Source organism: Nannobrachium achirus (genome assembly GCF_963921795.1).
Source record: "Nannobrachium achirus genome assembly, chromosome: 18".
In the NCBI taxonomy this organism is placed as follows: domain Eukaryota; kingdom Metazoa; phylum Chordata; class Actinopteri; order Myctophiformes; family Myctophidae; genus Nannobrachium; species Nannobrachium achirus.
The window spans coordinates 25,792,105-25,864,193 of NC_137825.1; the positions used below are offsets into that span (position 1 = coordinate 25,792,105).

Sequence of the window (72,089 nt, forward strand, 5' to 3'; positions counted from 1 at the left end):
GCATCATCTGGGATACATATCCCTTTTATGCCCATATATGGAGATCCCTAACAGAATCCCTTTCATGCCCATATATGGAGATCCCTAACAGCATCCCTTTTATGCCCATATATGGAGATCACTAACAGCTAACAGAATCCCTTTTATGCCCATATATGGAGATCCCTAACAGAATCCCTTTTATGCCCATATATGGAGATCCCTAACAGAATCCCTTTTATGCCCATATATGGAGATCCCTAACAGAATCCCTTTTATGCCCATATATGGAGATCCCTAACAGAATCCCTTTTATGCCCATATATGGAGATCCCTAACAGAATCCCTTGTATGCCCATATATGGAGATCCCTAACAGAATCCCTTTTATGCCCATATATGGAGATCCCTAACAGAATCCCTTTTATGCCCATATATTATGGAGAAATCCCTGCTCTGAGTATCTGACATCAGTGTGATGTCACCTGTTTATGCCCATATATGGAGATCCCTGCTCTGCGTATCTGGTTGCTATGGTAAACAGTTGGTTGCTAGGGTAAAAAAACATGGTTGCTATGGTAAACAGTTGGTTGCTAGGGTAAACAGTTGGTTGCTAGGGTAAAACCATGGTTGCTAAGGTGGTTGCTAACGTACACTAACAGACCAGCAACAACAGACTGTTGCCACAGCAACGTACACAAAGGTTTGTGTACACATGTGGTGTGATGTCATACTGATGCGGAGATATGAGCAGGGCAAAGGTGTGACGTGTGACGTGGGACGGACGGACGGCCGGTGGAGGTTTTCATAGAAAACTGCTCCCTGACGGTCGCAATTAAGCCCGTATATGGAGGCCACATCAGCCACATACCACACTAACAGAATCCATATATTGCCAAGACAGCCCATATCTGTGTGGCTGGTTCTACAGACAGGGATCTCCATGTATGGGCATAAAAGGGTTTGATGTCATAGACATCATAGGACTTTCACATAACGAATAACTGAGTATAAAGCATGTTTGGGCTCTCACAGCATATCTCCATATGTACATGGATCTCCATATATGGGTATCAGGGGTCTCCATATAAGGGTAACTGGTCCGATATACATCACTGGCCAGATGGCCAAGAATTGGTGCGACCTCTCCCTTTAGGGTGAGGTTGCATGTTGCCCTGAGGCGTCTTACTAGTTACTCAAACTAATGAAATAACAAAAGCTAGAATTGGGAATTTCCTAAAATATAGCTCTACTGTAGTATATTCAGATAATACTGTTCAGTAACAAGAACCTTGGTACGGGTGGATTAGGTCCTGTGCATATACAGTAGCCCAGTCTGTCACGGACAGTGACCCAAACCCCACCTGTTCCAGCTTTCTCTCCACCAAGTGCCAACACAGAATAACAAGCCAACCACTTTGACAGGGTAGATGAAGAGATCCGGCAGCTACATCCAACAACAACTGACACTTCAAACATACAGCAGTGGTAAGCAACAGGCGGCCCACGGGCCAGATGTAAATAATTTACAATAACTCACCGACAGTCTAGCTTTGCATTTATGAAATCGGGTAGATAAAAAAAAATTGTTCTATTTCTGTTCTTGTGAAGTTTTCGGCGTCAACTTTCCTCTTCAGAGTTTTGGATGAAAAACATCTCTCATGTCTTGTGTTTCACATGCCTTAAATTATGCATTGTTTCTTTCAGTTCTCTAAGAGACGTTGAACCATGAAAGAGTTCTTGTTCAAAAAGGGTACCACTGTCTGTCTCCAGATAAAATGTTCCTTTCAAACCTTTTGATGAAGTAAATATCCTCTAAGTGGCACATTCAAGGACGGAGCCTGCAAATGATTACACAAGCATTTCTGTTTGCACCTGTAACATTTGATTCCACATGCATTTCTATTATACCAAATATATCTTTATTTATTAACCTTTACAACAATATAGTTATTATTGTATAAGGTGGTTTGTTGAAAGTTGCAGGTCCTAAATTGACCATCTAATGGCTCTGGCTCGTGGCTAAACTTATTTGCCGACCCCTGACATACAGTATTGTCTTCAATGTGCTCGCTGCAGTTACATAGAATATAAACAGAAGCTAGCCCAGAGTACAGTGGTGGAAAGTAACAATATTTACATGTAATTCAGTACAATTTTGAGGTATCGTTCTTTCCTTGGGTATTTCCAAAATCCAATACTTTTACTTCTACTCCACTATACGTCCCAGAGGCAAATATTGTACTTGTATTACACCAGTAAGACTCCCTAATCGGGAGATAAGCGACCGTTGGTCGCTTATCTCCACAAATAGGCCAAAAGTTTGTTTTACCAATTATCAAGACATACGGGCAGTTGACAGTTTGCCATGGTTACTCATTGAAGTTGAATCTCCATATATGGAGATAACCTACGCATCACACTAAGTCTGACCTCACCAGCCCATATTTGGGCATGAGCAACTTATGTCTCCATATATGGAGATATGATGACATCACACAGTCCTCAGCCGATGATGTGGCGTGATGTCATACAATACACAAACGAGCCCTACAGTATAAAGGGGCAATTCTTGCCAGGAAAGAAGCATTTCTTCGACTCAGACCTTATCGCCAGGGTTGGCTTATAGCAGCTGTCGGTAGGACCATATATGGATTATGTTAGTGTGGATCTAACAGGGCATCATCTGGGATACAATCCCTTTTATGCCCATATATGGAGATCCCTAACAGAATCCCTTTCATGCCCATATATGGAGATCCCTAACAGAATACCTTTTATGCCCATATATGGAGATCCCTAACAGCATCCCTTTTATGCCCATATATGGAGATCACTAACAGCTAACAGAATCCCTTTTATGCCCATATATGGAGATCCCTAACAGAATCCCTTTTATGCCCATATATGGAGATCCCTAACAGAATCCCTTTTATGCCCATATATGGAGATCCCTAACAGAATCCCTTTTATGCCCATATATGGAGATCCCTAACAGAATCCCTTTTATGCCCATATATGGAGATCCCTAACAGAATCCCTTTTATGCCCATATATGGAGATCCCTAACAGAATCCCTTGTATGCCCATATATGGAGATCCTAACAGAATCCCTTTTATGCCCATATATGGAGATCCCTAACAGAATCCCTTTTATGCCCATATATTATGGAGAAATCCCTGCTCTGAGTATCTGACATCAGTGTGATGTCACCTGTTTATGCCCATATATGGAGATCCCTGCTCTGCATATCTGGTTGCTATGGTAAACAGTTGGTTGCTAGGGTAAAAAAACATGGTTGCTATGGTAAACAGTTGGTTGCTAGGGTAAACAGTTGGTTGCTAGGGTAAAACCATGGTTGCTAAGGTGGTTGCTAACGTACACTAACAAACCAGCAACAACAGACTGTTGCCACAGCAACGTACACAAAGGTTTGTGTACACATGTGGCGTGATGTCATACTGATGCGGAGATATGAGCAGGGCAAAGGTGTGACGTGTGACGTGTGACGGACGGACGGACGGACGGACGGCCGGTGGAGGTTTTCATAGTAAACTGCTCCCTGACGGTCGCAACTACAACCAGTAAGACTCCCTAATCGGGAGATAAGCGACCGTTGGTCGCTTATCTCCACAAATAGGCCAAAAGTTTGTTTTACCAATTATCAACATCAAGACATACGGGCAGTTGACAGTTTGCCATGGTTACTCATTGAAGTTGAATCTCCATATATGGAGATAACCTACGCATCACACTAAGTCTGACCTCACCAGCCCATATTTGGGCATGAGCAACTTATGTCTCCATATATGGAGATATGATGACATCACACAGTCCTCAGCCGATGATGTGGCGTGATGTCATACAATACACAAACGAGCCCTACAGTATAAAGGGGCAATTCTTGCCAGGAAAGAAGCATTTCTTCGACTCAGACCTTATCGCCAGGGTTGGCTTATAGCAGCTGTCGGTAGGACCATATATGGATTCTGTTAGTGTGGATCTCCTAGCAGGGCATCATCTGGGATACAATCCCTTTTATGCCCATATATGGAGATCCCTAACAGAATCCCTTTCATGCCCATATATGGAGATCCCTAACAGAATCCCTTTTATGCCCATATATGGAGATCCCTAACAGCATCCCTTTTATGCCCATATATGGAGATCACTAACAGCTAACAGAATCCCTTTTATGCCCATATATGGAGATCCCTAACAGAATCCCTTTTATGCCCATATATGGAGATCCCTAACAGAATCCCTTTTATGCCCATATATGGAGATCCCTAACAGAATCCCTTTTATGCCCATATATGGAGATCCCTAACAGAATCCCTTTTATGCCCATATATGGAGATCCCTAACAGAATCCCTTGTATGCCCATATATGGAGATCCCTAACAGAATCCCTTTTATGCCCATATATGGAGATCCCTAACAGAATCCCTTTTATGCCCATATATTATGGAGAAATCCCTGCTCTGAGTATCTGACATCAGTGTGATGTCACCTGTTTATGCCCATATATGGAGATCCCTGCTCTGCGTATCTGGTTGCTATGGTAAACAGTTGGTTGCTAGGGTAAAAAAACATGGTTGCTATGGTAAACAGTTGGTTGCTAGGGTAAACAGTTGGTTGCTAGGGTAAAACCATGGTTGCTAAGGTGGTTGCTAACGTACACTAACAGACCAGCAACAACAGACTGTTGCCACAGCAACATACACAAAGGTTTGTGTACACATGTGGTGTGATGTCATACTGATGCGGAAATATGAGCAGGGCAAAGGTGTGACGTGTGACGGACGGACGGACGGACGGACGGACGGACGGACGGCCGGTGGAGGTTTTCATAGTAAACTGCTCCCTGACGGTCGCAATTATTAGAAAACTTCAGTTACTATACTTTTACTTTTATAATAATTTTTTACAAAAACATAATATTAACCATTTTCAGCCCTAAACTTTGGCTATTTGAAAATGGTCGATCTATGCCGCGTTGTGAGCTTGTAGATCTGCTATTTTGTAAAGATTTTAATACATTTTATACATGTGATAGCTTTTGTAACGGGACATTATGCATAATGAGTACTTTAACTTTTGGTGCTTTAAGTAGTACATTTTGATGCCAATACTTTTACTCAAGTAAATCTTGATCACCAGAGTTTTACCTGTAGCGTAATGTTTCTACTGTACATTGCAGTATTGATACTTTTACTTCCTCCCCTGCCAGAATGAGAAAGAGAGCAGTGGCTCGGGGAGAACGATGAGGTACATGCAGGTGCCTGTTGGATAAAGGTTCTTATGGTCCCATTAGACTGAGACCAGTGAGAGATATGTGTTGTCTGCAAAAAGCAACCTCATGGTGGCGCTAAAAGAGGGGCATGTGAGAAATCAGGAGCGGAGGTTGTGGTTTGCCAGCCAAGGAGTGTGTGTGCAAAGTTTGGCATGGATAGGGGGCAACGGTGCCGGAGATAAGAGTAGGGCCAAAAGTGTGACGTGACGTGACGTGACGTGACGTGACGTGACGTGACGTGACGGACAGACAGAGGGACGCAGGGACTGACGGACAGCCGGTGGAGGTATTGATAGCAACCAGTAACTCTAATCCATACATGCTAGATTTTATAAGTATCATTAATTGTTGTTTTATTTTATCCTCCATTAAACTGAGTTCTTCTGATCAAAGTCAACCTATTGATCTGTGTGTGTACGCGCGCGCGCGTGTGTGTGTGTTTGTTGAGGCAGGCTATGAGGGGGTGTATGAGGACAGGAGTGCTAGAACTGACAGTGGCTTTGAAATATCTGTGTAGCTTCAGACACACAGCAGACAGTGGAGATAGCAGGAGGTATCTCCACACAAAGCAGACAGTGAAAGTATCTTCAGGGAGCAGACAGTGAAGGTATCTTCAGGTACAGACAGTGAAGGTATCTTCAGGTTCAGACAGTGAAGGTTTCTTCACACACAGCAGACAGCAGGATGAAGATGGTTCTGTGGATCATTGTGACTTCTGTGCTCGTTCATGGTGAGTAGATCTAGTCACTATGATGTCATCACCATGATACCATGTGTGACACATGGCTATGATGTTTAGAGTGACACCAGTCCTGTGTGGGGACATGTTTTAGAGTGACACAAGTCCTGTGTGTGGGGACAGGAGGTTATAACAGGTTATGTGTCTTATAGAGAACTGTTGACCTCTTTTATTGTCTACCAGTAAGATCCCATAAGGGCGAGAAGCGTGGGTACGTGCACATGGGCGCATGCACATGGGTGCTTTGGCATACTCCATATATGGAGTCTGTGAGGTCAGATGTAGAGGTCAGCTCCATATATGGAGATCTAGGTGATGATCCAGTCGTCTCCATGTATATCCAGGGTTTGATGAGGTCAGTGTCATGATCTTCATACTAGAGCCCTGCACGGGCCTGAAATGTGGGGCCCGTGCGGACATGTTTCACCGTTTCAGCATTCACAGCCAAAATGTTCTGAGCATGGCTCTGAGCCCGGCCCGGCCCTAGGCCCGTTGGTGACATGATTGGGTAACTGGTCCGATATACATCACTGAGGTCGCATGTCGCCCTGAGGCGTCTTACTAGTTCTTCATAAGTATTAGGGTTGACATCTCGGTTAAGTTCTTACCTGACACCACTGTGGCGGCCGGGTCCTAATCTAGGACAACCAGTCCAGTGTAGTATTTTTATACATTGACTGATAGATGTTGTAAACATTAATCAATAAGGTCATAGTTCACACCAGTGGTGGATCCACAATGTTTTTTCGTGCAAAGGTCTGGAGAAAAACTCTTGAAATAACCTGAAATAACCTAGTGCACGTAGGCGGCCTACATGTTTGTTTATCATCACCTTCTTCAAATAATGGCCCACGTCTATTTTGAAGAAAATTATAAATCTCTTCATGACAATGTTTATGAGTTTACTTTGGATCCCCACTAGCTGTTACAGTACACCTGGCAACAGCTATTCTTCCTGGGGTCCACATGCCCAAGATAATATACACACAAAAAAGGCAAAATAATATGTTTACAAATATCACAGAAGAAATATACTGTACCAGTAAGACTCCCTACCGACCTACGGTCTCAGGTATACACAAATTAGCTTGTAAGTGGCATTGGTTCCTGGGTGTAGGGGGATGTGCTTGGCAAATGTATTGCTTAGGTAGGGCCAGAGGGGGTTTGTTTTGGGAGTTGTAGATATCGGTATGTTAGTATGTAGGTGGAGTAAATGTGTAACATAGGTGTTGTGTTGAATTATAACAGTCACAGATTTTGTTGTGGTGAGCACAGTGGGTCATTGATAAGAATGCAGACAGGCGTATTCCTTTAGAGGCGGTTTATTGTAACAAGAGTAAGCTTGACATGACTTGCGAGATAGTGTGTACCACTTTGCGTGATTTTTAGGCAAGGATCAGTTGGAGCAGTGTCCATTAATGTTGTCAGCAAAAAGCAGCCTCATGGTGGCGGTAGAACAGGGGCATGTGAGAAATCAGGGGCAGAGGTTGTGATTTGCCAGCCAAGGAGTGTGTTTGCAAAGCGGGCAAACGGTGCCGGAGATAAGAGTAGGGCCAAAAGTGTGATGTGACGTTACGAACAGACAGACAGCCGGTGGAGGTTTTGATAGTAACTGCGACCTGAAGGTCGCAATGAGAAAAAAAAAAGAAATCATCAAACCAATGCAATCATTGAATTGGATTAAATTCATTGAAGTATTTTCAATTTTACATGCATGAGGAGTGTTTGTAATAGTGAGATGTTCCCACTGGCAAAGAGAAAGCGATAGGCCACTAAAAAAATCATTAAAAGTGCAATCCCAAAGGATCAAAAAAGCTTGTTGCAGATATGACATTCTGATGTTCATGCTCTGATTTATAAAAGTGCAATCCCAAAGGATCAAAAAAGCTTGTTGCAGATATGACATTCTGATGTTCATGCTCTGATTTATATAGTCTGTATATGTTTCTTTCTTTGAGGCTGAGATATGGTGGAGGTGGGTGGTGTGTGTGTGGGGGAGGTATCTCTCTTTGTGACTGGTAAATGTGGTAGCTGTCACTTCGATGTCCTCTGTGGCATGTCATGTTCCTGCTGTTATTCATCAACACTAATGCAGTTTCAGTATTACCAATACAGGCTCACACACTGATGCACACCCAAGGACAGAGGGGCGCGCGCCACACACACACACACACACACACACACACACACACACACACACACACACACACACACACACACACACACACACACACACACACACACACACACACACACACACACACACACACACACACACACACACACACACACACACACACACACACACACACACACACACACACTCTCTCTCTCTCTCTCTCTCTCTCTCTCTCTCTCTCTCTCTCTCTCTCTCTCTCTCTCTCTCTCTCTCTCTCTCTCTCTCTCTCTCTCTCTCTCTCTCTCTCTATTTATTCATTTATTTAAATTAAATATATATAAGGACACAAATATTACAGTGCAGCAAAGTACATAAAAAAAACGTATACAACAACAATGTCGTTCAGTATATTGTCATTGTCGGGTGGAAACCTTGTATGTCCAAAACCGTTTGTTTTGTATTTATCACTTTTAAAATGATTTAAACTAGTTAAAACAGACGATCTACAAGCACACAACACCTCGCACCGCGAGGCGTTGTGTGCTTGTAGATCATCTGTTTTCACTACTTTTGTGCGATGGCCTTGTATGATGAAGCAGTGCTTTACTTTGCGAAAAGAATTACAAATTTGAAACTTGGAGATACAAGGTTTCTGCCCGACAGTGACGATATGGCAGCCTAGGGTCAGGGGCGTTTTCATGGGTGGGCCTGGGTGGGCCCTTTGGGTGCGGGCACAATAGTCCTCCCACCCTGACGTTGCCAGGGCCACCCTATTTCTCTGTTCTGGCCTCGTCCCTGCAACAGGTACAATACAACGCCAGTCCTTCTGTCTAGCCTCTGGCCATCCAAAGCTGTCAAAACCGTCCAACAGCTCTGTGGGCACACATCCCAGACTGGACTACATAATAAAGCAAAGTTCCTACTCTCGCACCATCGCCCGGCAACAAACCGTCTTCCACAACCGCTTCCATGCATAGGCCTGGGAGTCCACCCACCTCTGCTCCGGCAGCGGACGGATACACGGCAGGGAGTTCGCCGGGTCTGCTCCCATGGGCCTGGCTGCACCACTGCTCCAATGCCACAACGGCAATGTGTTTTGCAAAAATCTGCCTCATGGTATAAGGCATAAGACCTGGATCATGGTGGCGCTAGAACAGGCCCATGTGAAAAAATGTGGGGCAGAGGTTCTGAATTGGCATCCAGGGAGTGTGTGTCCACAGTTTGGCAGCGACCAGGCCGACAGTGCCGGAGATTAGCTGGTAACAGACAGATGGACGGACACACACACGGACAGACAGGGGGCAACATACAGTAATCTCGGCTAACTTTGTATTTTCTATGAGTGGGTATTACTATAGCATCCATAAAAAAGCCTACGGGGCAGTGTAGCCCGTTCATGAGTCAGATAGAAGCATGAATGTGTTCTGCAATAACAATATCAACCAATGCTGCACAACAGATGGCAGGAGTCCTGCAGGATAAAAGTATCTTTTCCATGTAGAATGTCAGAAAAACACGCTGCTGTTCCAATGCTGCTGCACCTTACGGCAGAAATGTTTTCCCACAAAACCTTTTTATTATGAAAAAAATAAAATGTATCTACTGTACATGCTCATGAGTTGCATCGCGATACATTGTGAGCTTGTAGATCTGCTATTTTCACACATTTTGGGTGACACTCTTGTATGATAAAGTAAGGCATTAATTTAGAAAGAAACATACAAACATTAGGATGATACAAGGTCTCTGCCCGGCGGCGACAAGATGAAAAATATTCTGCTTTGACTAATGCATTACAGTATAATGCCTCTGACAGGCTTTTCAAATAGGCATAAGAGATTTCCATGACTGACCCTAACCCTAACCCTAACTGCAGGTTTTCAGATATTATGAATTGGAGCCTTCAGATCGATTCCATCACTCTCCCGTCATCGCGTCACACACTGACACCCTTCACTTATCCGAGCAGACCATCTGCTCTAGAGTCTAGACTAGAAGCATATTGTTTTGTGACAGGGATTCATCAAATCTCTGCAGGCATTTTGCTGAAAGGAAACCTGGAATCTTCCATATTTGCACATTTGAAGATGTGAAACAATTTCTGTTGTCTTTCAAATATTCATACAGTGTACCTCAGCGTCTATTTAACACCAAGGATTTTACTATGTACTACCAATGTACACTGTGTTGCCTGGTTTTAAAAATGCACACATCAATATTGCTTTGTACATGAAATGGTTAGGCAGTGAATACTATAAACAAGGAAGCAGTACAGTTTCCATTGTGGCTAGTGAAGAAAGTACAGAATGTCTTAAACGATAATGATGTTATTCACTTAGAGTTGGTGGTTTTGCCATGCGGAGAGAGCATGAAGACATTGTTGGAAGTTCCCGGTCAGTAACATTCAACATAGAGCTGACCATGACTGAAGCACTGTGAGGCCACATGGGTAGATAGTAATTTATGGACAGAAATATGTATGGGTTCAAATATAACCGCTTCTCAACGTTTTCTCAGTTTCTCAATGCCGCTTCCACCGACCACCGGGGCTCCAAATGGACCCATGCAGGTCTGTAACATTTTGCAATTATAACATCAAAGTCACAGATCTGTATAATTTAATTAGTAAATTATAGTTAGTAAAATAAATAAATGAATACATACATACATAAATAAATACATAAATAAATACATAAATAAATAAAGGAAGATCTGAAATGTATAGTTTGGAGATGTGGCAGGTGAAGCAAGCCTCAATTTGTCAAATTAAGACACAACTATGACAATAACATAACATGAAGTTTGTTGAACACGTCTTCGTTCTGAACCAATCTCATCTCCCCAGCTGCACACAGACATCTGTTTGTACAGCCCCGAGCTGCACACAAACTCACCATGTGTCTCTAGTGGGGCCCTGTTTAGACTGCAGTGAAAATCCGATTTAGTTCACAAATCTGAGTGTTGAGTTTGGCAAGTTCCAGCCACTTAGTTGCTGCTGCACTTGAGCTTGCCTTCCCAAAATGTCGCCCGCAGATACAGACGCCCAAGAGTCGGAGGAGGCGTCTACCTTTTTATGCCTATGGTTGAGGTTCTAATGAGCTAATGGCACAGCATCAGATCTTGACGAACCAATGACCCAACTGCACAGCCATCCCCCCATAACAGCATCTTCCTGTGCAGATAAACTAAAAGATATTAAAGAGATTTCAGTCACAGCAGAGTGTGCACCACCTTCTGTGTGACTGGGAATCTACGCATACAACTACTCATGTCAACATGAATGTGTGCCATAAACTATATCCTTCTGCTGAAATACAACTTAAATATATTGGGGAAATTATTCCGCAAGAGGCTTCACAGGGTGACACTAGAATATGATGTGCTGTATTTCTCTAACTACGGAAGTCATTTAATACGGCAAAAAACCAAAATCATCTCATAAAGCTAAAATAATACTTGGGCCTTGCGTTTAGCGCAATCAAACACAGGGCGCTATGGAGCAGAGCCTCTAAATGGCATGCACTTACTGTACTGGCAAGCTGATGTTTATGCCAAACCAATCTGAATTATGTTCAGAGATCCGTGCTTGATGGAACACCACAAAATGCCCACTTTGGTTTTATTCGTTAAAGCAGGACAATTAATTTGACATGCAAAAAATGTTATTCGAAACAAATGCACGCACACGCACGCACGCACGCACGCACACACACAGAAGAGAAGGACAGCAGCACAATTGAAAACAGAGTGTTTTTTTATGTTTTCTATCATGAGTGTTTGTTTTCCATGAAAATAGGTGAACACACACACACACACACACACACACACACACACACACACACACACACACACACACACACACACACACTGACACACACACACACACACACACACACACACACACACACACACACACACACACACACACACACACACACACTGACACACACACACACACACACACACACACACACACACACACACACACACACACACACACACACACACACACACATGAGCATAGAAAGAGAGAAAACACGCAGCATTCACTTAGTGTGGTCAGGAGGAAACAGAATTGCATCGCTGAGGTCAACTGTCATCCTTGACCTTGATGAAATGGCTCCCAAGGTGAGTACAGGGTCCACTCACTGGTCAGGAAGCAGATGCCTTTTTCAGGGTTCCGCGGCCACCCTTGAACCAATGAAACAGTTCCCGTGGTAACGGCATAGTGACGACGGCTGGTGTTGTTAGATCCACCTGTAGCTGGTGCTGCAGGTGGAAACGGGGTCATGCTGAGAATATTAGAGGGGCAGGGGGCTGTGATTTCTGAAAGGGCACCTCCTGGAGGTTGACTATTTTCAGTGTGTGATACCACACTAAACTAAGCATAATCAAGTATATACTGGAGATGTGGCGTAAAGGCATGGATTTCATCCTTTCAAGTTGCATTAAAGTTCAGGAGAGTTTGGACAAGGCAATTCTCTAGAATGCTACCTTCAGATATGGCATGGAAAGAGGGCATTTGCATTTCTTTCACCATAGTAAAAATGGCATTCATGGTCTTGAGAGGGCACTTTTTACAGACAGATAAAGGGGCAGGGGCTCCAGCCCCCTTTGATGTCTATGTGTTCGCCTACAGAAGCGACAGGTGAGTAGGAGAAGACCAAACGAGGGCCCTCCCACACGCCGTCTTCAAATGCAATTTAAAATATTTAATGGGAATGACATAGTTTCTGTGTTACACCTTAATCTTCATCAGATAACAGACCAAAATATTGGTATTCCCATTAAATCTTTTTAATTGCATTTGAAGCCTTCTTGCTTAACGGCTATTTTCAGGATAGAAATGTCTCTGACAAAGTATGGGGCATTTGTTTATGAAAAAAGTTGTAATATGGACATACTGTACTAGGTTTCGGTCGGACAGCAACAAAGTGCTTCCACGGTTCGCTTCAACACTGGCTCTCCCGACACTTTCTTTTTATCTAAGTGAAAAAGAAAGTAATCAAAATCGAAGATTGCAATATTTGCATGTAACTATACACACTTGTCCCTATGCTAAATTAATGTGTTTTTGTCTCTGCCCGGCTGATTGCACGCATACATGCACGGAGGAGGGGGAGGGATGGGAGTGGACTGAGGGTGTGTCTACAACAAGGATCTTCAACAGGGGGTCCGGGACCCCTAGGGGGTCCTCAGATTTACTACAGGGGGTCCGCCAAATCTTTGAATGATAGAAACCTTTTTCTTCTTTTTTTTAATATTTACCACCTGAAACCTAGTGTCCATATTCTGAGAACTTTAGCCAAAAATAGCAGATCTATAAGCTCACAACGCCTCGCTGCGCAAGGCGTTGTGAGCTTGTAGATTGGCTATTTTCAGCGGTGAAAGGTTCAAGTGGTTAAATATCTGAAAACACAAATTGACATGAATCCAAAATACACTGATAATTGTTGCTGAAACTATGGATTCTATGAACAGGTTGTGGGGGTCCCTACTGCTTCATCTCTCTCTCAACCAAGGGGTCCTTGGCCTGAAAACTTTGAAGACCCCTGGTCTACAAAGTAGAGTCAGGGAAGGATGGCTCAAAGGAAGATTGGATATAAACAGATTAGCAGGCCTAGAAGGAAGGTGCTCATACATAGTGCTAGAGGGCAGTGTGGAGTTAGGTTGAGTTGATCTGGCTGACTGTGTCCCTGCCAATCTACAAGCTCAAAACATGTCCTGCTGCGACAGTCAGTAGTCAGTTCTTTTATATGTTTCAGCTCAGGATGAACAACACCAATTAAGATTAACCATACCATTTATTGCAATGATATAACCAGTTATGCAATGATATTGCATCTTAGTTTGGCGATGTAGCTCTGCTGTGATAATCAAATTATCTGCTCAAACATGAGACATAATCTGATATATCACAACCCCCCAGAGCAAAGCATAATATACAGATTACATGCACATAACATTAAACCTTCAGTTGCATGATTTAAGAGATCACAGAACAATCTGTAAACAATACATATAACATGAGTAACTACATTTACATGATTTAAGAGATCACATCATAATCCATAAACACAGAACAATCTGTAAACAATACATATAACATGAGTAACTACATTTACAAGGTGGAGGATGGGGAGGTGGAGGGATTTTTTAACACATACTGTACAGCTGCACAACCAGTAGTAACAGCTAAACATCTAGAATGAACATAGAACAGGAAGTTGCTTAAATAGACTGCTTGAGATGTGGGTAAGAGGGCGTATGAGAATTAAGCTTGTAGCCAATGAGAATGAACATGAGGTGACTGCTCTGTGGGAGTGTGAATGAATTAACTGCTTAACTCATTGCATGCCAGGCCCGATAGTCCCGAGATTATTTCAATGTCTTTCCCTGCCAGGCCCGATAGTCCAGAGAATTTCCTGTTTTTTTTTTTCAAAAAAATGTTTTGACCCCAAAACATTTAGTAGGCATGATAGAAATCGCGAAATTGCATATTTAACCCCCATAGCAACCCCATCTATCAAACATGGCAGCCATCTTTGTTTACATTTTAGGAAAACATAATGGCTTCTATCTCATGAATGCCTGAACGGATTTCCATTCGGATTTTTTTGTTTGAAAGCTGTGAGCAATGTGGACACACGTGGTGCATTATCTAGGCATGGGTGTGCATGATCCGTGCACTATGAATTACATGGAAGTCTATGGAGACCAGGGGCATATGAGAGTACAAAGGTATTGGGGTCCGGGGAGATAGCAACAACGCATCCTGCCTTCCACAAATAAAAGAACTACCGCAGGCTCCATTTTGTAGATCACCAGTGCGCAACTATATAACTAGTATATCACCTATAATCATAAAAAAAAGTGGTTTATTTAGAAAGACTTTGAATCTAATTTATGCAAATTAAAGGGATATTCCACTTTCAAAAAACTTTTTGTCATTGTATGGTCTAATCAGGCTTGTATGAACACCCTGAACAGTTTTTAATTTTCTTCATTCAGTATTTAGATATTTGATGTAAATGTTACTAGGCCCTCCAGGCTCAGGGCCTCTCCCCACACACACTCATGAGTATGAGTCACACTTTCTGGTGACTCATACTACCCTCCTAATACGTGAGCAGGCCGTGTTTTTTTCCATAACGTTTTTCATGTATTTTTAATAATTCTTTGGGAAAATGGAAAAAAATAAATACAATAAAAATATATACAAAATAAATGAAAAACGTTATGGAAAAAACACGGCCTGCTCACGTATTAGGAGGGTAGTATGAGTCACCAGAAAAAATAATGTGTGTTTTTAATGAATCTATCATGGTTAAAATGGAGTTTGAAGTTACAATGAGTGTGTGTGGGGAGAGGCCCTGAGCCTGGAGGGCCAGATAACATTTACATCAAATACCTAAATACTGAATGAAGAAAATTAAAAACTGTTCAGGGTGTTCATACAAGCCTGATTAGACCATACAATGACAAAAAGTTTTTTGAAAGTGGAATATCCCTTTAAGTCAGCACATGAAAAAAGACGTCAGTTTTTGATTGTTTGTGACAACCCGATTCAGAGGTGGCTGTACGCTGCATACACCACCTCTGCATACATACTGTATAGTACGTACATGCATAAGGTATACTGTACGTGCCACGCTGCGAGCTTGTATAACTGCTATTTTTGACCCTGGCACAAAAACCTTTTCAGGTTGTGTTCCGTGGCCAAATATTTATCAATATGGGGTCCATGAAAGTTTGAGAGGCGCTGCCGTAGGCTACCAGTAATGAGAACGTGTTGCAGTGTGAGCGTTCACCTTGGCTGTCATGTCGAATTTGTGGTGAGGCAGCTCAACCATGATAGGAAGTGAAAGGCAGCCCTGTCATTAAGGTTTCCATCTTGAAGGAAATGTACTGTTGCCCGCCTGTGGATTTGTACCCAATTCTTTCCATCTCCCCTTTCTCCCTTCCAGATGTCCTTGACATTGGTGTGTGTGCGTGCATGCGTGTGACCGTGCGTGCATGACACGCACAACATGAAAAAGAAAGTAATCAAAATCAAAGATTGCAATATTTGCATGTAACTACAGTATACACACTTGTCCCTATGCTAAATTATTGTAGTTTTGTCTCTGCCTGGCTGATTGCAGTCTCATTCACTCACACTCACTCATTCACTCAACGCACACACACACGCACATCGTCGCACACGCACACATCACACATCACACATCACACAGTCTTTCCTCACCAGTGGTGAGAGGCAAATATTAGCCTATACTTTTACTCCACTACAATTATTAGAAAACTTTAGTTACTGTAGTTACTTGGTAGATTTTGATACATACATTAACCACTTCAGCCCTATATTTCGGCCAATTGAAAATAGCCTATCTAGATCTGCGATTCATTTAAAGAAAACTTGTGCATTAGGACTTCTACTTTTGTTACTTTAAAGCTATACTATGTAACTTTTTTAATAAAACAAATCTTAAAATTGTCCTAACTATTAAATCGCTAAAGTTTTAGAACACCTACTCTGTTAATTTCAGCCCCAAAAGCCTTTTCTTTATACTGTATGTGTTCTACTGAGCCTGTGTGGCCGTGACCGGGACTGTTTTTCCTGGCAAGATTGTCATCTGCATCATTCCGTACACTTGTCTCCCTATCGGCCAATCACAGCCCAGATCATACACTGCCGGCCAATCACAGCGCATCTTGCGTCTCTTCAGGAAGTCTTGCTTCAACAGCAGTGTTGTTTACGCTGGTTTAGGAGTCTAGACTGTAACTCCCCAACGCCGGTCCGCAGAGGGACACGAGAGACCTCTACGGATGCGTGGCGAGGCGGGCGAGGTGGACGCGGTGGTCTGAAGGCCCGGTCCGCGGCGAAAAACGGCAGAAAAAAGCAGACGCAACCGCGGTTTGCTGTACCGCTACTGACCACTAGTTGAGCAACTTACACAGTATGGACGGGTTTCTGGTCCACGTTACACTGATAAGAAGTAGATGCGTGCGCAGGGTCGGTACCAAAATTAGCCAATGAAACCAGCGCTCCCCAAAACAACAGGTTTGGGGATTGGTGGGAATTGATTACATGATACAATCAGCTGTGCATTTAGTCTCAATGTTTGTAAACAAGAAACCCGTCCATAGCTTTAAGTACATTTTGATACCAATACTTTTGTACATTTACTCAAGTTCATTTTGAATTCCGGACTTATACGTGTAACAGAGCATTTATTTATACATTGCAGCATTGATACTTTTACTTAGTACAAAATGTGAGTACTTTTTCCTCCACTGTCCCTCATACAGGGGTGTTGCACCAAATCCTGGGCCCTGGGTACAAGGATTAACTGCGGGCCCCCCATGAATGTTCTTCATAGGGGGAGGGGGTTTAACCCATTTAGGCTGGGAACGCATTATTTACGTGTTATTTTGTTCTTTAACTATTGAAAAATAGCAGATCTACAAGCTCACAGCGCGGCACCGATCTGCTATTTTTGAAAAATAATGAAAACTCTTTGAATATTTCAAATCCTTCTAAGGTCAGTGGTGCTAAAACCTTTTCATCTGAAGGACCCCCAAAATGATATGTATTTGGTCAAGGATGCATAAGAAATACATATATTCAAAGATTTGCACACATTTTCACAATAGCAGAAATAGCACAATAACAGAAAAATAGCAGATCTACAAGCTCGCAGCACGGCACTTGGTGCCGCGCTGTGAGCTTGTATATATCTATATCTTTCATAGCTAAAGTATAAACTAATTAAGGCCCCTCCACCTTGGGCCCTATAACTCAGTCCTACTTTCCCCCCCCTTAATTGTGACGTGTCTGCCCTCATACAGTCTTCCCTCACACAGAGGCCTGTCTTACTGGTGTTTACATAAGGCATACTGCTATCAGTCTGTGGTCCGTTCCACAGCAGGCCGTGGCGTGCAGCCTGGCACACATGCAGCACTTCAACACGTTAAGGAGTGATTTACACATCGCATTAACGCCATGTATATCAGCTTTTTTCTCTCTCTTTGGCGTGATGCCGGCAGACAACCGAGTATGACTCAGGTTTAGTCTCAGTCTGTGTCAACATAGTACGTACTGTACAGTATCTGTCTGCACGAGCACGCGTAGTGCGCAAGCATGCAGTTATGCATGTATATGTGCGCGTGCCTTGCGCGCTCGCCCGCAGTGCAGTAAAGTAACTAAGTAAATGTAGTCAAGTACTGAGGCATCTTTGCTTTACTTAAGTATTTCCAATTTTCAATACTTTTATTTCTATTCTAATACATTAGGCAAATATTGCATACCATACTTTTACTCTAATCATTTGAAAACTTTAGTTACTAGTTACTATGTAGATTTGGATTACTATTACAAAACAAACATTAACCACTTCAGCCCTATTTAAACTTTGGCTGTTTGAAAATAGATCTGCCATTTTCAAAAGATGGTTTTGTAAACTTGTGAAAATTGTGAAAATTCTACACAATGACTACTTTTATTTTGGTTACTTGAAGTATATTTTGATACTGCAATATCTTTGTACAATTGTCCAAGTTAATTTTACTTTTACCCGAGTATTTCTACATTATTGATAGAAGTAGTCGGACCACTGCCATGTTACCAAAAGTAAAACATTTGAGTACTCCTTCAATCACTACTTGAACGTGTGCACACACACCGACACACGTACGCATAGACATACAGACACGCAAAGACAGATAGACAGACAGACAGACAGACAGACAGACAGACAGACAGACAGGGCACTGAACTGAATGAATTCCAGTTGTGGTGGTTTGGTTTTCAGTTAGCAGTGGAAACCATCAAACCAATGTGGCCAGAATATGAGGCGGTTGCCAGGACCCCCCTCCTCGTCTGTCCTCCCTCCACAACTAAACGCCAGTGTTGCCAGATTTAGCTACAGAAACAAGCAACCAGGTCTATGAAAACAAGCCCATTTTTATTTTTCTTGTATTCTGTTTTCTGATTTATATTTTAATATTGCTTTATGTAAATGTATATTGCTGTTGATTATTGTATTGTATCTCGGCTAATTTGCAAATGACCCTCAATTAAATAAAGGTTATGAATGAATGAATGAATGAATGAATGACTGAACGAATGAACGAATGAACGAATGAACGAAGGAAGGAAGGAAGGAAGGAAGGAAGGAAGGAAGGACCGACCGGGAGACTGATGCAATGTGTGCCTTGAATGAGAGCTGGCTGTCCAGGACCACACCAAGTTGTTGTCTATGGAAATCGTGAGATCTTGCATGGAAGAGGACTTAGCTGGGAAGAAGAGAATAAGCTTCTTCCCAAGATCCAGGATCATGGTGAATCACGACCATAAAACCTTTGGTTCTGTGGAAATAAATGTTTTGGATATACCCTGCATTTAATAAATAACCTTTGTGTGGCGGCTTTCAAATTTTCTTTTCACAGAATAAAAGGTTTTATTTATAGGCCCTTTGCAAGTTGCTGTATTCCAGATATGAAAAGTTATCAAAAGCGTGAGTCTTTGGAAAACAGCACGACCATGGCGAATCGTCAAACCATGTTTCACCACCAAACAGGAAGTGAAAATAGACAATCTAAAAGTTTATTTTTTTCGTTGTAAATAATGAACTGACTGCCATACAGAGTTGTGAGTCTTATCACAAATTATAGGTACACTAGGTACACTACCTTACATTTCCTTAGGCTTCATTGCGACCGTTAGGTCGCAGTTTAGTATCAAAACCTCCACCGGCCGTCCAGAGTATCAGAGTCGAGATCCTGCTTGCATCTAATCTGTCGGTAGATAATGCCGGTCTTATATAAGGGTCATTTGTGTACGGTGTGATGTCATACTGATGTCAGCAGTGTGATGTCATACTGATGTCAGCAGCTATGTCTCTATATATGGAGTTATATGTTGTTCGTGTCCAAATATGGGGCTTGTGAGGTCAGACTTAGTGAGATTCGTCGGTTATATTTGTGGAGATATGCGACCAACGGTCGCTTATCTCCCGATTAGGGAGTCTTACTGGTAGTAAATATAGGCTACCGTAAAATGTCCTTTACATGGATTACGTAGTGAGTACAGTAACTACAGTATCTCCAGTTGTTAACTGCAAAATTATTGTATTACTGAAATGTGAATTGTAGTGTCTTATTGGGTGGTATCCAGTAGCATGCGTTATACTGCAATTTGTGAGCTGATACTTCATGTTGTATACGTTGAAGAAAGCCCAGATGCTTGAGGCTACATTTCATCATGGGATATTGGGCTGAACCACTGTAGCAGCCGCAGGCTGGGTTACGCCACTAATGATGACACAATCCACAACCACAAGTATTAAACGGATTTGAGTAACTCTTTTGTTGCATCTGTCTTGGTCTGTGGCCTCTGCTATAGGTATTCCGAACACTTCCGAATATAATCTCTGCTTGAGCATCTGCCTGCCCAATGTTGTTGCCATGTTGTTGAAAGTGGAGCCCTTTTTAGAGTATATTCTTGCCTCAGGGTGAAATCAATCATCAGTGACAAGTTGTTAGGAAAATACTTCTTATTGTATAAACGTGGAACTGGTACTTATTGAAAGTTTGGGGCATTAATTAAAATATAAAGTCATATGATGTATTGTGTTTATTTCATTTTTAAATGTTAATACTTTGATGGTAAGATGTATCAAAATCAATGACATCTGGTTTATCATAATTTAATCCAGGGGTACCAGGTTGGATTCATTTTACACTCTCAAGAGTTAAACATCTGCATCACTTAATTTACAGGATGTCCTAGGAATTAGAGAATGTAGATACGTTTAGCCTGTTATCGTTTTGCCTGTTATCTTCCCTATGGTACCACACCAATACAGCATGGAATTGTGGACAAAATGTTATCCAGCAATAAAAGAAAGTTTCAAATGGTGGTCCGTGGCTCAAATGCAGACTAAATAATGGACCTTGATATGAAAAAGATTAAAAACCACTGCCCACCAACATTGTGAAAGAGACAACGCAGAGACAACATACTGCTATCCACAAGTGATTCCAGAGTGGTTTGATGAGCATGAAAACATCATTAGGATGCCCATTATCGCCAGGGTGTTCTCACTCGACAGATCCTGACCCATTTCACAGACACTAGAAAGAGTCTTGAAATTGTGCCTGCGTGAACGTACATTTCCCACAAACAAGAAAATAGGACAGTTCTTCTCTTGCATCTCAGATCCAGCCACTCACGAGGGGTTGAGGCCTCAATTAGCACATCTTTCTGAGGCGTTTCATACATTTTGTAAAGCTGCCTATAATGAAGACAGCAGGGACGATCAACTTTTTCAATCACATTAGTTAATCAGATCTTTTTGAATGTCATAGCCCCTTTAATGTCCACCCACTTTCAACTCAGTCTGAGCCGACATCAGAGAAAAAGGATGGAGATTTGTGCTCTACTGAACGCGCCTTTCTAGTTTTTCCAAGTTAAGCTTTTCACGTCAAGTCGCCGAAAAACTCTCAAATGCCTGTGATATGTTTAACCCCCGATTTTAGTTTTTTTTACGCTGCTTGGTGAAAGCAAAGTGTCTGCGTGATGATGGTCTCCAGATGTGCATTCAGAGCCACTGGAGAGCGATGGGTGTCTGCTGCGCGCAGACACAAATCCCCACACAATCCTGGGTGAAAGACTTATGCACATACTGAACCAAGTATTTCTCGCCAAAGCTGGCTAGGTCAGTTATTGATGTCAGGCATTTGTGTGTGTGCGTGTGCGTGCATGTGCATATATAGTGCAAGCTCCAAAGTCATCTATCTCTATTGAAGCTGTGGACTCTGTGGGAGTATTGAGTGTGTCTTTGTACATCGACGTAACAAATGAAGTGTAAGGCTACTGCACAGACACTGGCAAACTAACAGTTGTCTCTGTCTCTCTCTCTCTCCCTCGATCCCCATCTATCTATTCCCTTATTTTTTTTTATTGCTCAGTTATTTGTTTCCCGTTTTTTTTTTTTTTTTTCACCCTTGCCTGCTCCGTCATTCCCTTTCTCTGTCTTCTCTTTGCCTTCCAGTGTCCCCTTTTTTTTTTTTTTTGCTGTTTTGGAAGCCAATTTATAATTCTTCCTAGAACCTTATCGCGCCAAAAATAGCAGATCTACAAGCTCACATCGGCTACTTGCTGGAAAGATGTTGTGTTTGGCACGCAGCAGGCATGGTAACGAGCAGGGGCATCACAAGGGGGGGAAAAGTGGGACTGAGTTACTAAGGTGGAGGGGCCTGGAATTATTGTATACTTTAGCTATTGAAAAATAGTAGATATACAAGCTCACAGCGAGCTTGTAGATCTGCTATTTTTGAAAAGTCGTGAAAATGTGTACAAATGTATGTATATTTTAAGCGAACATTTGTCACTCAAATTTTGCTTCTGGCGGGTCCCTGGAACTAAATATTTTGAGATGGAGGTCCGTGGCCAAATACATATCATTTTGGGAGTCCTTGACATGAAAAAGTTTGAGCACCACTGACATAAAAACATAGGTTTTTCTTGCACAAATTTCAAAAATAGCAGATCTACAAGCTCGCCGCTCGGTACCTCGCTGTGAGCTTGTATATCTGCTATTTTTGAGCGGTGCTAACCGCTCCTATAGACCGCTTTTTTACCAAAACTATGATGTCACAAATGATGATGACATGAGTTCGCTAGACCAATGAAACACTTCGATTCTGTTGATCTGTCCATGATGTCATAGTCACAGAGGCACCCGATTGGTTCACCCTGATTTAGAACGCGTTTAGGCCGCGTAAAATACGTCATAACGCGTTTAGGCACAAAATAATGCATTCCCAGTCTAAATGGGTTAAACCCCCTCCCCCTATGAAGAACATTCATGGGGAGCCCGCAGTGAATCCTTGTACCCAGGGCCCAGGATTTGGTGCGACACCCCTGATTGGACCATTGACCTCTTATCTAGGAATTCTGAAAATGAGCGAGTGAGTCATGTGAATCATGAAAATGATATCACATTAAAATAAATGATATTATTATGTGTTAAATGATATCAATTTATCTGCTCTTCTAATCACAGCATGAGAGAGTTCTAACACGTAGGACTTTATTTGGCATTGACACACACTCTATCCCACACCCACACCCATACACATCCATCTTATCATTCTCCAACTCTCTTTCATTTAATAAAAGATAAGAGCAATAATATATAATAATAATTCAATTGTGTGATTAAAAAACCCTTGACAAAAAATTGCGCATTCAGAAAGGCATGAGTATAAAAGCACACACATATGGAGCACACACATATGGCACACACACACACACACACACACACACACACACACACACACACACACACACACACACACACACACACACACACACACACACACACACACACACACACACACACACACACACACACACACACACACACACACACACACACACGGTAACTGTGTGCGTTTGTGCGTGCGTGCATGTGTGTCCTATGGCTACTAATCATAGAGGTTCTCCTAACCAGAGCAATAAGTAAGTGAGTGAATGTTATTGGAGCCCATCACTAGCGCTAGCAGGCACTTCGGTCATGGAGTGGTTTTCAGTGTCCCCTACAGCCAGAGCAAAGATCTTTGCAAACTGTTGAGGTCATTGCATTGATTCACAACCTTAAATGGAGTTGGTACAGCTGATGTTCAGGAGGTGTGACCAAGCAGAAGACAACCAGTCACCGGCAACTCCACCCATGCCACCCGGTGCCAACCACTCACACTTCTCCTATCAATCTGACAACTCCTCCCCTACCAATCAGAGTTGTATATAAACCCAACTTGGAAAAAATGGTGGCGTGCATAGTTTCCAGTAACCCTTCCTCTTCTTTTCTACCTCTATCCTCTTCTAATCCTCTTCTAGGGATGGGATTGTGTGGTTAAAATCACCTTAAACCTGCTGTGGCCTATATGTCTCTGACAGGATTTATTTGATATTATTGTATAGCATAGCAATAAAAAAGTGAGCGTCCCTCTCTAGTGTGCTGAGCCAAGCATAATCTAAAGATTCAAGCCTCCCCCTTCATTGTGTGTGTGTGTGTGTGTGTGTGTGTGTGTGTGTGTGTGTGTGTGTGTGTGTGTGTGTGTGTGTGTGTGTGTGTGTGTGTGTGTGTGTGTGTGTGTGTGTGTGCGTGCGTGCGTGCGTGCGTGCGTGCGTGCGTGCGTGTGTGTGTGTGTGCACGTGCGTGCGTGCGTGTGCGTGTGAGGGTGCGGGGTTAGGGTTTATTGCGTTTTCATCTCGGGAGTGATAATAGCAGCGTTTGAACAGAGAAGCCAGAAACTATAAAGAAGACAAAAATAGAGTCAAACTGACGACAATAAATTCCACAAATACAACAGAGAACCAGGTTCGCACAGAGGCTATGGGCCAGAGTTGTGGAAAAAAGATAATACTGTAATCCCACCATACTGTACATAAGCCCAGCAAACCACGCAATGACCTTGCAACGACCTTGGCACTACGTAGTGACAATGGAACACAAGTGCAATAAAGGTGTCTTTGTGGAATTAGTGTGTCGTTGACACAGCTAGTCTAAAGACTTCCAGATCTTAATGGATAATGTTGACTGACGTCTTGGGGGTGTATATTGGAGGACTCCTCCTGTTTCCAATTTAAACAAATCTATCTACCTTAGTCAGTGTTGTTACTTACAGTACAAACCTCATAATGAGGAACTTTGGTACGCATCCAGCAAAATATCCTCCCCCACCAGGAGCTCTCCGACCAGGGGCATCACAAGGGGGGGAAAAGTGGGACTGAGTTACTAGGGCCCAAGGTGGAGTGACCTTAATTATTTTATACTTTAGCTATTGAAAAATAGTAGAAATACAAGCTCACAGCGCACTGTGAGCTTGTAGATCTGCTATTTTTAAAAGTAGTGAAAATGTGTGCAAATCTTTGAATAGGCTATATGTCTTTTTTAAGCAAACATTTGTAACTTAGATTTCGCTTTGGGGGGTCCCTGGAACTTAATGTTTTGAGATGGGGGTCCGTGGCCAAATACATATAATTTTGGGGGTCCTTGACATGAAAAAGTTTGAGCACCACTGACATAGAAACATAGGTTTTTCAAAAAACCTTAGAAGGATTTGAAATATTCAAAGACAAGAATATCTACAAGTTTGCAGCGAGTGCCACGCTGTGAGCTTGTATATCTGCTATTTTTCAATAGTTAAAATAGCACAAAATGTGATTGAATCCTTGTTCCCAGGGCCCAGAATTTGGTGCGACACCCCTGTTTCCGACATACTTTGGAATGACAGTAGGCCTGTCACTATTATTACATAATCGTCCAATGGCAATTATTTGAGATAATCGCAATTATTTTGTATAATTGTCATAATCGTTTCCATGTTGATTTTTATTTTATTTTTAAATAGCAGACATTATTAAATATGTTAGTAATCTGACCTGTGCAGTGTGTGATTAAGCGGCAAACAGAAATTAAGTTTGTATTCATATGTTCCGGTCTTCAATGCCAAAAACACGATTAAATCGTTAATCACAATTATTTGTGTGACAATTAATCATTAATTTAAATTTGTAATCGTGACAGCTCTAATTGACAGACACCTCAGACCTTCACATTCATTCATTTGACATGCAGGTACATATCGTCGTTGTCGGGTGGAAACCTTGTATGTCCAAAAGCGTTCGTTTTGTATCATTTAAAAATGTTACTAAACTAGTGAAAACAGCAGATCTACAAGCACACATTGTGTGATGGCCTTGTCTGATGAAGCAGGGCTTTACTTCGCGGAAAAACATACAAATTTGAAACTTGGAGATATGAGGTTTCGGCCCGACAGTGACGATATATATACAGTGATGTAAACCAAATTACATTTACTAAAGTGGAATTTTGAGGTAGTTTTACTCTACTGGAGTATTTCACATTGTCTGCACTTTTACTACTGTAGTTACTAGTTACTTTGCAGATTTTCATTGTTATTAGAAAACATACATTAACCACTTCGGCCCTATATACATTTCAGCCATTTGCATTGTGAGCTTGTAGATCTGCTATTTCCAAAAGATTGTTATACATTTTATTTTATAAAACTTGTGAAACAGGACATTCTGCATAATGAGCACTTTATACTTTTAGTACTTTAAGTACATTTTGATACCAATACTTTTGTACTTTTACTAAAAATGTTATGAACAAAGCTATTGGTATATAGCGGGGCAGATAAATGCATTTTTGCACTAAAATACTTCAGAAGTGGAAAGAAACCTAAAACTTTTCAAAAGTACTCCTTAGGGGTTGTTCCTATGATAAAACACATTAGACACTGAAAAATCAAAATGGCTGCCATGTTTCCAAGATGGCTGCCTCTGAACAGTATGCCAGCCAGTTAATGTCCGATTTTCATAATATTGGAGTTGTTTTGTAGGTTTTAAAACATCCTGAGTTCATTTATTACACTTTTAAAGCAGCCAGAATAACCTTTCTGACTTTTGGTTGGGGTCTTTCCTCACCTGGGACCCCCCAAACAGACCCCTGAGCCTATCTCAGTAATCGCATTGCTCCTGCTCCAGAGCAATGTTAAATTAGATCATAACTGAAGCATTAAAGTTGTTGTAACTGGGCTCTGAAAGCTAAAATGAGTAGTAGCAAATACCCAGGGGTCTTTCACAGGGGGTCCGGGACCCCTAGGGGGTCCTCAGAGTTACTACAGGGGGCCTGCCGAATCTTGATGGGGAAGTTCTTTTCTTTTTTTTAACTGTTTTTATTAGTATTCTCAGTATTATTTATTACATTTTTGTGTTAGACAGACAGGTTCACAGGTGTTACTGCAGGGATTGCAAGAATTAAGGTATTGCAACTTCTCACTTTGGGCGCGCAGTCTAACATGTCCATTTATTGCGCTGCACTCACACTGACAACACAACACACACACACCTCTTTGTTATCGTCACCCCAAAACCCGCACCCTATCCTCTTAAAGAGCTCACGGTCAATTGTACCCAAATAAATTCAATACTATACATGTCCTCCCTAATAGTGTTGACAGTTTCCACTATAGCATTTGCAGGGAGGAAAGTGCAAGGCAGGTTATTGTTTGAGCAGCTGCACCGTCCCTTGTAACCTGCTTTGCAGCCACATTTGATGAGCTCAAGTACTGCCTTTGCAGCAGGGAGGGCAAGAAACCTGACTGGACATACCCTCCACTCTCTGAATTCCATCTATTTTTTTCAATTGATGGAAGCTCAGGGCAATTTGTCAGGTATGACAAAGTAGGCATCATAATAGGATACCTTCATCAAGGGACATGATTTTGAGGAAGTGCAAACACATGAAGAGGCTGATACCCCGATTCGTTATCAAGTCCTTGCCTCCGGTACAAAAAAAGGAAATGTATATATTCGAGTGAGTTCAAGTTATTGGATGTTACAAATGTCAGGGGTTCCTTTGCGTACATAGTTTTTCAGGTGCTGACTGGGGAAGAACATTTGTTGGAATCACCAAAAAGACATGGGTCAATGCCTACGATGATAATGATGATGACCAAGCCATTAACCGCTTCAAGGACCTTGGCAAGGTCATTGGCCATTCCTCCTGAGCTTATAAATGGTGAGCTTCCATCAACATTGCAGTCGGAACATTTTGCATGCCATGTTTACAGTTCAAAAGGTCCAACAACCCTGGGATTACTCAGATGGGAACTATTTCTGTCAAAGAACTTGGAGGGTGAGATGCTACCTCCAACTCGTGCTGCACTGCTACCACATTACCTCCGCGCCAACTCTGTCACAATGCAGGATAAATCATACCTGACCATACCATACCCTGTGCTTCCACCAATCGAAGAAAATAGATGGAATTCAGAGAGTGGAGGGTATATTCCAGTCAGGTTTCTTGCTCTCCCTGCTCCAAAGGCAGTACTTGAGCTCATCAAATGTGTCTGCAAAGCAGGTTGTAAGGGACGGTGCAGCTGCTCAAATAACCTGCCTTTCACTCTATGCTATGGTGGAGACTGTGTCAACACTATTAGGTTGGACATTGAAGATGATGATGATGAAGACGAATATATCCTGCATGTCTGAAATTAATGTATTGTAGTGAATCTCTTTGGGTGTAATTGACCATGGGCTCTAATAAGGTGAGGGTTTTGGGGTGACAATAACAAAGAGGTGTGTGTGTGTGTGTGTGTGTGTGTGTGTGTGTGTGTGTGTGTGTGTGTGTGTGTGTGTGTGTGTGTGTGTGTGTGTGTGTGTGTGTGTGGTCAGTGTGAGTGCAGTGCAATAAATGGAAATGTTGTTGTACGCCCAAAGTGAAAAGTTGCAATACCTTCATTATTGCAATCCCTGCAGTAACAGCAACCATAACTGTTTAACACAAAAAAAAAACATTATAAACAATACTGAGAATACTAATAAACCATCAAAGTACAATACATAAAACCAGGATACATAAAAACATTCGAAGTAAAAAAAAAAAAAGAGATTTGGCAGGCCCCCTGTAGTAGCTCTGAGGATCCCCCCAGAGGACCCGGACCCCCCGTGGAAGACCTCTGTTATTTGCTACTAGTCATTTTTTTATTTCAGAGCATATTTCAGATCTAATTTAACATTGTTCTGGAGCAGGAGCAGAGCGATTACTGAAATAGGCTCAGGGGTCTGTCTGGGGGGTCCCAGGTGAGGAAAGACCCCAACCAAAAGTCAGAAAGGTTATTCTGGCTGCTTTAAAAGTGTAATAAATGAACTCAGGATGTTTTAAAACCTACAAAACAACTTTAATATTATGAAAATTCGATATTAACTGGCTGGCGTCCTGTAAAACATATCCGAAAAGGCGGCCATCTTTAAAACTGGCGGCCATTTTGAAAATTAAGTGTCTAATGTGATTTTTCTAAAGAATGACCCAAGAGGTACACTCTGTAAAATTTTGGTGCTTCTTTCCAGAACTGAAGTATTGTTCTCCTTAACTGCCCCGCTAATAAGGTGGAATTAATTAATTCAAAAATGTCATGAACATGACTGATTTTTATTTGACCATAATTATATAATTTTATTTACTTTCTATAAGTTGATATCGGTAGGTTGACGGAAGAAGAAAATAATATGAAATGTATAAATTGTTTAACCCTTTTCTCCTTTATCATGAAATGTAAAATACGGTAGGCCTATTGTAAATTTGTACATTTCTGACATGTATTTTCTTTCCTTTTCCTTATTCCCAAACATAACCTTAGTAAAACTATGCCTAACCCTATTCCTAAACGTAACTTGAGTAAAACTATAGTATGTACGCCTAACCCTAAACTAATTCCTGTGGAAATAAGCTTAGTCTTTTCATGGATCTCCTTTTAGTAGACCCTGTACCAGTGAACTGTACCGTCATGAAACTGTACCTTTTCCTATGCAAACTTCTAATAAAGTCTTCAATCAATCAATCAATCAATCAAAACGTTTCCTCTAGCGTTCCGGTTACCGCTGCCAGGGGGCACCAGGGGGGACACATGTAAAAACAATCTACACACCAGAAAACTGTCAATCAATGCTGGCCCCCCTGCCCACCACCCACATGTCAACATGGGAAATTGACGTGTTAATCAACCACCGCCACACACAGGGACGTGCAGAGAATGTTAGTGGGGCAGGGGCTGAAAGTTCTAAAAGGGTCTTTTGCTGAAAATATTGAAAATAGCAGACCTGAGACCTCCAAGCTCACTAGCTCACAAAGCGTTGCGTTGTGAGCTTGGAGGTCACTTTTCGGTACTTGATACCACACTGAACTAAGCAGAATCAAGTCAATACTGGAGATGTGACTTAAAGCAGTGGTTCTCAACCTGTGGGTCGGGACCCCCAGGGGGGTCCTCAAATTATTTATACTGCTAGGGCTCTGGCTCCATTTGTACCTCTCTCCTGTTGCATAGAAATCATGGCATTAAGGTAGGTGTGTGTGTGTGTGTGTGTGTGTGTGTGTGTGTGTGTGTGTGTGTGTGTGTGTGTGTGTGTGTGTGTGTGTGTGTGTGTGTGTGTGTGTGAGAGAGAAAGAGCTAGAGAGAGAGAGGGAGGGAGAGGAGAGATAGAGAACATATTTCCTACATACCTCCATTCATGCCCCAGCCCTCCCCATCTCTTTTCCCCTTTCGCCTGTGCTCTCTCAGCAGCTTCTCCCTCCCACTTTGTGCTCATGTGCGACAGTGCTTCTATCTACCAGCGCACTCCTCTGCCTCTCTCTCTCTCTCTGCTCTCTCACTCAGTCACTCACAAGCGCTTCTCACCCTCTGGCATGCTCCCTCTCTCAGTGAGCGAGGGGTGAGGGGGGTGGGGGGTCCGGTTCTCCGTAGCCAGCTGTAGGCTTTACCGTGTGAGCCTCACATCTTTCTTCATTATTCCACAGATGTTCCGCTGCTTGCCAATATCAACCTGGAAAGTCCATTTGTTCAGCCGGCCGTCTCAGAGACACTTGGGTCTTGGATACAATCAAGGTGCTTAGGGGGGAAACGGGAAAGGGAACAGGAGAGAAGTTTTAAGCCTTCGTCCAAGGCACCTTTCTATTCAATCTGGGCACCTTGGATGTCTTGACTTTGTGTTGATAGACAGGCATCAATGGCAGGAGTTTTACCACAAAGCAGTGGAGGACACCTCAAGGCTTCTTTTGGCTTATAATTTGGGTTATTATTACTGCATTTCATCATCATTTCATAACTCAGCTGCTCTTCGGGATTGCATACAGTAGGACTTTTAAGGAGCATGAAATGTTTGTAGTACAGTATGTGAAGGAGTTTGGAGGATTCAAGTGAGCGAAAGCATGGCTGATAGCCAGAGACCAGGAGTTAAGTGCTAAAGCCCACTTTCCCCGGCACACTGTCAAGGTAAGACAGAGCACGCTTTTTCTCTGTGAGGTATTCCCACACTTAGTCACACACTGCCACACGCTGAGAGAGGGGCTCACACATCATGCACATGATAAGTGTAATAAGCAAATAAGCATGCGTGCTTGTGTAATAAGTGTAAGTACAATTGAATGCCTACAACAGTGGCCCTCAAAGTGGGGTCCAGGGACCTTCAGAGTTCAAATGGACCCTTACAGGTCTGTAACTCTGAGAGTGTACATTAAACCAAATGGACCATTTGGTACTATTTTTAATTTATTAGAGCAATGGGGTTCCTTGAAATTAAAATGTTTGAGAACCACTGGTCTGCTTACACACAAGTGCAATGGTGTGATGAAACACACACACACGCCTGCATGCACGCTCGCTCGCTCGCTCGCACGCACGCACGCACGCACGCACGCACGCACGCACGCACGCACGCACGCACGCACGCACGCACGCACGCACGCACGCACGCACGCACGCACGCACGCACGCACGCACACACACACACACACACACACACACACACACACACACACACACACACACACACACACACACACACACACACACACACACACACAGTGAAGACTGATGCGTCAGTGCTAGTCCAATAATTAGGAGGGAAAGATTATGGATGTGATATTGACCGTATCTTGTTCAGTCTGTGCTGTGGTGCGTTTGGCACCAGGGCAGCCACTGGGTCCAAGGGCAGAATACTTTAACGATGATAGCTGTCTGAGTCTTGACAGCTCAGCATTTGTCTCTCTAGAAAGACAGACACTTTTGACTGAGGAAAAGTACTCTGTGTTCCATCAGGATTGGTCCAATTTCTTTCTTTTTTTTAGGGTGGGTGGGTGGTCCAATGTCTAATACTGGGGAATTAATATGCTGGAAATATTCAATAAAGCATTTACAGAAATCTGTGCAGATTTTGAAGGAAAAGTTAAAGTATATTCACACTACGTCTGTGTGCATTGTCAAAGTGTGTTTCTGCATACTGATCTCTATTTGATAACAAAAGTGACCACTCACATCAAATATTATACTGCCTGCATATCTCAACATTATACTTTGTACAGTACATACTGTAGTAAACATTTGATAGAATATGTGTGTGATCTAGCTGTTCCACTTCTTTCACCAGTAACATATGTTCTAAAAAACATTTACTGATACGTTGTCTGCTCTGCTTTTTACTGATAATTCATGACTTTTGAAGGTTTTTAAATATACTTTTTTACCACAAAATAATAATCCAGAAGAAGCTGGTTCATTTGTGTTGTTGGCAAGCATAGTATTAGACAAATTAGATTATATTCTCCAAAGAAATCACTGCTAGAATGGTCACACCCTGTTAAAATAACCATTAAACCATTTTAACCATTAAATGTGTACACTTTCACGGTTAAATAGGCCAGCTGAGGTCAGAGACAGGGGTTGCCATATCAGAAGATCCGAAATCAAATCTTTCTGTCTGTCTGTCTGTCTGTCTGTCTGTCTGTCTGTCTGTCTGTCTGTCTGTCTGTCTGTCTGTCTGTCTGTCTGTCTGTCTGTCTGTCCAACCAGTGTCTGTGCTCTGTTAGTTTCCAGTAATGTACGCGATTACACTTTACTCTCAATAAAACTGTAATTGCATTGACCTTAGCTAGAGGCTGTTACGTGAGTTCTCCGAAACAGGGCTTAGAGATGGAATTTGCTTTCTCTTAAGAGTACTCAACAAGGATATAACAAATCTTATCTATTAGGGCTTTACCGGGCAGGCAGAAGCATCTGCAAAGAATTATGCACACATTAGACGGACGGGAAAAAACACTAAACTAATTGCAAAGATTATGATATTTACTGATTCTTATGAGATATCCAATATCCAAAATAATCATATTTTAACTGAGGACCCCCCTCTCTGACGAGCAATAAGAGTTGAGACATTACATTTTTTAAAACACGGTTCTATTGTGAAAATAGCAGATCTGCTATTTTCACAATTTCTGCCTCTAATATTTGACAATTTTACCAGTTTTTAATTTGTCATGGTTTTGTTTACTGTTGAGTGAGAAAACAATGTTGCACATTAAGTTAATCATCTGGGGACCCCCCAAAATGATTTGAGGACCCCCCCGGGGTCCCGACCCACAGGTTGAGAACCACCAAAAAAGGCATTTCTAAATTTGAGTACAGTTCCTTTCACTTTCCTCTCATCTAAAATTCTGTCTCCATCTATCCCCTGTCTGCTGCAACCATCCATCCAGCGATGACCACAGTGTCCACGGAGCCCCTGGTGGTGCTGCTGGAGGGGGTCCTCAATGCCACCGACCCACCTCCGGACGTGCCCGGACCGTCTCCCCAGGACGCGGCCGCCACCTACACCATCGGCATGATCCTCTCCATCATGTGCCTGGTGGGCGTGACGGGGAACATCTACACCCTGGTGGTCATGTGCCACTCCATGAGGGTGGCGGCCTCCATGTACATCTACATCATCAGCCTGGCGCTGGCGGACCTGCTGTACCTGCTCACCATCCCCTTCGTGGTCTGCACCCACTTCCTCAAGGGCTGGTACTTCGGCGACGTGGGCTGCCGCGTGCTCATCAGCATGGACTTCCTGACCATGCACGCCAGCATCTTCACGCTGACCGTCATGAGCACCGAGCGCTACTTCGCCGTGCTCAAGCCGCTCGACACGGTCAAGCGGTCGAAGAGCTACCGCAAGGCCATCGCCCTGGCGGTGTGGCTGGCCTCGCTGGTCCTCACGTTGCCCATGATCATCACCATCCAGCTGTTCAAGGGGGGCAACAAGGCCATGTGCCTGCCCACGCTGTCGCCGTCCTCCTACAAGGTTTACATCTCCTTCCTGTTCTGCACCAGCATCGTGGCCCCGGGGCTCATCATCGGCTACCTGTACATCCGGCTGGCGCGTACCTACTGGATCTCGCAGACTGAGACTTTCAAGCAGACGAAAAAGCTGCCCAATCAGAAGGTTGGTGCATTCTGGTCAAACAGAGTCAGGGTGCTGATATTGTGCATGTTGGCTCCATAAAAAGCTAAAAAACTTTCGCCGCTGCAATTCATTGGAGAGAGCTGTAAAAAGGTATTGGCGGAGGTGCAGCAGTGTCAAAGGCACACTGCCACTCAAAGTGACTACTGTCCAATCACAGCATATATTTTCCAGGAATTCTATTCAATTCAACAGAGCTTTATTGGCATGGGGAAACAAACGTTTACATTGCCAAAGCAAGTGCCTTTGGGAAAGAGGGACACACACAGAACCTTAAAAATTGCCAATACTTTTTTACAGATACCCCAGAGCCGAAGGAGGCGTCTACCTTTCTATGTCTATGGTTAGCTCCCTGGAAACACTCTGTTTGTGGTCCATGAGGGAGGTTCCAAATTTGTTTCCATTTGTACACTCTCACAGTTAAGGGGGACCTTGAAATTAAAGAGTTTGCGTGCTACACTAAATGGAACAAAGCCTAAATTACTGTAGTATCATTGGTAACACCTGTGAAGGAAGTAAGGAAGCGGTCCGCAGTTTCTTTCCAATATGGCTGCCGTGCATAGAGCATATTATTCGTAGCTTTTGGGCTATAGTTCAGGCAGACACAGTCGAGAGGGTCACATGCACTTGTGCGCCACTATGTGGGTTATGTAACTGGGATGTGTCAAGCAGCTGACCAATTTGGCAGCTTATTTAAATACACTCCATTCCGCTGTTGCTGCCCTTGCTGTCACATATCCTGCACACGTTGGTACAGGATGTGCTTGCCTGTGCCCACCGCCACCCCAGTGCCCTGAAGGGTGTTGTGATATACTGTAGTATCTCCCTCCCCTTCTGAGAAACTATGAATATAATATTAAGAGTAGGGCTATTGCCTGTTCCACCCGAGCGCATGTCCATATCTCGTTGACTGCACAATGATTTGCATCAATGTTGACTTCATTATTCAACTAAGGATAATAAATTAAATAACCTGCACACCGTGTACACTTGCACAATAGGGACAACTCTATTTAAGCAACGTTTCAGTCAATAGACCTTCTTTAGGCATCTCAAAGATGCCTATTTTATTCTACATGTTTGATCCCTGCCTACACACCCTGAGCACCTCTGAGCTGAACAGGTGTGTAAAGAGCCCCTGTTTTGAGCCACCGTGATTGAACCCAGGCAGCGCTTCCTTATTTTGTTTTAAGGTGTGCATAACACTTGTTTCTTGTTTCCATTAACTATGGAGAAAAATGTAAACTCAAAATGAAACCATTAGCGGAAACATGGTCTTTGTTTATAATACATGGCTGAACCTGTGACTTCAATAGATAATGAGTTGTATTGGTGGCAGTATAAATAAATAGATCAGTCACTAGTTTAGTGTCCATGATGTGCACCACTAACTTCCCTCTCTGCGGGGTTTCTCCCTATAGGTTCTGTACCTCATCTTCACCATTGTGCTCATCTTCTGGGCCTGCTTCCTGCCTTTCTGGATCTGGCAGCTGCTGGGCCAGTTCCACCCCTCGCTGCAGCTGTCCTCCAAAGCCAAGCGCAACATCAACTACCTGACCACCTGCCTGACCTACTCCAACAGCTGCATCAACCCTTTCCTCTACACGCTGCTCACCAAGAACTATAAGGAGTACCTGAGGAGGCACCAGCGCTCCTGGACCTCAGGCAGCTACTTCAGCCGGAGGAACCGCTTCCAGCGCTCGCCGCGGCGCTCGCCATCCCAGTCCAGCAGCCAGCAGTACACCGAGAGCTTCGTGCTCACGCACACCGCATCCCTGCGCACACACAGCAGGGACAACAGCAGTCTGTGAGAGGTAGGACCAGCCGACAGTGATTATCTTTTGTTCATTCATTTTAATTTGTGTCACTTGTGTGAGTTGTTAGGAACGTTAATCTTACCCACTTTCAACCTGGACTCCCTATTTTGAGCATGCCTGTATTTTCATTATATGCATAACAATTCGTTCTATTATATAGGAATAGCACCTCTACAGGGGACTGCCCCATATGTCGAACTCCTGTTGGGTCGAACAGCGTCGGCAGGTTAGATAATCACCCGCGAGCATCTGCAAGTTAGATAATCGCCCACGTCACGGTTACTGAGGTTAGGTTTAGGGTTAGAGTTAGAGTTTGGTGGTCGATCCAAAGGGTGTTCGACCTAATGACATGTTACCCCTCTACAAGCATTGTGAGCTTGTCGAGCCAATATTCTCGCTATTCTTCGAGCGAAGATAGCCTGGCTTGAGTGGTTATGGCAGTTTTACGAACAACAGTGTCAGTGACCACAACATTCTTTATCAGATCTTAAAACTAATGTTCCATAATACTCCTGCATGTGCTCATTGTACTGTACCAGCTCTACAGCCTGTGTGGCTCTGGATGTTTTAGGATTGTTGACTTTGTTAAGAGAGGAACATCTGATCCTGGGGGGCCAACGTGGCAGATGGGTTCCATTACTGCGGTTCCCATGTGTAGACATGTCTGTCTACGGGGGAACCCTCAGCTTCCTGATACATTATGTAAACATGTCTGTTATTGACAAGCGCTGCCTCTGTCTTTGGTTTGTTTATGCACATGAGCCGGGATGAAGCGGAGGGAACGTGAACTTTATTGGACAACAACAAACATTCAGTCAACTGTTACCCAATTCATACCTGGGAGACATCTAACCGTCTGTTCTCCCATGACCTGTACCTTGCGCTATTATTCCAAAACGTAGGAGATGGTGGGGAAGGAGCGCTTCTTTTCCGTTCACCAGCGTCGGCTACTCGCCAGTGTCAGGGTTACTGAGGTTAGGGTTAGGTTTAGGCATAGTTTTACTGAGGTTAATATTAGGGTTAGAGTTATGCATAGTTTTACTGAGGTTAAGGTTAGGGTTAGAGTTAGGCATATAGAGGTTAACATTCACACCCGCGCGGTCCAAGTGACCACAGCCAAGCGCTCCAGACCTCCGCTCCAGCCAATCACAAGACGCGCCTTCTAATTTATGTGACACCGTCTCCTACGGTAGGAATAATCGCGTACCTTGCAGCCTCAATAGGCGTCTATATGCACAGAAGCCATATTGGACAGAAACTGGGCCTCTTCCTAACTTCCTGTGGTGTTACCAATGATACGAAGGCACCAGAGCCAACGTGGAATGCGCCTGAACCACAAATCCAGCGGGCGCCCCCAAACATTTTAATTTCAAGGATCCTCTGAGAGACTCTCTGAGTTACGCAACCTTACGCAACACCCGTAGGGTGTTTCCAGTGCAGTGATGCCCAATCTCACAGTAACAAGGAAGAAAGGAAGATTCCCAATTTATTTCCAATATCGCTGCTGTGCAGAATAGATCCTATTCAAAACTCCATTAAGGCACACTACATTGAAACATTTACTAATACTTAGATCGGCTATTTTTTATCGTTCCTGAAAATGTCTGAAAAGTTTTGAAAATATTGAAAAAGAAGGGATGCCAGGGTCTGAATGAGGACAAGGTAGAGTGCATGAAAGCCGAGGTCTCTGCAGCATCTTTATGACAAATCCTGGTCTGATTCAGCCCTCCTGTCTGCCTAGCTGGCCATGGTCCACTTCCAACTGTCTGCATTCTTGTCTGCTCTGAGTTCGGTTTGTTCTGTCCCTACATGGCAATCGGTAAAAGATCACTCCTGTTTTCAATATAGTTTTTTTTATTTTTTATTCTGCACTCCCAAGGTGTTTTTCGTTCGCCTCAATCCCCTGTGTGGCACCCAGTCAAGAGTCACGGGGGTAGTTCATGTCGCGGCGAGGGGAGCTGTTCTTGATTATGGGGAAACCCGCTGAGCAGGGACGTGCAGAGAATTTTAGAGACTCAGGGGCTGACATTTCTAAAAGGGCCTTTTGGTGAAAATATAGAAAATAGCAGACCTGCGACGCGTTGTGAGATTGGAGGTCGGCTATTTTCAATGTTTGATTTCTACACATTTCTTGATTTCAACATAAAATGCTGCATTCAAGTTCAGGAGAGTTTGGACAAGGCAATTCTCTTGAATGCTGTCTTCAAGTATGCCATGGAAAGAGGGCATTTGCATTTCTTTCACCGTAGCAAAAACTGCATTAATTTTTTACAGACGGGTAAAAGGGCATGGCCTCAAGCCCCCTTTGATGTGTGCACGTGCCTACCGCGGAGGGTTTGTTACAAGGGCTTTCTTAAGCAGTCTGCGGCTAAAACAATCAGCCGGTGGTGTACGTGTGTCTGTCTGGCTGTGTGCACGTGGCCATGCATGCACGCATATCTGCATGCATGCGTGTCAGTGTGTCTGTGTATTTATCTGGGTGACTGTCTCCAGCATTAGACGTTGCAAGCCCTGGTCTTAAGTGTTCCTTGGAGAGTGCTTTTGATATTATGCTGATTGCAGTGGAGAGGAACTAAGGGTGAAGTGCAGGGCATGGGGGCGGGCAGCCGGGTGGTCTGAGTACTAGGGCACGCACCAAGCACGCACTCAGCTCTGCACTTGTGCCACAGCTGTAGATCACTCGCTCACTGAAAAGGGCAGGATGCAGACATGCGTCAACACACACACGTTCCCAGGATCTGTCTGAAGTCAGTTCTCCTCTATAAACTTTTAGGGGTTTGATTTGATTGAGGGCTTTGTATGTATAAAGAGACAGATATATTGCATGAAATACTGCAGCCACTAAAGATGTATTATTCTTAACGGCACAAGCAATGACACGCTTTTCCACATGGGGTTTTCAACCGCTTATGGAAACAATAACACATTGTCATAACCCAGCTAAAGCAGCAGGGGACCTTATCTGAATAGTTATCCTTTATTCTCATAACAATAATCTCATACAGCTTGCTTGTAATATCAGGTTTTCTTTTAAGTAACCCCATCGGCATGTCTAAAGCTGTGAGTTCAAGGCTGTAAAGACTGTGAGAGCAGCACCCCCCCCCCCCCCCCAACCCCACACACACACACACACACACACACACACACACACACACACACACACACACACACACACACACACACACACACACACACACACACACACACACACACACACACACACACACACACACACACACACACACACACACTCATCTTTGTCTGAGAATACACCTTGCCAAGTGACAACAGCTACCATAATTCACACGGGCAGAGCATATGGGTCCTCGGCCGTGTGCACACATGCACATTGTACAGTACCAGCTTTCATTATTTAACAGCTAGAAAACGTCTCTCCATGTGCCGAAAGGAAGGGAGAGCGCACCGTTAAATCAAACCCAAATAACAATCACTCTGACAAAATGCTCAATAAAAACGGAGTCTTAGAAAAACAACACACATCCGCAGATAGAAAGGAATGAAAGACCAAAGGGGGAGTCAATCAATTTTTGTTTTTTACAAAACCATGCAGGCACGCAAGGCCACGGTTTACCACGGATTTGAGAACAGCCAACCCTCTTAGCTGTGCTAAAATCACGGTAACCTTGGGCCTACATGGCTTGTTGCTTTTCTAAAACGGTTACCAAATATGGCAACATGAATGTCATGTCACACATCACGGTAACTCTATACTTGAGGGGACAAATTCATACAGTACATGTAATTAATGCTTAATTAATGATGGATTTAGGATGAACTTTCATGAATCATACATTTATCTGACGTTATTCAGCCAGAATATGCATTCTATTGCTGTATGAAAATGTAATGTAATGAAGTGACCTGACAGAGGGCGGTAAGGGTAAGCTAGTGCAAATCTACAGATCAGCCTTCAATATAACTTGATCCTTCTGATCCTTCTGACAGAGGACACCAAATCCCTATATCAATGTAGATCATATCAGATCAGTCTTCTGTCATAGAACCTTACAATAGCGTAATTTCAGTATACACTAATATTTTCTATTTTTTTCTATTTTAACTCCACTTAAAGGACAACATTTTTTTTACAACAAGGGTTCATATTTTAGATTGTAATTAGAGAAAATAAAGGATTTCAGTGGTCTTCAGAGGCGTACAAGTCGTCTTTTTACACACAATAAGCCCATTCCCAAGATGTACCGGAATCTTTCATGGGCAGAAGTGACTTATGGGGGCTAGTAGGTGTTACTGTAGTAATAAAGAAATCGCTGGCTTATTATTATACCTTTTCTTTTCTCTTATTACAATATAAAAAAATACCCATAAAAAAAACAAAGTTGTCCCTTAATTACATTGTATTCATTGTAGGTTTCTTAATGCTCCTGGTCCCCCTTCTCTTTCCCCCTGAGCACCTAAATCAGACTGACAGATTTGATTTGATCCTTTTTCCATGTGCATTCTTGGTAGAGGTCTGTTAACACTGAAAGCAGTCTTCCACTGCCATGATTTTATAGGTTCTGGTTGGACCAACAACCAACCATTTCATCGCCAAACCACTTCTTATAAACTGCAGGAATACTGTATTCTGTGTTGTGTTTTTTATCATTATTTGTTTTACAAGCAGATGTTGTGTACTGAAAAGTGTTTTATACTGTACAGTTAGTACAGTTGCATCATTATACTACTGAATCTAGTGATCAGTGAGTGGATGGAGAATTCAACGGGTCAAGACTAAGAAAATGTTTATGCTGTCATTACGATCTGTAGATGACACACACACACACACACACACACACACACACACACACACACACACACACACACACACACACACACACACACACACACACACACACACACACACACACACACACACACACACACACACACACACTCTGGATATCATTTGTTCAGTACAGTAGGTACAAGCCAAGGTACTGTATGTTCTCAAAAGCAACTTTTTTAAATGTTGCATGTGTCAGACGCCCTAGCATGTGACAACTGTCTGGCAGGCTGTATAGAAGATGCAGATTGCATCTCATCTCATCCCTGTGAAAACAAAGCAACTCGAGGAAATAGCCAGTGTACAAACTCTGGCATGGGAAATCGGATTGGGTCAAGTTCATTTTGCAACGGCTATTGTTCATAATAACCTTGTTTATTTGTTACTCAAATGTCATGTGTAAACTTCACCAGTCACTCATCGGGTTGAATTTCATAAGGACATAGTAACAAATGGCCTCCGTGTTTGTGAGATTGCACTGAAATAGGCAACACAAATGTATCAGATAATGTATTTGGCTTGGAAGGAATGGGGCATTTGTGTTTTCATTCAATTACTTCCATGTCAATATTTCCCTTGGCAACACTACAACAGCAGTTAAGACTAGGCAGCAGTTATCTGCAAAACAAAATCAGATACTGCACAATCTCAGTAAGAAACAGCCTCTGGAGTTCTCAAACAACGTGGTCCTTTGACTATTTGTTAGAACAGTCCCCATCACCATGCTAATGTATAGAAACAACCAGACACAGGATGCAACATATAAATGATGTAAAATATATATATATATGTTTGAAACCTCTACATCTTTTACTAAACTCCCATGTATATCCTATATATCCTAAGTTATTGTGTTTTCATTGTCATAGTGGCATATTTAAATAACTTCCCTTTCCTTTCACGATAAGGAGAGGAAATTAGTCTGCAGAGCAGAGGAAGTAGAGATTTTGATACCAAGAAGATACAGTAAGTCTGGCAAGGGGCACCCAGATATAAAGAAGGCAAGTCGGGGCAGAATGGACAAGGCTACTGTTGGCCAGTGATTCTCAACCTTTCAAGGCTGCGACCTCCAAAATCATATTTGAACTGGGACCCCCTTCCCTGATAAACACTTGGAATGTAGGAGTTGAGGCATTAAACCTTTGGTTCCACAGATAAATAAAGTGAAAATAGCAGATCTACAAGTGTAGTAAATATTAGACTGAACAATAAGTGTAAGACGACACGGAAGCGTGTCGCTGTTACTACATGTCATCTTTTCGACACCCCACCCTAACCCTCATCCTAACCTCCGTGGAGTGAGTCGCTAACCCTCCGGTCGAAATGATGGTCGTTCGAAAGAGCGCGATTTTGCCAGACGACACTGCCTTAGTCAGTAAAAATATACATTTTTTTTAATCCCAACATTTTTGGAACCCATGTTTCATGGTCACCCAGTGTCAATTGTCTAATGTAATGCTTGGCGCTACACTGCCAAGCTGGGGAGAGCAACGGACTGATCTCATGCTTCCTTCAATGCATGAGGAGTCCAAGCCACGTTTCTTTTCACCTGACATGGGGGAGTTTCCCCAGTTGGACAGCATGTGGAAGGAACACGTTATCCAACCAGTTCCTTTCATCTCCATCAGGAGCCCCGGCTGGCCAGGGAGAGGCAGTATAGATAGAGACCAGGATTACTGTTAATGTTTTTTGTGAGGGTACTGTACCTACCCTAGGGGACATGGGGAGAACAGGCAAACTCCACACAGAAAGGCCCTTTTTGCCAACCCCCCAACTAGGGAAGTGCAGTAGCCTAAATCCTCAATCTGTCACGGTGTGATTCAGGAGATGGCACCTAAATAGAGAACAGACAGGCAGAGGAAGAGGAGGTCAAGTGCAAGTTGATGTATTTACCCAAACCAGGAAACACGAGGAGCTTGAGAAGAAACACAAGGAAAACTGAGAACACCAGGTGATCAAAACATAGCAACATGGCATGGCAACAACATTTACAAACTGGCAGTCAACTGAAAACAGAAGGGAGTTTAAACAGACACAGGACAAACTAGACACAGGTGAACTGAATAAACAACACAGGGATTGGCTGGGGCACACAGGAAGTGACACAAATGAACAATAATCAGAGTAGGTGAGACATGACAAGACAAGACAAGACAAGACAAGACAAGACAAGACAAGACAAGACAAGACAGACAACAGCTACGACAGGACAACAGGAAATACTAGGAATACTACTTCAAAATAAAATTAATTCACACAGCAGTCCATAAAGTACACACCAAGAAAAGGAAAGACCCGCTCTTTCTCCATCTCCGGTTTACTTCCTGTATCTTATTCTTTAGCCCCATGGTCACTAAACTAAATATTGGGCCCTATCGACCGCAAGCTATACAGTGTAGTCTACACTATCTTCCCAAGATTTTCATACAGCTTTTTTCAGAGAGACAAATGAGGAGAAAATGAACTACAGTATTATCAGCAACACACTCTTGCAGAATCTAACACATACTGTTGGATGTTGGTGAGATTTTCCGTCAGATGCCGGCACCCACAACCATTGGGATTTTAGTACCATTTTGCCTGTAGTGGCTACAATTGGGATTGCGGATCTTCATAAATTAACCACCATCTTTGATACATCACAGAAAACAGGAACAATAAAATAAAACCATCAAATGCTTTAGAATGCATTGCACATTGTAAAGCACTTTGGAGAAAGATGACTATATCAATGCACCACCATTTATCATTATATAACCTTGTAAATATCACCAAGAGGAGAGAAGAGAACAAGACAAAGGCTGCCTATCAGTAGAATTGTTCATGTCCATGAAATATTGGATTCCTTTACCGAGATTACATAATTTCTCATGCTCAATCTGACAACATGAAAATGGTAATCCCTCCCTAGGCCCACATACATCAGATTCATTGTGATACAGCTTCATCCGGACGACATTATCATCCCAAAGACGATATCATCAACTGTGTGAGTCCAAAACTGTTACTTGTCTTCTTCTTTAACACAACACATGCCATCGTGTCGCCAAAACAATAAACTATTAACCGCCAAGGCTTTTTTTAATTATAATATTTACCTGATTCCCAAAACAATAAACTATTAACCGCCAAGGCTTTTTTTAAATATAGTATTTACCTGATTCGCGTGTCCACTGTGCGCGCGTCCACGATTGCATGCTTCACCGAGAGAGAGCTGAAATGGACCCGTCGCACGATGTGCTGGGAAAGTAGAAAAAAGGGGAGAAAACAGCTGTTTTTCCAGCGTGACACAATGGCTCTGAATGAGGAAGTGGAAATAGGTCCACGTTGCATCATGGGATATAGAGTTTCTTAGCTCACCAGCGGTCACGGGGGCAAGTGTTTACCTGGTACCATGGTAACCAGCTAACATGGCCACAGCCGGGTTAACAAAACCGTGGCAGAGCATCATTATCCAGAGTAAACACAGCTGTGGCCATGTTAGGCAGAGGATAAGATGTTTTTGGGGGCTTTTATGCCTTTATTAATAGGATAGTAGACTGACAGGATATATGGGGAGAGAGATGGGGAGTGACAGCAAAGGTCGTCGGTAACGGGATTCGAACCCGAGACACGTTGTCAGACTGGCGTTGCATCCTCCTTTTAAAACGTTTCATCGGTTTGATATTTCCGGACAGACACACAACCACTTTCACTTCCCGAAATGTTTCAGTAATAGCGGAAATGGACGATCGATCTACAAGCTCGGGTCGAACGAAACAAGGTTCCTGCTGGACTGCGACGATACGCTGGCATGCTAAGAATCAATGAGAGACAGACAGTGCCATCATCCCATCCCTTTCCCCTCATAGCAGGCTTTCTGTAGAGAGGAGGTGGCCAGTGAACCAGTTGTTGAGTTGAAGGTCACATCATGTAAGCATCAAGCAGAGGGCACTTCTTTCGTTTAGAGCAGTGGTTCCCAAACTGTTCAGGACAAGACCCAAGTGAGAGATTAGACGTTTGCCCCAGGTCCCATACTAGTGAAAATAGCAGATCTAACCAGGATATATATATATATATATAAGTTTTAAAAACTTTGTTTTTTAACAAGGGTTTGATTTTCTTTTTAGACAAAACTGGAGAACAGTACAAGTATAAACCCTGCATAAAAGGAACATCTCAATTAAGACTTTTTATGGTCTTTTTTTACATTGAAAGCCCTCTGTATTTAATTCATGGACATAATAATAGCAAGCAAAGTTCACATTTTAGATTGTAATTAGAGCAAAGAAAAGATGAGTGTTAAAACGTTTTCATTTCATCAACGATTTTAATGACATTGATTTCAGGGTGGGGGCAGTGGCTAAATATGTCTTTTTTAGATACAATAAGCTCATTCCCAAGATGCATGCACCACAATCTTTCATGGGCAGATGTGACTTATGGGGGCTAGTAGTGTTACTGTAAAGAAATTGCCGGCTTATTATGTCTAAAAATACACATTTAGGCACTTGCACACGTGCCCCCATGCACTGAAATCAAAGTCATTAAAATCACTAAAATATAAAGAAGTAAATAAAAACATTTTAACACTCATCTTTTCTTTTCTCTAATAACAATCTAAAATATGAACCCTTGTTGAAAAAAAAAGAAAATACATTTTGATTTAACCATAAAAATTGGTCCGTGACCCCTAGATGGGTCACGACCCACTGTAGAGGTCATTCAAGGACACACAGTAGACACATGCACAACTGCACACATTCTACTCTTTCACTCTCTCTCTCTCTCTCTCTCACGCAAACACAAACACAAACACAAACACACACACACACACACACACACACACACACACACACACACACACACACACACACACACACACACACACACACACACACACACACACACACAGTACTGTACTATTGATTTCTCGGCCACATGTATAAGCTTATTACATTGGCTTGGCTCATTTCCCAGGAAAGGGAAGCCCAGCCTTGTCTTATAGATAGATGATAGACTGAATGACTGACTGACTCACTCAATCACTGTAATGGATATTGCCTTGGTTGTCAGGCAGGGTCCTACTACCTTTCAGCTCTGTGATCAATTCACACCTTGGCTCACCACCACTGTTGTAAAGTATCTAAGTACTGTACATTTACCTGAGTACTGTAAATGTTTAAAAAATTACCATTTTGAGGTATTTGTACTTTATTTGAGTATGTCCAATTTCCTTCCTTCCTTTTCCTTACTTCTACTCCACTACACTGTGACCTCAGATGCAAATATTGCACTTTTACTTCACTACAATTATTTGAAAGGTTTAGTTACTAGTTATTTTGTAGATTCAGATTACTACCATGAAACATACATTAACCATTTCAGCCCTATACATTTCAGCTATTTGAAAATAGCTGATATACAAGCTCAAAATGCGTCGCAAATTCGCAATGCGTCACATTGTGAGCTTGTAGATCTGCTATTTTCAACAGATTTGTAGGCCTATACATTTTGATAACTTGGGAAATTCTGCATAATGAAAATTTGGTACTTTACATTTTGATGCCATTTAGAATTCTAGACTTTTACTTGTAACAGAGTATTTCTACATTGAGTACTTTTACATTCACTGCTGTTATGGAACATTACTCCCAGACCAGAGTGATGGAGCACCCTGTTATCTGCTTTCACATTATTAATGTAACCACTGACTTTGGATAAGTCTCAAGTGGACGAAACACGGCTTTCAAAATCAAAATGTGAGTGTATTGTAGCTTCAGTATGATTAGCTAAAATGCTTCCAGTTTCCTATGCATATAGCCACCCTTTGGTTTGAACTAACTGAATAAAAATCAAATTTTGAGCGGAGCTAACTGCTCCTACATCTGGTTTTGTCTGTATGTCCCGTCCCGTTTCTGTATGTCCCGCCACATAACAAATTAGCCAAGCTTTGCGGGACGTTTAATGAAATGAACGAATAAATAGCACCACTCAGTTCACACCGGGTGTGATTTTTTTTCCCTGACTTGATTTTGTATTACATCAAGATTTAGTTTTTGTTTAGTTTTTCTGGGGGGAGAGGTGCTGCTTTTTTCCACATGATAGCTGAATGATAGCTGCGATTTCTTGTACAGTACAAAGTTTTTCGTTCCATTCGCCTCACCCGACTTAATTCCAAGGACTTCCCAGCACTCAATGCCAATGCTTTTCAGAGAGACATTTGGGGCTAAAGGGCCTGGCCTAATGAGCCATCTTGGGACCTTCAAACCAAATCTTTTGGTGTCAAGTCCCGCTTTTAGAAGTTGGCACTTTTAAAAAGGCTACTTTTAGAGGCTGGTGTTGGGTATTGGTGTCGTCAGATGCAGTAGGCCAGGGTTTGAAACAACATGGAGGCAAGTAGCGGACGAGTCCAAAGGAGCAGTGGTGTAAAATAACCAAGTACATTTAATTAAGTACGAGTACAAATTAGATTTCTTTTTTTTTTACTTCAATTTCCCATACTACTCCACTACATCTCGGATCCAAATATTGTACTTTTAAGCCACTACCATTATTTGAAAACTTTAGTTACTAGTTACTTTGGAGATATAAATTATAATATTATAAAACATACACAAACCACTTTAGCACTATTTTCTTTCCACAACGCGTCGCAACACGTTGTAAGCTTGTAGATCTGCTATTTCCAGACATTTTGTACTATTACTTTTGGTACTTTAAGTACATATTATGCCAACACTTACACTTACATATTTCTCCTCAAGTACATTTTGAATTCCAGACTTTTACTTGTAACAGAGTATTTCTATATTGCAGTATTGAGTACTTTTTTCATGCACCGCTGCAAAGGAGGATGCAATGGAGAGGGCGCTGGGGGGGCGTGTTCTCTCCTCCACATCATCAGTGCCTATACCCTAGGTGGGGTTGATGAAAGGGCCTTTCTGTGTGGAGTTTGCATGTTCTCCCTGTGTCCCACATGCAGTAATCCTGATTCCTGGTCTCTATACTGCCTCCCCCTGGTCAGCTGTGGCGCCTGATGGAGGGGGAAAGAACTGGTTGGAATAACATGTTCCTTCCATGCGATACTCCCCGCCATCAGGTGATAAGAAGCGGCCTGCTCACTCCTCATGCATTGAAGGAAGCGTGAGTTTGGGGCTCTTCCCAGGTTGGCTGAAGGAGTGTAGCGCCCGGGATTACAGCTTAGGCAAGTGTCACCGTGTGAAAAGTGGGTTACAAAATCTTCAGGTATAATGTGGCAGTGGACAATAGCAAGAAAGACAAAGGTGAGATGAAAATGACACTGATGCAATGATACAATAGGTTTTGAAATTGGGTTGAAGCATAATTATGCAGGTGTGTGTGCGTTGCTGCATGTGTGTGTGTGTGTGTGTGTGTGTGTGCGTGCGTGCGTGCGTGCGTGCGTGCGTGCGTGCGTGCGTGTGGCTGGACGCGGCGACCCAGGACAGCTGTGTGTGTTTATAGTCCTGAGCTCCTTAGGCAGCTCACAGCCTCACACGCTTGTAAATAGTTTTCCTCTGACCGTGGACAAAAGTGCCTGGCATAATTTGTACAGGCTGGTGGTGGGCTGACAAAACATATTAGGCACAAAACATCAGTATACATTCAAAGACTTCAAAGGAAAGCTCAGCCCCCCCCCCCCCCCCCCCCCCAATGAATTTACACATATCTGGATTTACTGCCTTGACCCCACAATATTTGACAAGCCATTGTTTTCCTGTTCCTGTCGACACGCCTCCCTGCGTTGCCGAAGGAAATGATTTTTGTTATTCCCCGCTTGAGTGGTTTTACACAAGGATATTTTCAAAGCATTACAAGAAGTACCAAGGACTGTGACAGAAACGAATACGATACGAGGCACCACAAAAGATATTCTATTCTGTAGAGACAAATCAAATATTTGCTTTGATGTGCTATCCATCCATGCCATGCATCAGTTCACGCAATTTCCATCTAAATTGAAAATTGAACTGTGAGGCAGTGGCGACACATACAATGAGCTATATCATCATTACACCTTGTAATAGAGCCACTGCCACCAGACCAGCTGCACTTTACTACTTAATATTTCTCACCGCATTCAACTACAGATGCACTTGCAACCTCACATTTTTAGTTCTTGTCCAGCCCTATCTTCCGCCCGGAGCAATGTGGCACAATGACCCATCACAAGGCATTCCACATCGTCCCCCTGATGCAGTGGTTAAATTCACACCTTGCGCCCGCGTTGTCTAAATACCAAATGCTCTTGCGCTAATTTTGCAAGCGGGCAGCTGCAAGCTGGTGTTATCGCGTTGGCGCAGTGAGGCACAGGTGATTCATTGTTGGAAGCAGAGTGCCATGTTTGGATTAAGAGCGCCATTCAAAGTTTTTGTCCTAAAAAGGCATATTGCAGATTCTTCAGTAATCCTAGGAAATAGAAAGTTACCACTGTTATGCATCTTAATTTAGACCGGAGGTGAGAGATTGAGAGAAGTGGAACGTATGCCTCATTCAGTTAAAAAGAATATCTGCTCTCCAAGCTCACAACACGTCACTTCGTGATGTGTTATTTTCATGAATGAGCGTATAGATCAAGATATTTTCGGGGCAGCAGAACCAAAGGCCACACACCCCCAACGTGCAAGTTAAGAAGACCATGTGCCGTGGTGCAAAGTTCAGCAGTTAAAACCTTTACATTTAAACCATATCACCTGGAGAGCACCTGGAGGAGGCTGTATTGTTGATAGGACCTGACACTGCCATCCCATAGCAAACACAAAGAGAGGATACATTATTTAAACAGCTCGAAAAGGAACTTTATCCTTAACTTTATCCTGTCTGTCTGTCTGTCTGTCTGTCTGTCTGCCGGTCTCTCTCTACAGTATCTGATAGAAAATAGGTCTGACTGTCAGTAATGCTTTTCTGACACACACGCATAGGCCTATCCTCACCAGCCATAATAATTAAAAGCATTCTGGATTCCTGCAGGACAAGGTAAGCCATGGGGAGCTTTGAACTAAATTATACTGTTCATTTGTCGGGGGTTAAAGATGCCCTCACAACATCCTTCCATCACCCCACTAATCCACACTCACCATTCTGTGATGGTACAACACTTCATTTCTTGGTGGTTAAAGATGCCGCCACAACATCCTTCCATCACCCCACTATAATCCATGCTCATCATTCTGTGTTGGTACAACATGATCCTCTTCTAAAGCAAGACCATGCAGTGCAGTCATAAACATTGTCTGGCAAAGCCTGTTACTGATCTTTCCATTTGGTCAATTGTTTGGTCTTTTCACCAGCCGTGTATTTTCACCATGGCGTAAACACATGTGTTGGAACACGCGATCCGTCCCAAAGCCTTGTTGAACAGCCTGTAGGAGTAGCTGGTGCAGTGATAGAGATTAAAGAACACCCTCGCCTGCCATCCTTCCACCAAACACGGTGTGTGTGTGTGTGTGTGTGTGTGTACCGTGTGTGTGTACTGTATGTGTGCGCATGCATGTGTGTGTGTGTGTGTGAGTACGTGCGTGCACGTTCATAGATGTGCGTGTGCATGCGTGCGCACACGCACACGCACGTGTGTGTGTGTGTGTGTTGGAGTGCCCGGCCAACCTGGATGCACTGGACGAACTCCAGTCTCTATGGTGTAGCGGTTACTTTACTCAAGATGCACTTTTCTGGCAAATAGCTGAAGATAATTAATTCAGATGTGTGTGCGAAGTTGCAAACTAGTGTGTGTGTGTGTGTGTGTGTGTGTGTGTGTGTGTGTGTGTGTGTGTGTGTGTGTGTGTGTGTGTGTGTGTGTGTGTGTGTGTGTGTGTGTGTGTGTACTCAAAAACACTGGGCTGGCTGGGCCGGTGTAATAAATCATGGTGATCTGCCATATATGGACTGATCAATAGGATGTCTGGATGTGAACTCAAATATAACAGCCAGTAATCTAAGCCCTGATTTATAGTTAGTTGCGCGCTGGTGTCGTGCACTGAAGATAACTGATCGATCGTCTATTTTCGGTGCACAACAGAAGAACATCATGCTGGTTATAGACGAGGGAGTGGGGTGGGGGGGCTTCTTGAAAAACATTTCGGTTTAATGCAGGGACACAGCCATGGGTGGGCCTGGGTGGCCATGTAGAAAGCTGGCCCATGTAGAAAGCTGGTGCGCAAGAATCCCCCCTGTGCCCACCCAGAAGTTGCCAGGCCCAGCCTATTTCTCTGTTCTGGCTGCGCCCCTGGTTTAATGAGATATTATGCACAAGAATTGTTAACAATAGACATACTGTAGAAAGCTACAAGTGCCATATGGTCATGGCTGTCCAGTTTGATTGCATAAGCTTGGGTTTTTGCCAAGAGCTATTCTCAGCCGGGAAACAAATACTGTTCACCTCGCAGCAAAAAACAAAACAAAAAAAGACAAATCCTGATTCACAAAACAGCATTGTGAGTTTTGGACAGAGATTACAGTAGAGGACAAATGACAGTTAATTTACAGGGATAGTTCACTTAAAAAATACCTAATTTCTATCAATTACTTCACCCCATGGAGACAATAATTCATATTTTTTTTCCCATTCAAGTCAACGGAGAAAATGTATCTTAAAAAATGCAGCAAACGAGTCCCGATGAAGCCGGTCGATTTGATATGGCCCAAGTGCATGCTACCAACATGTGGGAGGAGTAGTGCGGCAAAATAAGGTTTATCATACTGTATGAGAGTGACACAGTTATGCAGTCATTTACATTGTCAGCTCCCTCCTGCTGGGCTGAGGAATGCTGACCCATGGTTTGCGAGAGTTCTGCAGCTTGGGTCAGCGTTATTGCTTGCAGCTTCTCCAATGTCCTCATATGATCCAAATGCAATCAATGAATGTGTGGCTGCATCACTGTTTGGACTTGCATCACACATCTGTAGATGTAATTTTTCGGTTCTGTTCGTAATTTTACCATTCTTCCGTTTGCGTAGTTCTCCAGTGGCGCTGTGGGGATTTTGAAAGCCTTCAACGCCCAATGGTCATGAAATTCAAGACATAAAATTACTATGTCGGTTTGATTCAGTTGACGTAAGAACTAGATGAGGGATCCCGCAATACTTGGCTGCCATGTACGCTTTTACCAACCTTCCCTAGCGCCTTTACACAGAAAAATCCTGCTTATTAGTTCAACTGAGAGATCAGGGTCCATCGTAACATTCTCTCTCTCTCTTTTTAGTTTAATCCATTTGTAACTCAGACAGGGTACAAATGTGGTTACTTTTATACACTCTGAGTTAAATTAACCCTCAGGACTTCATATTTAGGCTGCATTCGGAAATGCGCACTCAACGCACTGGTGTGCCATGTTGTTGTTTGTTTATTCAGTGCACTTGGTGCGTTGTTGTTCGGAAATCCAGTGCGCTGCGAACCGGGTGCACTCAGTGCACGCACTGACCGACCCTACTCAGAAGATGGGGTTGGGCGGTGTGGTGCGTCGGTGCGGTGTTTTGATTGGTTGGTTTTCATGGCCGTGGTCTCGAGCGCTTCTCAGCGTTGAACAATGGAGGAAATGATAGCAAAATGCTGCATTTGCAGCTTAATTGGTCGTTTGGCCTTGATAGTTTGACACGCATCAATGGGTAAACCAAAAGAAGGTGGGACAATGTTGTGAATTAAATTATATTTCATAGCAACGTTACTTAACGAGCATTTACTGTCAATAGAACTATTGTAAGAGAAAGCTAAGCTAGCCAAGGTTTTAGGGTTTCAACTGGTCGTTCGGAAATAAGTCACACTGAGTGCACCGTACAACGTTACCTACCGCCCACTGCACTCACTACACTGAGCACACAGCCGGTGTGCATTTCCGAACGCAACCTTAGTTTTACTTCTGGCATTTCCACGATCAATCTCGCTCTCCTCTCTCTGACCTCTCTTACAGACAGATCCTCCCTGAGGTCATGGATTCTTATCAGAAGAGTGGCGTTCTCAGCCATCGGTTGAGGTGGCATGTTTAATCCCCGGGGCAGGAATACAAATATAGCAGTGCCCTTGCACAGGCACCACAAGTCCACACATAAAGGGATCAAATGATCCATCTCAGGGAACACATTCAATATGTTGGGGCTCGGCATTAAAGTGGCAGCAATTACCCTTGGCTGCGTTTCAACAGGCCTTTTTTTTTATTGTGTGTTTTGGGGATTAACGAGATGCCTGGGATTTGACACCGTCAACTTAGACCCTTACCCTTTGCATAGCAAACAGTGTGCATTGTCATAATGCTGCATTTGAGGAGAGCAAGCAATACATTGTTACAACAAATCCTCAAGGGAGTGTGTGTGTGTATTGTTTGTGCGTGCGTGTGAGTGTGTGTGTGTGTGTGTGTGTGTGTGTGTGTGTGTGCGTGCGTGCGTGCGTGCGTGCGTGCGTGCGTGCGTGCGTGCGTGCGTGCGTGTGTGCATTCGTGCGTCACAGCGAGGCAGTAGTAAGTAATAGAGGGAGAAAAAATATCAAATCAAATATGGATAATAAAATATTAATAAATGTTATTAAATGCCCTTTGAAGTTGAAGGACAGAAACACTGTGTATTTCCCGGTAGAACAACACCTCCACTAGCAGTATTAATTAAGTATTAGTAAATATGAATGAAACATTTTAAAATGAAGTGAGCTGAATGTGCTCAGAAGAATGCCTTCAACATGAATGACTCTTACAGCTCTTACAGATGAAGGTTTTTCTTTGTGAATTTTTCTATGTGAATAGCGCTCACAAATATCATAATAAAGTGATGATTAAAAACTAAACGAAACAAACAGCTTAAGAGGAATTCTAGGTAGGTGTGAATGCTACTCTGCATGGTGAAGGTGAAAGCCTATTGTCCGTAATAGTGGGAGGCAGTGATAATGATGCACACAAAGGGGAGACAAGATAAAGCAGCTCTGGTACCTGCAGGGCAGTGAGCTCCAGAGAGCTATGGGCTGATAGTGGCAGCCAAACCAGGAGAGGTTATTCCCCACAAAATACACGTGTGTATGGAATTGGAAGAACAAAGAGGATAAACAAGCACAGTGACAGAACACGCAGAAAGTATAGGTATAACTTGTACGACGCCTCAGGGCGACATGCAACCTCGCCCTAAAGGGTGAGGTCGCGCCAATAATTGGCCATCTGGCCAGTGATGTATATCGGACCAGTTACCCATACTGTATATGGAGATCCATCTACTGTATAGTACATCACGTTTATGCCCATACATGGAGATCCCTGTCTGAACCAGCCACAGAATATGGGCTGTCTTCCTCCATATATGGGCATTCCCAAATGAAGTCCTGTACTAGATATGGGCTTAATATTGATGACATCAGGGATCTCCTGGGCATAAAAGGGATTCTGGGGAATACCCATATATGGACTTTTACATAGGTGATGTCACCTGTGATATCACCTGTGATGTCACATTGATGTGTCAAGGGAACCACAGTGTCAGGCGTGACCTTCAGAGATACACAGATACGTGGACAAGATGTGCCGGACATCACAGTGACTTCAGAGCATGATGTCAGAACGACATACCCATAGGCGTAAAAAAGTGTACACACACAGAGACAAGCTGTGACATTTCTCCTGGTAAACTACGACCTGCGGTCGCAATAAGCACAAAGGAGAGACTGAGGATTTATGCTGAAACACACTGCGGCACTATAACAGGATTTCCCAAAGTGGGTGCCGTACGTGGCACACTAGGGTGCCATGATGCAAGTCCAGGAGTGCCGCAGAATAATTTGATACAATTTGGAATTTGTCAATATCACAACATCAATATCACTTCACTATGCTTAGTAAAACAGACCTGATTTGCACTGTACTTAATGAGTTATTTGTCCATCTACGGCCAACTCTCTTCACCAAAAATAGCAGATCTACAAGCTCACAACGCGTTGTGGCGTACTGTGAGCTTGTAGATCGGCTATTTTTGGTGAACCTTCCCCCCAGAATATGGGGTTCAAGTCATTACACAAGTATAAAGTTATTTTCAGTCATAAATCCTCATTCTCTCCAATGTATGAATGAATGAACCATTGTAAAGCGCTTTGAGCACCTGGAAAAGCGCTATAAAAATGCAATTCATTATTAGTGGCCAAGGCCACGAAGTGGCAAATGGCCACTCATTGATATTGGACTTCATCTTCCGCCACTTTTTCTCTAGCGGCTAGACCGTGCAGTCGCTTTTTACGAAACTCGGCAGTATGGCAGAGGACTATGCCAAACGGCTAAAACGCGAAGCTCGCAACAATCGGCCAAAGGGTGGCGCTGTAGGAAGCCTTTGAAAAATGCCAACTTTGAACAGGTATAGCTCATGCCCTGTTTCAGGTACAGCAATGAAACCTGTATACACTTATGCGTCTCCTCATGCCGAACAACTTTTACACTCTGACTTTTGACCTCTGACCTTTACCTCTCCCACAATTTTGAATTATATGAAAAACAGTCAAAATGTATCTCCTCCTGGGATTTTCGCGTAACGTGCGCGAAACTTTTTTTACATGAACTTTGGACCAATACGGTCCGAGAAGTTAGGCGGATTTTCTTTGAAGCGAAACATTATTTTTTAATAATTCACTCAATGTTGCAGTTATATGCAAATTATTCTTCTGCCTCTAAATCATACATGCAAAGTGACACGTTCATGGCATTTGGCAAATATGTAGAGAGTTAGTCCAAATATCACTGAAAGCAATCTTACTCCAATTGGCCAAAGGGGGGCGCTATACGAAGCGTTTGAAAACTCAAACTTTAAAGGGGCATAAGTCATGCCTCGTTTCGTTTAAAGACATGCAACTTGGTTACACACGTGCCTTGACTCAAGCGGAAGCCATCCGTGTCTTTGTTAAGTAAGCTTCGTCCTTAGATTTTCCGCCATTTTGAGCAGTTTGTAAAACACTTAAACCCGCTTTTATTCCGGAACTTTCGCGTCACGTGCACAGAACTTTTTTTACATGAACTTTGGACCAACATCTAAAGATCTGTCAGATCGGATTTTTTAAAAATTGAAACATGCATTTTTAATAATTTTTAATAATTCAATCAATATTGCAAGTTGTATGCAAATTATTCTTCTGTCTCTAAAACAAACATTTAAAGTAATATTTTCTCACTGTGCAGAGCTGTGCATAGCTCACCTGGTAAGGCCTTTGTCTATCATTCCAGAAGTCCCCTGTTCAAGCCTTACCTCATGCATTTAAAATACATTTTACAACATTTTGCCGTGAAAACCCTAGTACTGCAACTGAACATGGCAACCCGACCAAACATGGCAACCTTCTTAAGCAAGGGTATAAATAGTGGTTGAGTTGAGGCCACTCCCCCCCTCTCAGATTGTTTGGAAGCCGCATGGTGCTGGTGGTTGCTGCTACTCACTGCTACATTATGCAGCAGCTGCAGGTCTGTACACTGTTCATTATTCCAACAACTATTCCAATTTCTAACAGTTTCATTCATTATACTTACCCATACTATAATTTGGCTTTTAGATTTACCTCACCTGACCATACCTACCTGATCCACTCGATACACTGGCTGTGTGTGATGGAGGAACAATGTGACTTGGTAAGCTGACCATGTGCTCTGAAATGTTATGTTGTTTTTGGTTTTGGGATCTAAATGTTAAACGATTTCTTTTGGAATGTAATGCTTGTATGTTAGCTGCAACGTTGATTATTGAATTGATGTATTTTGAGTTTAATGCCAATGCCTAGTTGGGCAGATTAATGGAATTATTTTGTTTCAAGCCTGTAGTGCAGCAGATTATTTGAATTTGTTGTTTTTCTATTCATTTGGCCTTTTTCTTTGATCCAGGCCAGGTTTATTGCCTAGAATTGAATCTGAAAGATGGCGAGCCTGCAGAAAGACTGACACAATCCTGTCTGACCTATGGTTATGGGTAGGAAAAAGCAGCCGCAGTGACACTCATTCCTAGTTAGTGGCCAAGGCACGAAGTGCCCGAAGGCCACTCATTGATATTGGACTTGGTCATTATTATTCTTCCGCCACTTTTGCTCTAGCGGCTAGACCGTGCAGTCGCTTTTTACGAAACTCGGCAGTATGGCAGAGGACTATGCCAAACGCCTAAAACGCGAAGCTCGCAACAATCGGCCAAAGGGTGGCGCTGTAGGAAGCCTTTGAAAAATGCCAACTTTGAACTGGTGTAGCTCATGCCCTGTTTCAGGTACAGCAATGAAACCTGTATACACTTATGCGTCTCCTCATGCCGAACAACTTTTACGCTCTGACTTTTGACCTCTGACCTTTACCTCTCCCACAATTTTGAATTATATGAAAAACAGTCAAAATGTATCTCCTCCTGGGATTTTCGCGTAACGTGCGCGAAACTTTTTTTACATGAACTTTGGACCAATACGGTCTGAGAAGTTAGGCGGATTTTCTTTAAAGCGAAACATTATTTTTTAATAATTCACTCAATGTTGCAGTTATATGCAAATTATTCTTCTGCCTCTAAATCATACATGCAAAGTGACACGTTCATGGCATTTGGCAAATATGTAGAGGGTTAGTCCAAATATCACTGAAAGCAATCTTACTCCAATTGGCCAAAGGGGGGCGCTATACGAAGCGTTTGAAAACTCAAACTTTAAAGGGGCATAAGTCATGCCTCGTTTCGTTTGAAGACATGCAACTTGCTTACACGCGTGCCTTGACTCAAGCGGAAGACATCTGTGTCTTTGTTAAGTAAGCTCCGCCCTTAGTTTTTCCGCCATTTTGAGCAGTTTGTAAAACACTTAAACCCGCTTTTATTCCGGAACTTTCGCGTCACGTGCACGGAACTTTTTTTTACATGAACTTTGGACCAATATCTAAAGATCTGTCAGATCGTTTTGAAACATGCTTTTTTAATAATTCAATCAACATTGCAAGTTTTATGCAAATTATTCTTCTGCCTCTAAAACATACATGCAAAGTAAGATTTTCATGATGAACTACCGTAGAGGGTAAGTCCAAATATCACTGAAACCAAAAATAATCATATTTGAACTGGGGACCCCCCACCCTGACGTGAGTAGGGTTTTCCCATGATATGGGCCTTAGGCTAGATGCAGAATAGAGCTGGGACGTTCGCGAACGAATCGAATCTTTTGAACGGCTCTTTGAAGTGAACGTTGGGATCCGGTTCGCGCAGTAGAGAGCCGTTCATTTGGGGGGGAGACCCCCTCCCCCCAATTCAACATCTCCTTGCTACTCCACTGAGTACTGACTGAGTACAGTGAGTGAGTGAGAGAGAGAGAACAAGTGGAGGAGCGAGTTCATTGTTGCCTGCTTGTTTTTTTTTGGGGTGTTTTATGAATAACAAAAGTCAAGGTAGCTTAATTTACACACACATTTTATGAAAAGGGTAAATACTAAATTGTGATCTCAACTGTCAGCAGAGGAATGTGGTACCACCTTGTGGATTCATGTTTAAACAAATTCTTCTTAAAAATATATAAATATACAAGGAGCCAAATGAGCCAGTCTTTTGAACGGCTCTTTTCAGTGAGCCAGATCGATGGTACTGTCTCACTTCAAAGAGCCATAAATCCCACCTCTAATGCAGAATGGTTAGGCACGTGTGTGTGTGTGTGTGTGTGTGTGTGTGTGTGTGTGTGTGTGTGTGTGTGTGTGTGTGTGTGTGTGTGTGTGTGTGTGTGTGTGTGTGTGTGTGTGTGTGTGTGTGTGTGTGTGTGTGTGTGTGTGTGTGTGAACTGAATCTAACTGATGGCTTAGTTTGGTTTTCAGAAAAACTACATTTCCCAGAATGCAGCAGCTAAGATGGCTGCTTGTTGCAATCAGTTTTATTTGTCAGCACCTGGCCGCAACACAGCTTCTCCGAGTCAGGCAATCCAAATGTTTTTGCTCTTAACCACCGAGCTCTGCTTCACTGTGTAGCTGGCTCTCGAAGGGACTCTTCCATCGAGCAGTAAGCAAAACTCCACTATGTTCTCCTCTGTCGCACATTTGCTCTGTATTTTGCCACATTGCTAATGGTGGTTCTATCTGTTCCCATTGTAGGCAAATTAGGAGCTGCATCTGAGTCTTGGAAGAGAAATGGCATGTGTTAATGGAAGCAACGGCATACTGTGAAACATATGTTTCGAATGTAACCCCTGTTTGTTAAGTTCTGGAAAGAAGCATATTTTGAGTTAAAAGCCCCGGTTTTGGGAAGAACTTTATTTCATGTTTTAGGGGAACGCCCCATTGAATAAAACAACGCTTATTGCGTTTTCACCTTGAGAACTGTTTCCGTGTGCTGGTTTGGGTTCAGACTTCGCAATACTTAATGTTTAAAAACTTTATTTGAAGACGTTTACTACTTGAATTATTTGAAAACATTGTGATTTAAAAGACATGCCTGAAAATGGCTAGGTTGTTAACCCTCTGTTTTGAAGGTTTACAACCTGATGACCAACTCTTCAACAAAGACAACTAATGAAAAAGTTGGAAAATAAAGATATTGAGTTAAAACCTTGAGGAGTTCTTTGGAACTATTTTATGTCTGTTGCATATAGTCTTTTGCATACATGTTGTGTAGAGGTCAATTTGTGCTTTTACCAATAACTATGCCGATTAGTGTAAAATCGGCAGAGTCTCTGTCATTTATAGCGCCACCAGAAGGCCGAAAACGCATTCTTCAATATTACTCCTTCAGATTTTATCCGATAATCACACAAATGGGCACACAGTATCTCTACAGTGATGTAATCATGACGGATTTGTCCAATATCATATTCTATCTAATTGGCTAACATTGAATTCCAAGGTTTGCAGGATTGCTCCTTTTTGAACAAAATGTCTCAAACGCAGCCTGCTATTTGTGTGAGATTCTGCACGCACATTCCCACTAGGCCAAGGAACAGATGCCACCCTTCTCACATTGGCCTGTTATAGCGCCACCAGCGGGTCAATTTTTGCAAAACCCATTTTTGGAACAAAATGCCTCAAATCCCGCATGCAGCGTCCGATTGCCGTGAAAGGCCAAAGAACACGTGGTACCCTTTTGACTTTGGCCTATTATAGTCACCACTAGGCCAAAAAAAAAACACCTGACCTGCTGGAGACCTGTTCGGAAGAACACTACTTCTAGTTTTTCTTTGATTTCTTCTTTGCTTTCCCTTGATGCTTTTTTGCTTTCCTACTTTTTCTACCTTGGCCACTTTATCGCTGCTTGCAGCTATATTTATTATTATTATTATTATTATTATTATGTGCTTATTGCGACGTGAGATACGGATCTCAGGTGGAAAGATGTATACATTGCGTATGATGTAAGATTCAAAACATTTACAGTGTAATTCAGGGGTGCCGTGGATGAAAAAGTTATTTACAGGCGTGTCCTGAGTCAAAAAAGTTTGAAAACCACTGCACTATAAGGTAAGCATCAATGCACATAGAAGGTCAAATGTGCATTCACGCTTGCCTGCTATGTCTATCTCTCTCTCCGTGAGACAGGAGAGAGAAAGGAGAGATTGTATGGGGATTGCCCAAGAACGAGTGGGAACTCAGAGAAGGAAAATAACGAAAGAACAGAGAGACACATCTGAGAACGGGAGCCCCCGCCAAGTTCGATGGAGCTGAATTAATGAAGTGGACTGGCTTGGGGTTTCACATTAATCAGAGCCCCATTATTCATTACATGTCTGCTGTTACTGATTGTTCTCAACCACTAATTGCAGAGTGAGACATGTTCGGTGTGGGAAGGCCATCGTTGCAATTAATACACGCCAATTAATCCATGTCACGCCAACACACACACACACACACACACACACACACACACACACACATAAGAGGCTTCCCAGAGACACAGACACGGTCAAATCGTTCCTGTGGTGACTCAGTCCAGGGACATGCTGGGCCCCTGATTCAGCCCGGGAAAAAGAGTTGGAGAGGCCCTCATAGCGCGCTATAGAGAGAGATCTCTCTCTATGGCGCTGCTGCTACTCAAAGATTTGTCATTTCAGATCATGACAAGTGACAAGCCAGTGGGCCAATTACTGTACATGAGTTATATTTCCTTGTTGTCGGGTGGAAACCTTGTATGGCCAAAACCGTTTGTTTAGTATTTATCATTTTAAAAATGATTTAAACTAGTGAAAACAGCCGATCTAGAAGCACACAACGCCTCGCACTGCGAGGCGTTGTGTGCTTGTAGATCTGCTGTTTTCACTACTTTTGTGCAACGGCCTTATATGATGAAGCAAGGCTTTGCTTTTTTGTCCCGCTTTTCCCAATGGCCAGCACGTCCCTGACTCAGTCAGCCCTCTCCATCTCTCTCTCTCTCTCTCTTTGCTTTGCGAAAAAATGTATACATTTGAAACTTGGAGATACAAGGTTTCTGCCCGACAGTGACAATTTACTTTGTTGGCCTCCCAGCCCCCAAAATGGAACGAAGGCCGACAGAATTTGCGGAATTGTCCCGCTTTTCCCAATGGCCAGCACGTCCCTGACTCAGTCAGCCCTCTCTCTCTCTCTCTCTCTCTCCGTGCTCTGCGTGTGGCTAACCTGCAATGCAATGCAATTATAGCCTTGCAATTATAGCTCTCATCTGATGCTTGCATTGATGTCTGACCATGGACCTGTTTCTGTGACTCTGTGAATCTGGTTTTCTTTCTGTACCAGTGGGTCTCATATCCAGTGTAACATCCAACATTTGAATGTATATACTGTATTGAGCATACATGTAATGCCATTGAATTCAAAATATTAATAATATGTGTTTACATACATAGCGTGTTCCTCCGTAGACATTAAACCCTCCCAGTGAAACTCTTCACCGGCAGATGAAAAGAAGTAGGTATCCTTTTAGTTTACCTTGTACCAGTGGACTGTACTGTCTTGAAACTGTACCTTTTCCTATGCAAACTCTAAAGGCTTCAATCAATCAATCACATGGTTGTCTGCACCCTCACCAAGACCATCTAGGGGTTGACAGTGGAAGGGACTATGTAAGGGATAATGAATGGCTCCGCGGTGAATGACGCTAGATAACAGACCGACGGCTTGATAACTCCCGAGGGAGTTATCAAACCGAAGGGATGTTATCTAGCGTCATTCACCAAGGAGCCATTCATTATCCCGCTTATTACCCGGCTACTAAATAAAATTAATAATTTGAAAAACAAAACAAAGTATTTCCTTGTTTACAGACGGCTGGAAGTGTTCCACAAGTGTCGCGCTGGGCGTCCCCCCAGCGCGACACGGTCGCCTTGGAAAACAAGGAAGTGCTGATTAGATAGAATCCATTTTCTGATACTACGTCGTCTATTTCTCGCTTAAAATATTCTGAAAAACATTCTTGAGAGCAACATTTAGTTCTAAATGTCGCTGTGTGTGTGTTTACATGGCTGACATTTTGGATACAGCTAAGATTCTCGCAGTGCAGCTGGACTGCAGCAGGTGCTCTGAGCCTTTGATTAGGCAGCGGTCTGTTATAGAGCGGAGCGGTCTGTTATCGTGGGATATCAGACCTCTGATTTCAGCGCTCGACCAATCAGAATCAAGAATCCAAACAGGCCGGGTAATAAATCACTATATCACATGGGGGGGTAATTCATCTAAATGCAAATACATGGGGTTTAACAGTTGATCAACCATAAAAACTATTCATGGTCTTCTCACTAATTCCCACAATAGAAGTGCCATTTACGATGGGTCTACCCTCAGAGAATAACATTTAATCAAAGTTTCTGAGAATAGTTTTTAGAAAGTGTGATCCCAGTGTACAATTTAAATCTCTCTCAGACTGCACAGTGCCATTCCCAGCACGTCTACAGAACTGACATTTCCCCAATCTTTCCCAAAAAGGGATTGAACGGCTAAAGCAGTGCATGTGGAGTTTGGTCGATTTTAATCCCAGGTAAAATCAATCTTGGTTCCCTGTGTGGTGCAGGCCCACTTTAACAGCAACTGGCCACTGATTGACACAGAAATAACTGTTTGTTTTATTTGTTTTTGCTTTTTAGCTTTGCACATGCATTTTGTGCCTGTTGGTTTTACTTTAGTTCTCCCTCTAATTCAGAAAATATCAATCCATTTTCCTGATTGAAAGAATAAATAAGTTAAGAGCATACTTTGGGGGTTTAATGGGCTGCCTGAGTGCCTGTATGTGATGCAGTGCAGCATTGCTGGATGCGTTCCAGAAGCCTTTGGACCAATTTATGTATTTGCCATTTGTAGATAACAGGGCGAAACACTGCCAGTGTTACGTATTGTATTGACATAACATTGTTGACTATCATGCAGGGGTCTCCATATGGGTAACTGGTCCGATATACATCACTGGCCAGATGGCCAAGAATTGGCCCTTTAGGGCGAGGTCGCATGTCGCCCTGATGCGTCTAAAGGCCCTATCAGAGTACAGACCGCGGTGTAGTTTTCTAGCTATCACCTAAAAATGTATTACAAAGCCTAGGTGATAGCTAGAAAACTACACCGCGGTGATGACTTATCACTGCAGACTGTACTCTGATAGGGCCTTTACTAGTTTAGTTACAACCAAATAGGTGTATTTGGAGTTAAAAGGCAGCTTTGGTCTCGGGAGCTGTCCAAGAATCAAAATGCATTAGGAGGAAAAAGTGGCGATAATAAAAACAAACTCCAAAACCCTGATGAAACTTGAAGCGTCACAATGACTAATGTCTCAAACATTTATTCTGCTGTTGACAGCTCTGCTATCAACATGACATAAAGTCGTATTTTTATGGCTTTTACATTTTGGACATGGGCCAGACGTAAGTTGAAACACCAGTGAAACAAGATGATAATGAGGAATGTGATAAAACTAAAGCCCGCACAGCCTCCTGACTGTCCTTGACATCACTTTGAGACATTCGGACGCACACACACACCCACATACATGCATGCACGTTTGCAGGCAGGCACGCACACGCACGCACACATGCTTGTATTGCTATACTTCTCAGGACATCAACATTTTAGGATACAGACTTCATTTATTTCTTTCCTTTCTTTTTTGGGGGGAGGGGGGCAATAACAGCAGATCTACAAGCTACAAGTTCGTAGGTCAGAACTCGAAAAAACGTAGCCCTAATTCAAACCCAACCTTAATCTTTTACTAATTCTCTTCACACACACACACACACACACACAAACAAACACACACACGCACGCGCATGCGTGGCACGCGTTCGCTGCTCCCAAAATGTAATATACGGTATGCCATCTTCACTTTATATTTGGAGACTCAGATGCACTAACTCATTGGATTTGCGATGCAGATGGATGCAACACGTACGTGCTAAAAACCAATAAGCATTCTGCCAATCGTTATCCCACCCAGGGGTAAATGGATTATCCACTGAAATATGGCACAGAGTGAAAGCATTTAGGACTATATCATCACTGTCCGGCAGCAACCAAGTTTCAAATTAGTTTTTTTGTAAAGTAAAGCCCTGCCTCATCATATAAGACTGTAGCACAAAACTAGTGATAATAGCAGATCAAGCACACAATACCTTGTGAGGTTGTGTTTTTTTTAAAGATGAATAAAAACGGTTTAAGACATACAAGCTTTCCACCTGACAATGATGATATGTAGAGAGAGAGAGAGAGAGAGAGAGAGAGAGAGAGAGAGAGAGTCAAGCCCGGATCAGAGTCTACGGTGGAGAGCTATCCACCGCAAATTTGAGGTGGAATGCTTTCCACCTCAAGTCAGAAAATAAGTGCAGGCCATCATAGTCACGGCCCACGGTGAAGTCCTTTACCCCGTCTAGACCGGTTCAGGTCGACCAATCAGTGAACGGGGTGTAGAGCTTGTCTGTCTGATAGTAAAAACAGAGAGATGTGTTGGGACTCGCGGTGGAAAGCTCTCCACCGCGAGGAATGATGTAACGTTGTAGTTTCATGACTCAAAAAGACTCGAAAAGACTACACTACAGCCCCGACTATGATCCGGGCTTCAGGGGGGTTATGGGAAGCTGAGGTCTGAGAGAGGATGATGGTAGAGAGATGTGGGAGTCTATTACAGATCTGTCGTGGGTGAAGGCAGAGTGGACATCATTTGCATCCTTTCCAGACTCCCTGTGGAGATACATGGATTAGTTCACCCAGAACTTACTTATTTTCAAACAACTACACACCCTGTGAAGCCTTGAAATCACAGAGATTACGATTCCTGAGCTAAATATTTGATGACCGGTCAACAGGAGACTCCACCGGTCATCAAATTATTGGCTTAACAAAACAAACAAAAAACTCTCCATGAATTCAAGGCTTCAAGGGGTGTGTAACTTTCTACTATGTGTTTTAAATGGTTCTAAATAAAACTAAACATTGACTGCAGTCAAGTGAGATGTGGTTTGTAGTTTGACACCCCCACTATTGAGGGTATGCGCATGCATAAAGTGAATGGCAAATCGAGTGGCAAAGTGATTTATTCGTTGTTTAACGTCATTTAATGCAATCAGATAGGACTTTTCTGTTTGGGTGTATGGGCTGTCAAGGCCAGAAAGTAGTTTTTGCCACTCAGTAGGCGTTCCCACATAACTTCCGGGTTTGATGATGATGTCACGCACATACCCTCTATTGTTGGTACTTGGAAGTGGCATTCAAACCCATCTCCCCACTTATCCTGTAGTGGAGTGAAAGCTGAGCTGACAGTACCTAGATATTGGGTAACAGAGCTGGTTGAAAGAGGTTGACAACGACATTGTTTTTATGAAGCATTTTGTTGATATAGAACAATGTCTTGTACACGAACATTTGTAACTTAAATTTTGCTTCTGGGGGTCCCTGGAACTAAATATTTTGAGATGGGGGTCCGTGGCCAAATACATATCATTCTGGGGTCCTTGACATGAAAAGGTTTGAACACCACTGACATAGAAACAGGTTTTTCAGAAACCCGTCAGGATTTAGGAGACATTTATCAATATATTCAAAGACTTGCTCAAATTGTCATGATTTTTCAAAAATAGCAGATCTACAATCTTGCAGTACAGCACGCGCTATATCTTCTATTTTTTAATAGCTAAAGCATAAATTAGTGGTTAATTGGTTAAAATTGCGTTCCAGGTCACCCCACAAAAAAGTATTGAATATTGTATCTACTTGAAGTGAATGAAAGTGTTATCATGAAAATGTTTTACTTTAATTGTCTTCCATTTTCTTCTTCCTCCTTCCATGAATAAGAGAAGCTGAGACAGCCCACTATAACATTGGGAAAACTGTCCTTCTGACTGCCTGCATCCTTTTTTTCTCCTCAATAGGCCAATCAATCTGAAATTGCACATGGCCACTGAGCACTGATTTATAGGCAGGCCCTGACAGTGCTGATTTTTCAATTCAGCTGTATGGATTATAATTTGTGACAGTTTATCCGAGGGGCTTTCAGACCCATATTTGTCATCTAAATATGCAAACTTCAGCGATTTCATAAAGGTTTGAGGTTTATATTCATAGATTTTAAAAGAAACATACTCATCATGGTACAGAATATATATTTGTATTCACATGTGTAATACTGTACCTTTACCACTACTAGGCTACTCCCAGTGAATACTGATATTTTGTGATTTGTGTTTTATATTCATTCCAATGTTCAGAATCTCTCTATGTGCGATGGCTTCTGGTGAGCTGTTTTCAATATGCTTTCCATGATTCTGAACTGGAATGAGTTCGAGCTTTTTTTGTGAGGAAATAATAACGATGCAATCAGAACGCAATTACAGGGCTACTTATAGTAATATCTTGTCATTTCAGACTTCACGCCTTCACTCGCACATACCACACAAATTGAAACACACACACACACACGGCACACCATGCATGCAGCCACGCACACACATAATTAGTTGGAAATGCCATGACAACCTTGTCACAGGGTCCATGACACGAGTCCACACATGAGTCGTGCACCATGCTGTGCAAATCCTGTGTGCATAATTTCCAGAGCAAATTTGGATAGATATTTATTATTTATCTATTTCCATCTACAAAAATAGATCAGAATATGTGCTTGAATGATAGGGATGTGCGTTAGCTTGTGGGCATAATGATTCTCGATTCCCTGTTCCACCATGGCAATCAGTTACAGTGGAGGAAAACACAGCTTAATTTTACTTAAGCAAAAGTATCAATACTGCAATATAGACATACTCTGTTAGGGTGCCCTCACACCAAAATACTTATGAGAGTGGAATCCGCGTTCCGCCAATGCATTTCAATGATAATGGAGCGTTTTTTGCAGTAATCCTCTCCTGGCATGAAACCACTTCACTCTCATTGAAATGCATTGGCGGAATGCGGATTCCACACTCATAGGTATTTTGGTGTGAGGGCACCCTTACAAGTAAAAGTCTGGAATTCAAAATGTACTTGAGTAAAAGTATGAAAGTGTTGTTAGCATCAAAATGTACAAAAGTACAAAAACTAAAAGTACATAGCAGATCTACAAGCTCACAAACTTGTGAGCTTGTAGATCTGCTTTTTGAGCGGTGGTCACACCGTCTCCTATACGTGGCCGTGTGTGTGGGTATGTATGTATGCGTCCGTCCGGCCGTCCGGCCGTCCGTGTATGTAGCCTGGCAGTACCTTTTCTGACCACACATGTTAAGGGAGGGGCGCTGTTGTTCACACACACACACACACACACACACACACACACACACACACACACACACACACACACACACACACACACACACACACACACAGGGGGGGAGGGGGGGAGGGGGGTTGGTGGGTAAACCACCGCTCAGTTCACACGGGTGTGATTTTTTCAAACAGCCAAGGTATAAAATAAGGCTAAAGTGGTTTATGTATTGTTTTATAATATTGTGATTTATATTTGCAAAGTAAGTATTAAAAATGTCTAATAAATGTAGTGGAGTAAAAGTACAATATTTGGATCTGAGATGTAGTAGAAGTAAAAGTATAGAACATTGGAAATACTAAAGTAAAATACAAATACCTCAAAATTGTACTAAGTACAGTACTTAAGTGAATGTATTTAATTACTTTACACCACCGATGACAATAATGTGACCCAAAAATGATCATATTTTCTATCAATTACGCACCCCATGAAGCCTTGAATTCGTGGAGATTTCTTTTGTTTTTGGCACATTAGCCAATAACATTGGCCAATAATTTGATGACTCTGGACTCCGGTAGGAAACTCAATTTAATCTCCTACGGACCACTGACCCAGTCATCAAATTATTGACTTAGGAATGTGACAAAAACAAAAAAATCTCTATGGGGTGTGTAATTGAGTGTAAGGGTGAACTACTCCTTTAAGTTTGCATCGTTGGGTAGACAGAGCCAGAAAGCAGCACATTATAGGAAAGGTTAAATACAGTATAGGCCTATAGTTTGGTGGCGGTAGTTAGGCAAGCTTATTTATAGAAGTATTATCTAGAGTTTGGGCCGTTACTTGGACCTCACAGCATGTCGCACAGCCGTTCCGACCAATATGTCTGAGTCATAGTTTGTACCCGTTGTACCTGTCTGTCTGTGTCCCTTTTGCGTCCATATATGGATGGATATCTCTGTATTTGTCTGTCTACCTGTGTCACTTTTATGCCCATATATGGAGATACAAATCTTTTCTCCTTTACTTTCAGTTCACATAGGAAGGGGCCAAATGCTAGAAGAGCACTTTTGTCTATATATAGTCTTTTCAAAGTGTGGTCTGTGGCCAAATACATGTCAATTTGGGGGTCTTTGACATGAAGATGTTTGACAACCACTGCTCTAAGTGAACACCCGCACTCACATGCAAGTAAATGAATACATGGAGGCCAGAATCACCTCCTTGGCTGAGACAAAAATTGTAATGATGAAATCTCACTTGGCATTATGCTTGACTTATTTCTTTCTAAACATCAACTCTGCTTTTTCCCACAACTTCCCGTTGTATGTAATTCATACGTTATGACGCACACGCTTGGCCTAAACAAACACAGCACTTAGTAAAAACCAAAAGAGCATCCTGACCTTGCCTCTGCAGTCAAAGTAGGGGGGAAAATTGGAGCCCTGCCTTTGAAAGCATAGCATGATAGAAATCTAGGGAATGGCATCATCCATTAGAAAGGCCTGGTTAGGTATGACATCATATCTATCGACTCACAAAAAAACAACAAGTGATGAAAGCCAAAGACAAATGGAACACACTTTCAACTTTATTACACAATCATGTTGCCTTTTATCCAGTGGCCAGAAATAAATTCTCCCATGTCCATTTAACTTCTGGGCCTTCTGGGCCTTTTATAAAAGTCTCAAAACATACCAGATATATTTCAATGGAGAAGAGGGTGCTTGTGCTGATTGGTCAGCTGCTGTATCTTCCCTAAGGGTTACATTATATTATTATATTATGGCAGATAAACTGGTACAGCAAGAGACCTCACAATTAAACCACTTAAACCCTATGGTCAGGGTTCTTCAAACCCCTTGGCTCATTACAGTTCCAAATTGAATACAAATTCTTTGATGTGCATTCCATTAAGCAAACATGGGTGACCGCAAAATAGTTTGAGTTTAGAAATAATTCCACACGTCTAAAAGCATGCCTTCATCGGAGGCAAGGCAAGACAAGACAAGACAAGACAAGACAAGACAAGACAAGACAAGACAAGACAAGACAAGACAAGACAAGACAAGACATGAATACATAGCACTCCACATAACTCCACATTGAATGATCAATTTAGCAATAATCTCATCAATCAAAAGTATTGTTTAATGTTTTATCTCTGTATCCAGCCCTTCTGTTTTCTGCCCCATTGTTTCTGCCCCACTTAAGTTAGGAAGACGCCTTTGTCACCACTTGGCCTAAAACCGCATCTGAGAGCCGAAGACATGTGGAAACTTCAGCGCACAATCACTTTCCATTAGGCAGCAAACCAAGGAAATTAGGGGAAAATCATTTCAAGAGGCATCATTAGAGTTCAAATAGCCTGAGAACAAAATGCAAACAGTGCTGCCAGTGACAGGAAAATCATTATTCACAACTTGTGCACATGTCTACTGGGGGGGGGGGGGGGGGGGGGGCTCTCATTCTCATTCTGTCTACTGGTGTCTGACAGTGTACTAGCTGCACATTAAGATTTGGTATCATGTTCAAATGGCTCCTGTATGAGATACTCTCATCTGTCAGACACAACTGCAGGAGTGTTTCTTAAAAGCCGTGACTGTTTGTTCTGAAAATAAACTTGGTTGCGCTGGCCGCTGTGTAGTGCTGCTCGCTTGGGTTCAAGTGAAATGTGAGATGTGTAAAGATATCCAAGTCTGCCACCTTGACGAAGATAGCCAAGGAGAAAGTCATAAAATGCATGAAAGCAAGCATGCACATGCACGCGTGGGCACACACACGCGCGCCCCACACACACACACACACACACACACACACACACACACACACACACACACACACACACACACACACACACACACACACACACACACACACACACACACACACACACACACACACACACACACACACACACACACACACACACAGATGAATAGGCTTAATAAAACTGATTAAAAAGGGGAGAGCTGTTTTTAAACAGGTGAAGAGAAAAATAATTGTTGGTTGGGAATTATGTAAGAGAAACACCTGCCACGCCATGAACTCAACAACCCCATTCTTGTCTGTGTTATCACACACAGCAAAATCCAGAATGTTCATTTTACTCTTATAGACAGCGTTATGGTGAAGGAACCACCATTGCCCCACTGAAAACAGAGCACAATTCAGAAAGACAGTATTTAATTCCCTCAAACACTTCTTTTCCATGCAGCGCTCAGGGGTAAACTTTTACTGCCACTGACTTTTCTCACTTAGGCTATAAAGCCAACTGCGTCTATGGAGCGCTGGGGCACACACACACACACACACACACACACACACACACACACACACACACACACACACACACACACACACACACACACACACACACACACACACACACACACACACACACACACACACACACACACACACACACACACACACACACACACACACAGATGTGCCATTTCAAAACTTCACACATCATTGGCAAGACAGTAAGAAGAAATAGAAAGGCAAAACAGGGAAAGAAACCTGTGGAAAAAATGCATTTGAAGGACAATTTCAGGAAAAGAGCAGTAAAGCCTAACGACTTGAAACGCACATCTGTACGCTTATATTCAAACATGCATGTTCTCATGCAGTAGTAGTAGGCTTCACAGCACCCAGATTGCTCAAGCTGTTAGCGTGTGTGTGTGTGTGTGTGTGCAGTGCACACAGGGTGTATGAGACATTTCGCTCATAGGACTATACATGTTCTAATAGTCGTCACAGCTGATTTTGTCAGTGCTGCAAATGTTTGCTATTCTACAGTGTGATGAGTTCACAGTTTAACCACATTAATGTGGGTGTGAGAAGAAGGGCAAACTTCAAAATCCATTTTAACCATGTTAGATTCATGGAAAACGCCCATCCTTGTTTCTGTTGACTGATATTGTCCTAATGCGTGAGGGAGCAGTGTTTTTTCTATAATCTTTTTCATTTAATTAAAACATTTTTTTTTAAATAAATTAAAAGGGGAATTGAAAAAACATGGCCCCGGGGAGTAGACGATCCAATTACCTTTAACCACTTCAATCACATAGCTTGCCATCCATGTCTGATTGAGCCATATAACAGCGCTCTGCACAGTATGCATCTGTTAATAAGTAGTCGGGGACCCACAAGCCCAAAAGCTCAAGGAATAAGGTTGAACCTGTGATGTTCTGCCGCACTTTTTATTTCTGTTTTATCTATTAGTTTGGTCATTAAGGTCCACAGAATGAGAGGCCTGCTCTGCCGGAAACATCGCGAAAAAAAGTTATGGCCATTTGTATATTCACTGTCCCATTGACTCCACTACACAGGAAATAAATATATTAAAAAAAAGAAAAGATCTGCTTTAAGTAGCATGTGAGGGGTCAAACTGGGGGGGTTTCATGATTCTGAATCCATTGCAAGCATTTGTTTTGCACGAAAAACATTCCTTGGGCTAGAAAACGGACCAAAAAAACTGTGAAAAGTGATGAGTCATCACTTTTCACAGTCATCACAGTGATGAGTCATCACTTTTCACAGTTTCCGGCGGAGCAGGCCTCTCATTCTTTAGACCTTAATGACCAAACTAATAGATAAAACAGAAATAAAAAGTGCGGCAGAACATCACAGGTCCTCTCCCATTTTGAGGGACTGGGTCCCCGGCTATAAGGTAACAGTGCTGCAATGATGAATTCAGCAGGGGAACTCTCAAAGTCTCCCTAAAGTTTTAGTGTCAGCTTCAAAGTTAGCTGAGTGTGGCTCGCCAACCGACTTTGAATCTTGGGGTCTGCCCTGGTTCAAGGGTGCATTTAATATGCTAGAACTAAGCCATGAAAGAACTCTGACAGTCACTCAGGCTGGCTGTTCCATCGTTGTAATGAAGCATGGC

At 42.6% G+C, this 72,089-nt stretch overlaps 1 protein-coding gene across 1 annotated transcript; it reads left to right on the forward strand.

Annotated features, from left to right (window-relative positions):
* Positions 1 to 30,868: 30,868 nt before the first annotated feature.
* On the forward strand, positions 30,869 to 35,817 carry uts2r (urotensin 2 receptor; the record flags this gene model as incomplete). The annotated part of the gene is made up of 3 exons (XM_080747902.1): positions 30,869 to 31,002; positions 33,261 to 33,988; positions 35,428 to 35,817. Exons 2-3 carry the CDS (start codon positions 33,263 to 33,265, stop codon positions 35,815 to 35,817), a joined length of 1,116 nt encoding a protein of 371 aa, XP_080604028.1. The 5' UTR covers positions 30,869 to 31,002; positions 33,261 to 33,262.
* Positions 35,818 to 72,089: the final 36,272 nt, after the last annotated feature.